General features: G+C 43.7%; 2 protein-coding genes across 2 annotated transcripts; both read left to right on the top strand.

Moving 5' to 3' along the window:
• The first annotated feature begins 23,410 nt into the window (after positions 1 to 23,410).
• KLHL7 (kelch like family member 7) lies at positions 23,411 to 43,898 on the top strand. The gene is made up of 11 exons (XM_075827291.1): positions 23,411 to 23,770; positions 30,619 to 30,721; positions 31,014 to 31,107; positions 33,029 to 33,153; positions 35,776 to 35,951; positions 37,669 to 37,843; positions 38,693 to 38,835; positions 40,020 to 40,260; positions 41,661 to 41,862; positions 42,034 to 42,131; positions 43,177 to 43,898. The coding sequence occupies exons 1-11, from the start codon at positions 23,651 to 23,653 to the stop codon at positions 43,458 to 43,460; spliced, it is 1,761 nt and encodes a 586-aa protein (XP_075683406.1). The 5' UTR covers positions 23,411 to 23,650; the 3' UTR covers positions 43,461 to 43,898.
• Positions 43,899 to 53,831: 9,933 nt separating this feature from the next.
• Positions 53,832 to 65,919, top strand: NUP42 (nucleoporin 42). The gene is made up of 7 exons (XM_075828665.1): positions 53,832 to 54,054; positions 59,561 to 59,804; positions 60,136 to 60,230; positions 60,468 to 60,544; positions 62,604 to 62,690; positions 63,348 to 63,456; positions 65,266 to 65,919. The coding sequence occupies exons 1-7, from the start codon at positions 53,937 to 53,939 to the stop codon at positions 65,904 to 65,906; spliced, it is 1,371 nt and encodes a 456-aa protein (XP_075684780.1). The 5' UTR covers positions 53,832 to 53,936; the 3' UTR covers positions 65,907 to 65,919.
• Positions 65,920 to 72,089: the final 6,170 nt, after the last annotated feature.

Raw genomic sequence — 72,089 nt, 5'->3', positions numbered from 1 at the left:
GGTATGAACGCTAAAGTGTGGACTCCCGAGGCAGAGTCTGCATTTAATAGCCTGAAGAGTTCCTTCACGTCAGCCTCCATCCTCCGGATGTCTCTTTGCAGTTCTCGTTGGAGGTGGACGCATCCTCTGTCGGTGCTGGCGCACTCCTGTTCCAGAGAGGTCACAAGGGCAAGTCAAGGGTATGTGGATATGTCTCTAAGCTCTTCACTTCCGCAGAACGCAACTACTCAATTGTGGATCAGGAGTTACTGGCCATCAAATTGGCTCTGGAAGAGTGGAGACATCTACTAGATGGCGCATCTCATCCGATCCTAATTTTTTTTAAATCAAACAACTGTTTATTAAAAGTACATAACATACATCCATTAGCCGGTATAGTGCATCACTAGTAGAAAATATACAGTATATAAGACATCATCTCTTTGGTCTCAGTATATACATTATACACTTTATACACACATCTCCACTAAAATCTCTACCTCCGAACATAAACTCCCCTTCCCACCCCCTCACTCAACCCTCCCCCCGCGCGTTATTCTTCCTTTTCCTTGGTGTTTCCCACTCTTTTCCACTCTACAGTCCTCCCGTGTAGCAGACTCCCTTGCCGCCTCAGTCTGAGAAGTCTCCTAATGACCTGCTGATCCATAGTAGTGTGTCCATTTGCCCCATTGCTTATCATATTTGTGTAGTGCCCCACGTTTCATATAAATTCTGTATTCCAAAGATACCGTACGATTAACATAACTCACTAGTTCAGAAACCTCCGGGGGATCCACTTGTAACAAGTATTTTGCAATCAGTTTCCTTGCATGATATAATACCTTTTTAATAAACAGTATTTCAGCTCTATCCTCTTCCACCCCACCCATGCAGCCGAACAGAAATATCTTAGGGTCCAGCGGAAAGTCTCTACCATGCACCCGGGTCACCATTCCTCTAACCTCCCCCCAATACCCGTGCAGCCTCGGGCAGCTCCAGAACATATGCTTCAGATCCGCCCCATCCAACGAACATCTCTGACCCGCCATCGTTGCTCTAAGCCGCATTTGCCAGAGCACCTTAGGCGTTCTATATACTCTATGTATAAGAAAGAGTTGCGACCTCCTATGCGCTACACTTATGGAAAGGACTTTCGGTGATTCCAGTATTTCCTCCCACTCATCTTCCGTCAATGTTCCCACATCCCTTTCCCTTTTACATTTGACCTCTGCCATCGGATCCCCTAGGAATTTGAGAAGCAGCGTGCCATATAGCAAAGATATAAGCCCTTTCGTGTCTGTTGCCCCCAGTATCTACTCCACCACCCCCATACTGGAACAGCTCAAATCCACCAATCGAGCCCGAGCTTGCGCTGCGTGTCGCAGCTGCAGGTACGGATAAAACAGCCTATGTGGGAGGCCAAACTCCTCCTGCAGTTGCGAGAATAACTTGAAAATTCCCCCTTCGTATAGCTGGCACACCAGTCGAACTCCTTTTTGTTCCCACTCCTGAAACCCGTCCAAAGTGTTAAATTCCCATAAGTATGGGTTATTCCAAATAGGCATTAATTGGAGCATCCTGTAACTCCCAGTATTCCCTTACATTCCCACCACACCTTATGGAGCAGTAACAAGTTCGGTTTTCCCCTCGCCTCCCTCTTCAATTTGTGGGATTCCAGGGCCTCTAGCATATCCATGCGCTGACCCAAGTAAAACAGCAGCTTCCCTCTGGAGTCCCAGTCGTCTCTATCTTTCCAGCCTGTAAAGTGTTGTAGTTGTGCCACCAAATAATATATCCATGCATTCGGGCTAGCCAAACCTCCCTGCTCCGTTGGTAACTGCAATTTTTTCAATTTGATCCGAGGGATCCCCCTTTTCCACACCAAGTCTCTGAACAAGTTATGTATCCTCCTGAACCAATACTTAGGCAACCACACTGGGGCATTATGCACCACATAAAGAACCTGAGGCATTAAAATAATTTTTATTAAATTCGCACGTCCCAGTGCTGAAAGCGGCAACCCAAGCCAAATTTTAGTCCTATCTCTTATTTTCTCCAATAAGGGCTTCACGTTTAAGGCAACAAATTCCTGCACCTTTGCCGAGACTGTAATCCCTAGGTATCTAAATTCCGTCACACAGGGTATAGTTACCCCCCTCACCACCAACGGCGAGCTCAGAGGGGTAAGTGGCAGTAGCACCGACTTTGCAGTTGATTCGTAACCCTGAGAACCTACCAAAGCTTTCTAACACAGTCATAACCGCTGGTAACGACCGGTCTATCCCCCTTAAGAATAACAGAACATCATCCGCATATAGGGCTATACGTTCCTCCAGGTCACCATACCTAAATCCTTCTATATCCGGATGTTGTCTCACGACATTCGCTAAAGGCTCAATTGCCAGAGCAAACAGCAGCGGGGAGAGCGGGCACCCCTGACTCCGACATCCTTCCGTTAGCTCTAATCCTAGCTACTGGTTGCATGTATAGTAATCGTATCCAGGTAATAAAGTTCCTTCCAAACCCCATGCGCTCCAGTACCGCCCACATATACCCCCACTCCACACTATCAAATGCCTTAGCGGCATCTAAGGACAGTACTGCTCTAGACCGTGTGTCATCAGTGTCCGCCTGTATGTTCAGGAACAATCTCCTTACATTAACTGCCGTAGATTTTGATGGCATAAATCCCGACTGATCTGGGCCAACAATGTTGGTCACTACTTTCGTCAGTCTATTAGCTAGAACTTTTGCTAAAACTTTAACATCGGAGGTTAATAAGGAGATTGGTCGATAAGACTCAGGCAATGTCTGGTCCTTCCCCTCTTTAGGAAGAACTACTATTGCAGCCTCGTACATTGACTGTGGCAGATGTCCCTTCCCAAAACTATCCTGGAACACCGCCAGTAACTCTGACAAAAGCACATCACCGCAGGTTTTATATAGCTCCACTGGTATGCCATCCAGTCCAGGAGCTTTTTCATTTGCCATAGAACTCACCGCTAGTTGCAGTTCCTCCAGAGTTAGTGTTACCTCCTCCGATCTTAATTTTTACAGTCCACAAGAATCTCACCTACCTCCAGACGGCCCAAAGGCTGAACCCTCGTCAGGCCAGGTGGTCACTGTTCTTTACCAGGTTCCAGTTTGAGCTCCATTATCGCCCGCCGACAAGAATGTGAGGGCCGATGCCTTGTCCAGGTCTTTCGAGACGGAAGACACCATGGAGATTCCACAGAACATTATTGATCCGTCTTACATTGCCTCTGTCAATCCCCTGCAAGTTGGGGACATTCCTCCAGGGAGGACTTTTGTGCGCCTGGCTGATCGTGGAAGAATCCTCCGCTGGGGACACTCCTCTAGACTGGCAGGTCACGCAGGGGTCCGTAAGAACCGGGATCTGATTGCTCGTCATTTCTGGTGGCCCACGCTGCCCAAGGACATTATGGACTTTGTTTCTTCCTGTTCTGTAAGTGCAGCCAACAAGGTCGCTCACTCCAGACCTGCTGGTCTGCTTCAGCCATTGCTTGTGCCCAATGCTCCCTGGCAGCATATAGCTATGGACTTTATTACGGATCTGCCTCTCTCTGCCGGATGCAGTACTGTCTGGGTGGTGGTGGATTGATTTTCGAAGATGGCCCACTTTGTTCCTCTGACCGGTCTTCCTTCTGCTCCTCAGCTGGCCAGGCTGTTCGTCCAACACATCTTCCGCCTGTACGCCACTTCATCTCCAAGCAGCATGATGACTGGGTGCAGTTGCTCCCATGGGCTGAATTTTCCTACAATAATCACACCAGCGAGTCCACAAGGAATTCACAGTCCTTCATTGTCTACGGCCAGCACCCACAAATTCTTTTCCCGGTGGCCGATACATCCGAGGTACCAGCGGCTGACTCCACTTTTAAAGACTTCCTGCAGATCTGGCAGCAGACTCGATCCTCCATCCTAATGGCAGTCGACCGCATGAAACGGAAGGCCGACACAAGGAGAAGAGAACCCCCTCAGTTTCTTCCTGGCACGAGGGTCTGGCTGTATTCCAGGAATATCCGACTAAGGGTGTCGTCATGCAAATTTGCTCCCAGGTTCTTCGGACCCTTCGAGATCCTACAGCAGATCAACCCTCTGTCGCCTACAAGCTTCGGCTGCCTCCTACCCTCAAGATATCCAACTCCTTCCACTTCTCCCTCCTGAAGCCGGTGGTTCTGAACCGCTATACCAAAACTCCTAGCCCTGTGGTTGCCTCCAGCGGCCCTTCAGACACCTTTGAGGTTAAGGAGATCTCGGACACCAAAAAAGTGAGAGGAAAGACTTTTTATTTGGTGGATTAGAGGGGGTTTGGTCCTGAAGAGAGGTCTTGGGAGCCAGAGGAGAACCTCAATGCTCCTACCCTTCTGAAGAAGTTTCTCTCTCGCTCTGGCCGCAGCTCTGGCACAGATGGAGATGGGTGCAGCAGGTAACGTGGCGGATGTCACAGGTGCCGCAGGTTGCGCCAGATGTGACGAATTCCTCTGGACGTGGCAGAAGACACAGGTCGTGGCGGATGACACAGATGCCGCAGGTTGCGCCAGACATGGCGAATTCCTTAGGACGTGGCAGATGACACAATACGTGACACGACTCCGACTCTAATAGGCACAGGAACAAGAACAGCACGGGATACAGGAACAGGTAACAGGGCACGGGTAACGACTGGAATGGGAAACACTAAGGGACCATTTGCAAGACAGACTGGGAAAACTAACAACGCTCAGGCAAGGATCAGAAGGGCTGGGGCCTTCTTATAGACCAGGAAATCATGGGCCGTTGATGATGATGATTTCCTGAAGTACGTGCACGAGCATGCGCGCGCACCCTACGGGACACAGCAGAACGGAGCAGAAGGGAGCGCTGGCGTCTCCTGGGAAGGAGATGGGGACCAGCGCTCACGGATCCATGGCTGCGGGAGGTTTGTAAACCCGACGGCCTGTGGCCATGGACGCTACAACCCCCATCTATTCAGCATTTATGAAATATCCATGCATAGATGATAAATGTTATTGGCTGGTGTACCCATTTTACATTTTCAAGGGTTTACATTATTTTAAATTACCATCTAAGTTTTCCCCTTCCATAAAAAGTAAAGAAATCCAGGAGTTATGCGGTGGTAGTTCAAAAAAGCATTTTGGACTAAATCCCAAGTTCACTTATTTCCTTTTTAAATAAATCTTTATAGTAACTTTGATGTTAAAATGACTACCTTGAAATGAATTAATTTTTTCTATGTTAATACATTTTACACTACAGGGAGGAATCTGGGAGAATAAAGCTGTTACATTATTACACAAGAGATGAATTTTAATAAAGATTAAAAGCTATTTCAATGAAATCCATAAAGTAAAGCAGAAATCCCGTGCTGTTTATAATAAATTAGTATTAAATCTTAGCACAGCACATTCCAGAGATGAGCCCTATTTAATTAAGATTATTTTCAGTCATGTTTGCCGTAATTACAGTTTTAAGAAAAAAAAGTTTTTTTACTCTTAATATACTTTGTTTTTCTTTTCAGAAATGGAAAGTACTGGAATGTCTGTAATCATTACGCCCGAATGTCAGAAAATACCTTTTGGCTGAGTGTAACCTGCAGTGTATGGCATTGGTAAGATGAGTATTATTCCATAAAAGAAGATTCCATAAAATAACTGCATACTGCCATATGAGGTCCCATATTTGATGTGTCTGAGGACCTTGACTACCTAACAAAACATCTACCTTGATGTCAATTCGAGATTTTAGCAGGAAATCCACTCAACCCAAGATCACGATTTCATAATCACAGTGCTGCCATCTTCTTTAAAGGGAACCCGTCACCAGCATTTCACCTATTGAACTTTACTTATCCCTTACTGGCCGCTGCTATCAAAATTTCATTGCCGTTATCCCCTCTCCTAAACTCCTCCTCCGACTGTAAATAACGGTCTGTAAACATGTTGCGCCTTTTATCGTAATAATTTGGTGTCCCGTTGGACGCTCACCCCAGAAGAGGACATCAATGCACAAGTGCGGGATTTTGTGTTCTGGGGGAAGGCAAGGAGCTGTCAATCAAAAGTAAAGAGGCGGGGTAAACTCGGAAAGACTTGAGGAATGAAGATATGACTCTTTTCAAACAAAGATTTGACTCTTTTCAAACAAAGATATGACTCTTTTATGCTCATTTGCATACGGTGTGGGAACACTCAAAAACTGAATACTAAAGCTACAGAGCCGACTAAGAAGACAATTTTAGGTTAAATAGAAATTATATTTCACCCACTACATCCAGGTATTGCTGGTTTAATCAGTAAAATGCTGGTGACAGGTTCCCTTTAAAGGGGTTGCCTTAGACAACCCCTGTGCATATGAAGAGGCGGAGTATGTCTTTAACTTGTTTAATACGATATAACTGTCTATTCAACCTGTTTATTTAACCGCTTAAAGAGGCTCTGTCACCAGATTATAAGTGCCCTATGTCCTACATAATGTGATCGGCGCTGTAATGTAGATAAGTGGTTTTTATTTTGAAAAACGATAATTTTTTAGCAAGTTATGAGCAATTTTAGATTTATGCTAATTAATTTCTTAATGACCAACTGGGCGTGTTTTTACTTTTGACCAGCTGGGCATTGTACAGAGGAGTGTATGACGCTGACCAATCAGTGTCATACCCTTCCCATTGTTCCAGCCCAGCATGATTGTGCAGTGAAAGAAGCTGGGCTGGAATAATGAGAAGTGTATGTCAGGGTCCATCTTGAGACCCTGGTCAGAGATGATATAGCCCAGGAAGGGTAGAGACTTCTCTTTGAACATGCACTTCTCCAGCTTGGCATAAATATGATTCTCCCTTAATCGAAGCAACACCTGGCAGAGATGACCCTGATGAGTCACAAGATCTGGGGAAAAATCAAAATGTCATCGAGATACACCACAGCACAGACATAGAGGAGATCACGAAAAATGTAATTGACAAATTCTTGAAAACACAGCGGGGGCGTTACACAGGCTGAAGGGCATGACCAAATATTCGTAGTGTCCGTCATGTGTGTTAAATGCAGTCTTCCACTCGTCACCCTGACGGATCCAGATTGGATGTAGGCCCCCCGCAGGTCTAGCTTGGAAAAAAAAAATGCCCCCCGTATGCGATCATAGAGTTCCAAAATCAACGGCAATTTGTACCTGTTCTTCAACGTGATCTGGTTGAGGCCTCGGTAGTCAATGCAGGGTCGAAGGGATCCATCCTTCTTTTTGACAAAGAAAAACCCGGCTCCGGCCGGGGATGAAGACTTTTGTATAAAGCCCCTCTCCAGATTCTCCTTAATGTAGGCCGACATAGACTGGTTCTCTGGCAAGGAGAGAGGGTATACTCTACCGCGAGGAGGAAACAAATCAGGAACCAAGTCGATAGGGAAATCGTATGCTCGATGTGGTGGGAATGTCTCTGCTTCCTTTTTGTTGAAGACATCAGCGAACTGAGAGTAAGAAGGAGGCAACCCTGACAATGACTGATGCGGAGAAGCCTGGGACGGATGGACAAGCACCAGACAGCGTTCGAGACGTTCGAGACACTTGGGGCCCCACTGGAGAACCTCTCAGGAGTTCCAATCCAGGACTGGGGCATGTAGGCGGAGCCAAGGCAAACCCAGCAGCACGGGGTTGACAGCCTTGGACAGGACATACAGGGAGATGAGCTCAGAATGAAGAGCTCCCACTTAATGGCTTGGTCACAGACAATACTGGGTCAGGCAAAGGCGTCCATCTACCGAGGCAACGATCAACGGTCTCTCCAGCAAAACAGTGGGCAATTGAAGAAGATCCACAAGGTCTTGGCAGATGAAATTGGCTGCAGAGCCAGAGTCCAGGTAGGCAGAGACCGGATGAGGTCTCTCGCCTGCGACGATGGTCACAGGAATAAACAGTTTGGAAGAGAGTTCTCTATTAAACGCCGTAGCGCCCAGGGTTGTCTCTCCAACCAATCCCAGGCGTTGGGCTTTCTTTGGTCTCTGGGAACACAGATGCACGACATGGCCAGCGAGGCCGCAATATAGGCAGAGTCCAGAGGTGCGCCTGCGGGGTTTTTCTTGAATGGACAGTTTAAGCCGATCCACCTGCATCGGAACCTCAGGCGCAGCTGAAGAACAAGGCAAGAGGGGTTGCTGGAAGTTGGGCGCCAGTCAAGGAAGCTGCCTCTCCTGTAGAATCTCTTGAGATCTCTCCCTGAGCTTTATGTCCACACGGGGAGCCAGTAGAATCAGGTCGTCCAAGGCAGCTGGGAGATCTCGAGCAGCCAGTTCGTCCTTGATCTCGGGCGAAAGGCCATACCAGAAGGATGCTACCAAGGCCTCATTGTTCCAGGACAATTCTCCTGCCAGAGTTCGGAACTGGATGGGGTATTCGCCCACGGAGGCGTCCTCCTGATGCAGTTTAAAGATAGCAGTGGCTGCCGACGAGACTCGCCCATGCTCCTCAAATATGGAACGGAACAACCGCACGAACCCCTGGAAGTCTCGGGTCTCTGTCGTTCCCATATTGGATTCCCCATGCCAGCAAGTAGAGATATAATGAAGGTGATCCTGGCTCCGTCCAAAGGAAATCTTCGGGCGTGCAGAGAGAAGTGGATTTGGCATTGATTCAGAAACCCCCTGCACGAACTTGCGTCTCCATGGAACCGAGGTGGCAATGGCAGCGAGAACCGAGGGTCCGAACTGGGACTGCCAGAAGGTGTAGCAGGAGGGTCAATCGGAGGAGCTTGAATAGGAGCGGTGAAGGAAGTAGCTAGCGCCCCTAGCTGCTGTGCCATGGAGTCTACTGCCACAAAGAGTTGATCCTGTCGTGCTTGCTGATCCGCCTGCATGGCTTGGGAGGATGACAGGCCCTTGTCTTGGCTAGCGGGGTCCATGGCCTGAGCGTACTGTGACGGGGCGGGGAGTGGACCCACTGGGTCGTACCACGTAGCGGGGTAGCAGCTGGCCAACAAGGTACAAAACAATGTCTATAGTTCGGAACGGGTACCTGAGGCGATGTAGACAGTAGCAGAGGCACGACTTGACTTTCACAGCAGGTGGCACCGTGGGTGCAGTGGAAGACACGACTTGACTTTCTCAGCAGGTGGCACCGTGGATGCAGTGGAAGACACGACTTGACTTTCTCAGTAGATGCGATAGCACGGGATACAGGGTACAGGCAGCAGGAACGGGTAACACTGGGTACTGAAAAACACTGGGAGACCATTTACAAGACAAACTTAGGTGTACAACAACGCTCAGATGAGGAACAAGTGGGCAGAGCCCCTTTTTATAGTCCAGCAGCCATTTGGGCTAATTATTTATGGGTGACAGCTGGACGCGTACTGGCCCTTTAAGGCCGTGCACGCGCTGGCGCGCGTGCCCTGCGGGAAACAGTCCGAGGACCTGGAAGTGAGTGCCGGCATCTCCCTGGAGGGAGCTGACGCCGCGAAGACAGATGTCCATGGCCGGGGCCGTCAGAGGGTAAGTCTGAACGACGGCCCCCGGCCATAGACGTTACACACGTGAAGCAAGGACAGACCCCAGAAGCAATAACTAATCCCCAGACCCCAGCAACGGACCAACAGTGAGTACCGCATTCCCCTTATAGTGGTCATTTTGCAGGGTAGTGGGCAGCTCCCACGTCGACCCGCGAAGGCGCAGAGCGTATCTAAATACCAACCTCCCGCCGCAGCCAAGGGTGACGGGGATAGCCTCCAGTCTTGGGGAGTCCGCGAAGGGTAGTGGGTAGCCCCACCGTGACCCGTGAAGGTGGCGTTGTAACCTGCCGTACCAAGTGTATAGGGAGTGTTGAGGTGCAGTCACTAGGAGAAAGACCCTACAGAGACCCCCCAACCTCAAAGCCGGAAGTTCGTCTGCTACCATAGTATCAAAGCCCTGTTATATATTGCCAGTGATGCAGAAAAGTTGAAATTATACTCGTTGTACCATAATCATCTAAGCAAACGCATTAGAAACAACTTCAAGTAGTGTCAGTGATTATTAGCGGAAGCCGTTACAACCCACCTATTTACCATTTTTTTCTTTCCTTTATCTGTAGTACTATTCTGTTCTATACTGTAATGGTGGTGAAATGCTACTGTACATTTGGTTATTCCAGAAAAAGGTGGGACATATGATCGCTACACATACCAGATGGCAGTTAAACTATATGGGATTGAAGGGAGTCTGTAACGAAATGCTCCGCGACTAAACGTCTGACACGGTAAGGTAGCTATGGGGTAATTGATTAGGAACATACCAGTGTTGAAGATGGTACTGCTTGTATCAGTGTAAAAAATATGTTTTATTCTGCTGCGCGAGTGTCCGTCGAACCAGCAAGTGTCTGCCATCTAGCGCTCCAACCACTTCCCTTCTCTAAGCAGTTGATTGACGATTGCTGTGATATCGCTGTGATAAATCGCTGTCCATAGGAATGCATTGAGTAGCATAAAAACCTCTTCAAAATCGCTCTAGTAAAACAATTTGTAAGTAAATTTTTATGTTGGGATTTCAATACTACACACTTGTCTGGAGTGATTTTTTTTGTAGTGATATAAATACTCTGCGTGTATCCCTAATCTATTGTATTCCTATGGACAGAAATATTTTGTAGTAAGCGATAAAAAGTCTAGGACTAGCCCCAGGCTTAAAGAGCACTATCGCCACCTGCTGTCTAAATACATAGCATTTCCACTTAGCTATAAATCCAAATTACATGCAGTTAAAAAGCTGCATACCATCTGGCGTAACATAAAACTTAGGGTGGGAATTCAGGAAAATTGTTAATCAGAGAGAGTCAAGCAGCTGCACAATATATTCATGTAACAATCCAGTTATATTAACAACTTAGAGACATAACCAGAAAGTTCTGGGCCCAGACCATGATCAAGTTAAAGTGTGGGCACACTTGCCAGCTGCACGTAAAAAAAACCTCAACTCAACGCCCAGCATGACCTGACAAATGATCACAACATGCTGGAACATTGGTACCAGACACACTGTCAGCTACTTAAGTAGAAAATGCAGGATAAATGCATGGGAGACATCAAACCGTAGACCAGACCTTAGAGGGGTTTTCCAGGGATACAAATTTTTTGTACTAATATTCTATGTCTGAATTAAATAAACTTTATGATATAAATTATATAAAAAATCGGAACATATTTGTTCCTATTCCGCCTTCCTCTGGCCGGTTCTGCTTCTCATTCATGTATTTTTTCTTTTACTTTGACACATGATCGTTATTATGCAGACAGACCTGTGTCCATACCTCACAGAGTATCGACACAGGTCTGTCATTGAAGCATAAGCAAAGAATGAACGGCGCAGGCATTGAGGAGGCTGTGGACCATTAGGATGCCTCAAACCCAGGTCTAGGTCAGAAGTCCCGTGTTTGAGGCATCCTATTGGATCACAGCCTCCTCAATGCCCGCCCCGTTCATTCTCTGCTTATGTTTCAATGCCGGCACCATTTACCATTTACTTCGCCTTCATGCTTATTTCTCTGTGCTCGTGCGCTGCTGGCCCTTTTCGGGGCGGCCAGTGTACGAGCACTTAGGAAAACTGAAAACTGCCTCGCGGGAAAAAGAAGCGACTTGCCCTATCTTCGGGCGTTTCCGCCTCTGACCTCCCATTGACTTCAATGGGAGGCAGAGAGAGCGTATTTCGCTGTGTTTTATGCCCACGGCGCTCAATGGCCGCGGGCGAAAAACGCAGCGAAAAACTCTGCGAAAATCGGCATGCAGGGAGAGGAAAATCTGCCTCAAACTTCCAAAAGGAATTTTGAGGCAGATATTCCTCCTGCAATATACTCCGTGTGCAGGAGGAAAATCCGCCTCAAAATTCCGTTTGGAATTTTGAGGCAGATTTTCCTCTGCCTGCACGCCGATTTTCGCTGCGTTTTTTGCCCACGGCCATTGAGCGCCGGGGGCATAAAACGCTGAGAAATATGCTTTCTCTGCCTCCCATTGATGTCAAAAGGAGGTCAGAGGCGTAAACGCCCGAAGATAGGGCATGTCCCTTCTTTTTCCCGCGAGCAAATTTTTCCGCTCGCGGGAAAAAACGCCTCCGCCTCCCATTGAAATCAATGGGACGCATTTTCTGACGTGGTTTCCACGTCAAAAAATTCGTCAAAAAACTCTGTGTGAACCCAGCCTAAATAAAACATTGCAGCCTTTTTTATCCACATATTTTGTGTTTGGTGTCTTTATTTTTGATTATTTTATATTGTATGAATTGGGCCTTGTGCCATCATGTAACCTATGGCCGTGATGTGACCTATGGCTCCTCCTACGACTATGGAAACGGTAAGACCCATGACGTCTATGGGAATAAGATCGTCTGCGGGAATGACGGCGACGACGGTCATAGGGCGAGAAACTCCTTTCAGAGTTGGGCTGCATCTTCTGTTGGTCCTGGAATACACCCTGGGTGCCCTAACCACTTCTTTGCAGGCCAAGCCAGTCTCATTAGAGGGCCGGATTGCGTGTGGCATATCAGGGATCAAGTCCGCAAAAACATTGCCATCTGAGGAACTGTCCCCATTAGGGGGCGACCTTATGTCATTCATGACTTCCCCCAGTGCAGGAACAGGTAGGGGCTGGGGAGGAGTACCAATTGCAGCCTGTTGACCCCTGCCAAACCACATACCTAGCCGACAAAGTGGCTTAGCAGACGGTGGGGGCATAACAGTAACCGCTGGAGTGGTGCTCATAAAAATGCGGGGCGGGGCTACAGTGCGGGCACTATCTACTGTGGGCACTGTAGTACTATCTACCGGGGCACTGTGGCACTATCTACATGAGCAATGTAGCACTATCTGCAGGGAGCACTATGGCACTATCTACATCTGTGGCACCATCTACAGCGGGCACTGTGGTACTATCTACAGGAGCACTGTGGCACTATCTACATATGCAATGAATGTAGCACTATCTGCAGGGAGCACTACCAACATCTGTGGTACTTTCTACTGCGGGCACTGTGGCACTATCTACTGCGGGCACTTTGGCACTATCTACAGGGGGCACTGTGGTTTTTTTAACACACTAATTCGTGTAAGTTCTATAGAGCTGTATTGCACGTAATAAGAAAAAAAGTGACATTCTGATATTATTACATGTAAGGGCCTGTTCACATCACCGTTCGCTTTCCGTTCCGGGGTTCCGTCTGAGGTTTCCGTCGGGTGAACCCTGCAACGGAAAGTGAAACCGCAGCTCCTTCAGCGGGGACCGACCACTGTGCCCCCGCTGATTAACCCCTTGGAAGCCGCGTTCAATAGCGATCGCGGCTTCTTATGGGTTAAAAGCTACCATGTAGCTGCAGTGTATTAGAATAGCGATCAGGGCCTACTGCCCTCAAGTACACTAGTGGGATAAAGTAATAAAGTTAAAAAAAAGTTGCGTAAAAATAAGAAAATAAAGGTAACAAAAGTAAAAATCCCCCCTTTTCCCTTATCAGTCCTTTATTATTAATAAAACTAAATAAATAAACAAACAAACTATACATAATTGGTATCGCCGCATCCGTAACGACCTGAACTACAAAAGTATTTCGTTATTTATCCCGCACGGTGAACGCCGTAAAAGCAAATAATGATAAACCGTACCAGAATCACAATTTTTTGGTCACTTCACTTCCCAAAAAATGGAATAAAAAGAGATCAAAAAGTCGCATGTACCTAAAAATGGTGCTGATCGAAACTACAGTTCGTTACGCAAAAAAGAAGTCCTCGCACGGCTTTATTGATGGGAAAAAAAACCCGTTATGGCTGCTAGAATATGGAAACACAAAAAGTACATGATTTTTAATAAAAAGTATTTTATTGTGCAAACTCCATAAGACATAAAAATAAAAACTATAAACATATGGTATCGCCGTAATCGTATCGCCCTGCAGAATAAAGTGAATATATCATTTATAGCGCACGGTGAACGCTGTAAAAAAAATAGAATAAAAAACAATAGCACAATTGCTGTTTTTTAGTCAACACGCCTCTTAAAAATAGAATAAAAAACTGATAAAAAAGCCGCATGCACCCCATGAAAACTACAATTAATTCCTCAAGGGGTCTAGTTTCCAAAGTAGGGTCACTTTTGGGGGATTTCCACTGTTTTGGTACCACAAGACCTCTTCAAACCGGACATGGTACCTAATAAAAAGGAGGCCTCATAATCCTCTAGGTGCTCCTTTGCTTCGGAGGTCGGTGCTTCAGTCCAGAACCACACTAGGGCCACATGTGGGATATTTCTCAAAACTGCAAAATCTGGGGAATAAGTATTGAGTTGAGTTTCTCTGGTAAAACCTTCTGTTTTACAGAAAAAAATGGAATAAAAAGGATTTTCTGACAAAAAATTTAAATATGTAAACTTCACCTCTACTTTGCTTTAAATTCCTGTGAAACACCTAAAGGGTTAATAAACTTTATAAATACTGTTTTGAATACTTTGAGGGGCCTGGTCTCTAAAATGGGTTGTTTGATAGGGGTTTCTAATATATAAGCCCCTCAAAGCCACTTCAGAACTGGAACCTTAAAAAAAAAAAAAAAAAAAAAAGAGAGGCTTTTTCTTATACCACACCCCGATGTACCATATAGCCGTGTCTAGGATGCGTTATGAGGCAATACTTTGCTTCTTACATTATACTGATAGTGAGCCGTGCCCACCCCGAGATGACCCCAGTTTTGACCGTTTGTATAAACGGAGACCCCCATTAGACCATTTCTGTGCCCGGTTTTCCAAAGCATACACCCCGAGAAGTGTATTTCTATTGATGAGTCCTTGGTACATTTTAAAGGGAGGCTTCAATTCCGCCAGTACCTGCCGAGTAAGAGGGCAAGGTATAGCGTGAAGATGTATAAGCTATGCGAGAGTGCATCAGGGTATACCTACAAATTTAGGATATATGAAGGAAAGGACACCAGTATTCAGCCCCCAGAATGCCCCCCCTTATTGGGAGTTAATGCAAAAATTGTGTGGGATTTGGTGCACCTACTGCTGGACCAGGGTTACCACCTCTACCTGGATAATTTTTATACCAGCGTTCCACTCAAGAGAGATGTCCTTGTATTGACAACAACACATGGCCACACCAGTACCCATGTACCTGTACGAGGTACCAGTACAGAGACCCCCAAACCAGACTGCATCCTGGACTACAATAGGTACATGGGAGGGGTGGACTTGTCAGATCAAGTCCTGAAGCCCTACAGCGCCATGCGGAAAACGAGGGTGTGGTATAAGAAGCTGGCCGTGCACATCATACAGATGGCATTCTACAATGCGTACGTGCTACGTCGATGTACAGGCCAGACGGGAACTTTCCTGGAATTTCAAGAGGTGGTTATCAAGAACCGAACCTTTAGGGACCAGGAAGGGGGGGGGGCATCCAGTACTTCTGGAAGAGAGGCCACACGCATCGTACCAGGGCAACACTTTCCAGGAGAAGTTCCCCAAACTGGCAAGAAGGGAAAAAGTCAAAAGAGGTGCAGAGTTTGCTATAAGAGGGGGATAAGGAAGGACACAATATAGCAATGTGACACGTGTCCCGAAAAACCAGGGCTGTGTATGAAAGTGTTTGAAAATGTATCATACATCCCTTGGTTTATAATTTACCCCAGTTTTACTTACCCTGATGCACAGCTTATCCCCCTCATCTTTCCCCTCTGGGCCCTGCTGTGTGCCCAGGCAGCTGTTAACAGCCACATTCAGGGTATTGCCATACCCGGGAGAACCCACATTACAATTTATGGGGTGTATATGTCTCCGGTGGCGCATGCTGGGCACAATATATCGGACACTGAAATGGCATATATGTATAGAAAATTGCAAATCTCACTCTGCACCATCTGCTGCGCATTATCTTTTACACAATACCTGTGGGGTCAAAATGCTCACTACACCTCTAGATGAATGCCTTAAGGAGTGCAATTTTTTAAAACGGGGTCACTTCTCGGGGGTTTCAACTGTACTGGTACCTCAGGGACTTGTGAATACATGACTTAGCACCAGAAAATCCCCAGTAGGCCAAATGGTGGTCCTTTCCTTCTGAGCCCTCCCATGGGCCCAAACGGCAGTTTATCACCACAAATCAGGTATTGACGCACTCAGGACAAATTGGGCAACAAAATGGTGTATTTTATTCTTTGTAAAAATAAGAAATTTTTAGACAAAACTACATCTTATTAGAAAAAAATAAAAATTTTTTTTTAATTCACAGCCCAATTCAAATAAATTCTGTGAAAAAACTGTGGGTTCTAAATGGTCACAACACCCATAAATAAATTCCTTGAGGGCTGTAGTTTCCAAAATGGGGTCACTTCTGGTGGGTTTCCATTGTTATGATACCTCTGGGGCTCTGCAAATGCGACATGGCTCCCGAAAACCAATCCAGCAAAATCTGGGCTCCAACAAACACATAGCGCTCCTTTCCTTCTGAGCCCTCCCATGGGCCCAAACGGCAGTTTATCACCACAAATGGGATATTGCCGCACTTAGGACAAATTGGGCAACAAAATGGGGCATTTTTTTCCCTGTGAAAATAAGAAATTTGGATAAAAATTACATCTTATTGGAAAAAATGTCATTTTTTAATTTCACAGCCCAATTCAAATACGCGCTGTGAAAAAACTGTGGGGTCAAAATGGTAACAACAACCATAAATTAATTCCTTGAGGGGTGCAGTTTCCAAAATTGAGTCACTTTTGGGGGATTCCTACTTTTTTGGCACCTCAACACCTCTTCAAACCTGGCATGCTGCCTAAAATATATTCTAATAAAAAAAAAAGAGGCCCCAAAATGCACTAGGTGCTTCTTTGCTTCTGGGGCTTGTGTTTTAGTCCACGAGCACACTAGAGCCACATGTGGGACATTTCTAAAAACTGCAGAATCTGGACAATACATGTTTAGTAGTGTTTCTCTGGTAAAACCTTCTGTGTTACAGAAATTTTTTTTGAATAAAATTGAAATTCAGCAAGAAAAATGAAATTTGCAAATTTCACCACTTTGCTTTAATTTCTGTGAAATGCCTAAAGGGTTAAAAAAAACATTCTAAATGCTGTTTTGAATACTTTGAGGGGTCTAGTTTATAAAATGGGGTGGTTTATGGGGGTTTCTAATACATAGGCCCCTCAAAGCCACTTCAGAGCTGAACAGGTACCTTAAAAAAAAGCCTTTTTCAATTTTCTTAAAAATATGAGAAATTGCTGTTTATGTTCTAAGCCTTGTAACGTCCAAGAAAAATAAAATAATGTTCAAAAAACGATGCAAATCTAAAGTAGACATATGGGAAATGTGAACTAGTAACTATTTTGGGTGGTATAACCATCTGTTTTACAAGCAGATGCATTTAAATTCAGAAAAATGCTATCTTTTCAAAATTTTCTCTACATTTTTCAATTTTTCACAAATAAAACACTGAATATATCGACCAAATTTTACCACTAACATAAAGCCCAATGTGTCACAAGAAAACAATCTCAGAATCGCTTGGATAGGTTTAAGCATTCCGACGTTATTACCACATAAACTGAAATATGTCAGATTTGAAAAATGGGCTCTGAGGCTTAAGGCCCAAACTAGGCCGCGTTCTTAAGGGGTTAAAGTCCTGGATAACCCCTTAAAAAAACAGAGTAATTTATTAAAAGATAAATGAATGCATGTAAACCACACCAAGAAGAACAATTACAAGCTTTTTGTCAGTTGTGGCTCTTTCATCAAATTTGAGCAAGTGTTTGCTCTATTCTTCAATTGCTTGTGTCTGAAGCCCATTATCTCTTATGTTGGGGAAATTCCTAGGAGTTCTCCAGTCATGCAAAATAGACATAAAACATTATATTGCCAATTCTACAGATGGAGCTGCAAACATGCAAGGACAATATAGAGGGTTTCTGCATGGTTGTCAGCAGAGTCACCAGGCCAAATCCTTGTCTGGAGCAGATGTCACCCCCTCACACAAAAAAATTATCTATATACATGTACAGTTATTAAATTATACGATTATACCAGATGAAATATTACCTACATACTGTTACTGAATAATACCGCCAAAACATAACCATATAGTGACTGACTAATAACCCCCTACTGTTACTGAACACAACTCACTATAATAAGACCAATATTACCAATAATAATACATTATAATGTCCAAATAATACCGCCACAACATAACCACATAGTGAATGAATAATAGCACCCATACTGTTACTGAATAATACTTCTACTACACCATAACGATATAGTGACTGAATAATACCCCCATACTGTTACTGAATAATACCACCACACCATAACCACATAGTGACTGTATAATACCCCATACTGTTACTGAATAATACTACCACACCATGACCACATAGTGACTGAATAATACCTCCATACAGTTACTGGATAATACTGCCACATCATAACCACATAGTGACCGAATACCCCCATACTGTTACTGAATAATACCTCCACAACATAACCACATAGTGACTGAATAATACCCCCATACTGTTACTGAATAATAACACCACACCATAACGATATAGTGACTGAATAATACTCCCATACTGTTACTGAATAATAACACCACACCATAACCACAGTGACTGAATAATACTCCCATACTGTTACTGAATAATACCACCACACCATAACGATATAGTGACTGAATAATACTCCCATACTGTTACTGAATAATAACACCACACCATAACCACATAGTGACTGAATAATACCCCCATACTGTTACTGAATAATAACACCACACCATAACCACATAGTGACTGAATAATACCCCCATACTGTTACTGAATAATAACACCACACCATAACCACATAGTGACTGAATAATACCCCCATACTGTTACTGAATAATAACACCACAACATAACCACATAGTGACTGAATAATACCCCCATACTGTTACTGAATACTACTACTACACCATAACCACATAGTGACTGAATAATACTCCCATACTGTTACTGAATAATAACACCACACCATAACGATATAGTGACTGAATAATACTCCCATACTGTTACTGAATAATACCACCACACCATAACGATATAGTGACTGAATAATACTCCCATACTGTTACTGAATACTACTACTACTACTACACCATAACCACATAGTGACTAGGGATGCACGGTGCATCGAAACTTCGATACTGTTTCGATACTGTGCATCCCTAAACGGTTCGATACCGCTATTTCCTGTATTTCGATACTGAGCTGCGCAGCCGCACAGCTCAGTATAGTAACACATGAATGTATGGGAGCGCGGCTGCGGCTGTGTAATTCAGCCACAGCCCCGCTCCTGAGTCATGATAAGTTCGCAGGGTCAGGATGATGTGATTCGGCCGGCGCTGCACTAATGATCTGCGGCACTGGAGACAGAACATGGCGGGCGCACTACAAAACACCCCCATGTTCTGTCCTCAGTGCCTGAACTGCCGCTCATTAGTTAAGCGCCGGCCGCACCTCCTTATGCTGACCGCGCGCGCACTTCCTGTCAGGAGCGGGGCAATGGCTGTATTACACAACCGCAGCCCCGCTCTATAACGGCAGAGATCAGAGAAACCTCTCATCTCCGCCGCTATTCCCCTGAATGCTGCGATCACAGCTGACTGCAGCATTCAGGAGAAAATGAGCAGGGGGGATGCCCCTGGATCGCGTCACAGGGAATTCCTGTGACGCGATCGAGGGCCATACCATATATGGGCAGACAGCCCAGGGTCTATTGACGGACCCCAGGGCTGTCTTACCATATTTCTTGTTGTTAGGGCATACTGAGGTATGTCCTAACAACTGCCTGTGTGCTATACATACACAGGCTAATGTACTGGCACATATCTGATATATGTCAGTACATTAAAGTTTAAAAATAAAGTAAAAACAAAGTATCGAAATTGGTATCGAAATCGCAATAGTATCGAAGTCCAAATTCTGGTATCGTGACATCCCTAATAGTGACTGAATAATACTCCCATACTGTTACTGAATAATACCACCACACCATAACGATATAGTGACTGAATAATACCCCTATACTGTTACTGAATAATACCACCACACCATAACCACATAGTGACTGAATAATACCCCCATACTGTTACTGAATACTACTACTACTACTACTACTACACCATAACGATATAGTGACTGAATAATACCCCTATACTGTTACTGTATAATACCACCACACCATAACCACATAGTGACTGAATAATACCCCCATATTGCTACTGAATGATAACACCACACCATAACCACATAGTGACTGAATAATACCCCTATAATGTTACTACTAAGGTAGGCTTAGATACAGGGTTCAGCAGACAGTAATCTTATGCAGCATAAGCTGGGGACATGTATCTAAGGCTACCACATGGTAGGCTTAAAAGGGGTTGTTCAGACACTAAACACTGATGGCCTATCCTCAAGGATAGGCCATCAATAACTGATGGGTTGGGATCCGGCTCCCAGGACCCCGCCAATCAGCTGTTTTGAAGGGGGTGTCGTGCTCGTACGAGAGCTGCTTCCCCTACATTTCCCTTACTTACTTACACTGTGAATCACTGACACATCCGTGTCGGCGATTCACAGTGTGAGAAAGTGACCGGAATGAAGGGGAAGTAGCACTCGTACGAGCACGACACCCCCTTCAAAACAGATGATTGGTGGGGTCCCAGTGAGTCGGACCCTTGACCTATCAGCTCCAGCAGAGTGGTATAGTACTTACCCTCCTCCCCGGCCGCAGCGGAGCTCCTGACTCCATCCAGTGTCGGGATGTTGTGCGCAGCGCATAGCTTTTTGACATCATGCACTGCGCACAGCGCTGTACCGTCAGGAACCAAGAGGGTAAGTACTGTCATTTACTATAATAACGGGGGCCCGTGTAGTTTATTACATAGGCCCCAAGTTACTATAGTAACTTTTAATGTGGTTCGGGCCCGGTCGCAATTGTGACCGCTGCGACCCCTATAGTTACGCCATTGCCACCACACCATAACCACAGAGTTACCGAATAATACCCCCATACTGTTACTGAATAAAAACCACTTATACAAAGATCAATATTACCAATATTAATATTGAAGTGAATGGGTGAAGGCGGCTGTAATACTGTGAATCGCCGCTACATCCATGTCAGCAATTCACACAGAGCAAGTAGAAATGAAGGGGAATCAGCACTCGTAGGAGCGCTGCAGCCCCTTCAAAACAGCTGATCGGCGGGGGTCCCGGGAGTGGGACCCCGACCCATCAGCTATTGATGGCCTATCCTGAGGATAGGCCATCAATTTTTAGGGACTAGACAACCCCTTTAATGCAAACTGTGGGGGGGGGGGGAGAGCTCAACTCCCAGCAGGTCCTGAAGGTCTACAGGTGTCAGGGCATGCTGGGAGTTATAGTTCCACATGGAGGGTAAGGGAATATTTTTTTTTGCATATTTACCTACTTGTGGAGACTTGAGAGGACTGAGGATGGACACTTTCCTATGAAGATGCTAGACTGACTCATTTGTCAGCTCAGCTCTGTGTGAGCAGTAAACCCGCCGCTGCGCTGTAGACAAAAGGCTGGGAATACATGCTCACGCAGAGCAGCAAGAAGCTGCACCGTGATAGGGTTGGAGTACGGAGGAGGCGGGGCTAATCATGGAGGAGGTGGGTCAATTATGGAGGAGGCGGGGCTTAGAACAGAAACCGAGAACTGAGGAGTTGTATCAGTGGTTGAGGAGGAGAGGCCGGGACACGGCCGTGAAAAATAAATATATGACAGCTAGCAACACTGGCTTGGCAGCAGCGGAGGCCAGTGCGCCACACAGTAGAGCGGCATGATGACAGGCTAGCGCCACCCAGTGAGAGGAAGAGGAGAGCAGGAATCGGCCCACAGCGTACACCGGCCCATCTGGCATTTGCCAGATGGGCAGTCCAGCCCTGGTGTGCACATACCCTCAGTATAACAAGAATTACCACACATTGCCTCCAAACATCTCCCCATTCATTTCAATGGGAAACACTGCGTTTCGATCCGACGGGGCGTTTTTTACGGGACCATTTGAAAAAACAGCCCGTAAAAAAAAAGCCCGTAAAAAGAAGTGTATGTCACTCTTGAGCCGTTTTTCATTGTCTCAATAGAAAAACAGCTCCAAAAACGTTGGTAAAAAACTCATAAAAAAACGCTTGATGCTTTAAAAACGGCTGAAAATTAGGGGCTGTTTTGCCTTGAAAACAGCTCCGTATTTTACAGCCGTTTTTCGTTTTGTGTGTGAACATACCCTTACTGTAGCTTCTGATTTACTAATATGATGCCCATTTTTTAAGTTTAATAAGTGTAAATGTTGCTGATTAAAGGGAATGTGTCGCTAGAAATTTTTTTTTTTCAGTTAAACAATTAGTATTTGAGTGATTACACATTGTTTTATTTTTTTTATTTTTTTCACAAGTCAGGAAATATTATAAATTAGATTCTAATTTATAACATTTCCATGTGCTGGCCACTAGAGGGAGCAGTGCCCAAAATTGCAGCATGGTCACTGTGGTAAAGCAACCTCATTGCTTTATGCTGCAAATTTGGGGTCGACACATTCTCCCCTAGTGTCCTCAAACAATCCCCCCTCCCTTCTTCTGGCTAGTGCCAGGAGAAGGAGGGGTTTGAATGTCTTAAAACCTCCTACACTGTGTGCTGCCATTTTCTGAGCGACTGCACAGTGCTAGGAGGATTAGATACACACGAACATAATACACAAGAACATAATACACACAAACATAAATTACCTGCTCCTGCTGCCGCCTCCACTGGTCTATGCTCCTCTTCCTTGCGCCTTCACTTTGTTGAACATATGGCCGGAAGCCGCGGCCGGAAGTCGTCATCTTACTGTCCGGCAGCGGCTTCCGATCCACATGAAAATGGCGCCAGATTTCGCTCTATAAACTACCTTCCTTTTGGTCTGTGTGGGAGCGGCGCTTGCACCGTTCCCACACAGACGGCGCACGCAACTGAGACTGGAACGGCTCCTGTTTGCATTCTCTATGGGGTTGTATGTGCCGTATTCGAAGAACGACACATACAGAGATGAAAAAAAAAATGGCAGCCCCCATAGAGAAGTAAAAGTCAGAAAACATTAAAAAGTAAACCATGAGAACACAATTAAATAAAATTTTTGAAAATATAATATTAAAAGCAATATGATAAAAAAACATAAAAAAATTAATGACACCTTCCCTTTAAAGAATCCCATCGTACACTTCTGGTATGGACCGATATTCCATAACATGAGACACTGTACATTCTCTGATCCAACAGGCCTCTCCCGTCAGAGATATATACATGTAAATATTAAATACCGCTGTCCCATCTCGCAGCATCTGAACTGACCCAGTGACTGGAGAAAGGCGGGGTCGTACAAGTGACGTCACGCGGTAGGAGGAGAGAAGGCCGCTCTATTTACGTTCTGCTGCTGTGATTCTGTGTTGTTGTGTGCTCGGGCCTCGTCCTCAGCAGCCAATAGCATCGCTGCCCCGGGGCCTGTAAACACCGCTCCTCCATACAGCCCTTCTTCTTCTTGTTGATTTCGTCATTGACCGTAGCGGCTCGGGTTGTGTTCGGGTAAGGAGTCATCCGACGAGCAGGGAGCAGGCGGGGCTAAGGGGTGCTCCGGACAAGAATGGCTGCGCAGGGCGCAGAGAAAACCCCCAAGAAGAAAACCGAGAAGAAATTCGCTGCCCGGGAAGAAGCCAAACTGCTGGCGAGTTTTATGGGAGTGATGAATATCATGCGCAAACAGGTAAGGAGTCCGGAGCGGCCTGCAGTGCTGGAGTGGTCGGCGGTCTGTGCTGTGTACATTACTGCGTTGTCTTCTATTTACTCCATTGTTATCTGAGCTCCACCTGTCATTTGCAGCACATCATGATCTGTAGCGGTTCAACCCTTGTAGGACTACGACTCCCAGCCGGGCATGACATCCAGCAGTTATCTCCCATGGGACTCTACTGAGTGGCCCCGTTGACCACTACTTTTGGGCAATCTGAAACTTTTGAGTGATTTGCTCTCTAGTGGATATTGACAGCTGTGTAACTTTTTCTCCATGTGTGTAAAACTGACCATGGACCTGCCATAGATCATGTGGCCTACAGCTATCCGCCCCAGCTCCCATAATACACAGGCTGGAGATAATCAGCTGCCCACACGTTTGGCACCACTTCTCTTGAGGACAAGAGATTGGTGAGATCTAGAACCTCGAGCGTTCATATAAATGCTCGTTCCCGATCATTGCCCTGGGTAAACAAGGCAACGATCAGCTGATGAACGAGCGCTCGTCCCCATGCATTGCTCCTTGTGAAAGGTGCAAACCAGTGCCGATCAATGAACTGTCTTGTTGATCGGCGCCCGTTTACACGGCCCATGTCAGGCTGTGTAATTGAACCCTTAGGCTACATTCACACGAGCGTGACAGATTTACGCGCGTAAATCTGTCTGTGTGCGTTGCTTGTGGCATGTGCGTTTCGTGCACTTGCAAGAACTTTGCGTCCGTGGTTTTCACACACCCATTGACTTCATTGGGCGACTAGGTGCGTGAAAACGCACCAATATAGGACATACAGTGAGTTTCACGCAACGGACACACGCATGTGTGAATAGCCCCATTGAAGTCAATGTGCCCGTGTGCTGTGCGTTTCATTGGCCCATGTAAAAGAGCATTAGAGTCTGCTGGTAAGCAAGTGCCGATTGACATTGGCAGCGCATCTTCTGTTTACACCAGTGGATGTGCTGCCGACCATGATGATTTTTACTAACTTTTAAAAGATGCGATCGCACTCGTTTGTCAGCCAATTGCTGAGCCCTTTTAGACGGGCCGATGATCAGGAATGGGAAATTCATTCCCCTGATCGTTGGGCCCATGTAAAAGGGTCGGAAGGAGAACCTGTCTTTGAGCTTCTTGTTATTTGCTGTTGCTACATATTCTCTACGTTGCAGCATCAGGCGACTGCTGTCTCCATGACTCCCTGACAATTGAGTCGTCTGCATGTTAATGACCTCTCCTTACATAGATATCAGTGGGCGGCTACACACAGCTAAGCCCCTCCCAAAATGAAAATGAAGCTGCCAGTGTCAGGAGCGGATTAAGGGTACCATGGGCCCCCCGGGTACTTTTTCAGGTCTTGGACCCCCCCCCCCGAACTCCGAAGACGCTGTACCGTATATATTTGCAGATTTCTGTTTAGGCGGCCACAGACCTGGCACGGTTTTAATTTAGCTGTAAAAGCAGCATGAGCCATATAGAAGAAAGAAAGCAGAATACTTTGAGACACTGAAGTGGTCAGGAGCTTTCTAACTTTTTTATTTTTACGTCAATGGAGTGGTGTGTGAAGGATTATTTTTTTGCTGGAGGAGTTATAATTTTTATTGCCACCTTGTAAAGTACCATATAATGGGTGAATTGGAAAAAACTGAGATTCCTTCATGGTTTTTTGGGTTTAGTTTTTACTGTATATATTTACCTTCTCTTAAGGTAAAAGTAGATTTAACATATACTTTTACCTTAAGAGAAGATAAATAGATACAAACCCAGAACCAAGCTCAGTACATATATACATCACCAGAACCAAGCTCAATACATATATACATCACCAGAACAAAGCTCAGTACATATATACCACACCAGAACCAAGCTCGGCGCATATATACAGCCCCAGAACCAAGCTCGGCGCATATATACAGCCCCAGAACCAAGCTCGGCGCATATATACAGCCCCAGAACCAAGCTCGGCGCATATATACAGCCCCAGAACCAAGCTCGGCGCATATATACAGTTTAACCCCTGCTGTATAAATTTGTACGACATGAAACGACAACTCCCAGTATAGCCTGAACAATGGTTAGAATATGTTGGGAGTTGCTGTTTAACAAAAAAGAATGCTACCATCCGTCATCCGTCAGCAGATCATACAGTGACTACAGTACTGATTAGTTACAGGGAGAATAAACATTTACATTGAGTGACTCACAGGTGATGTCTCAGATTATTTTTCGTTCTTTTTCTCTTTTCTTCTCCATCCGGTCCAGACCTCTATGATGACTTCTCTCGGGCACGGCCCATTTATGCAGTTCACAGCTCGGATGTCTTCGGCTCCTCACTTTTCCAACATTTCCGCACCTGTAAACGAAGATAAAATTCTCATGATGCCACACTCTATGCTTCTAAATATAATAGTATCATAAAAAGAATATAATAGTACTATACACTGTACTCCTGAATATAATAGTACTGTTCTCCTGAACATAATAGTACTTTACACTGTACTCCTGAACATAATAGTACTGTACACTGTACTCCTGAATATTATAGTATTATACACTGTACTCCTGAATATAATAGTATTATACACTGTGCCCCTGAATATAATAGTACTATACACTGTTCTCCTGAAAATAATACTATACACTGTGTGTGTGTGTAGGAGACAGCATATCTGTAGCACTACGACCTCACAAACTATGAATAGGATTAGATACAGTGGCTCAGCAGACAGTATCACACATGATAGGATTAGATATAGGGACCAGCTCGCTGACATTGCGGTTCCAGCGCTCGATCCAGAAAAGGTAAGTATAAGAATTGTTTTGCTTTTTTACGTGTTACAAATTAATTATTTTTGTGTTATTTTACAGGTTCGGTTGTTGGACTACGTCGGATTCGAGGACTACTTCAATGACAGCGTTTTTATTCTTAATAAAATGGTTAATGAGGGTTGTGTTTGTTTTTTTATTTCAATAAAATATTTTTTCTATGTCCTTGTATTTTTTTAAACTTTATTATTACCGCCTTAATAGCTGCTGGCTGATTGACAACATCCATTACTAAGGCGAGGCTTAATGTTAGCAGGCAGAGAGGCTAACACTAACCCCCATTACCCCGGTACCCACCGCCACCAGTGGTACTGGGAAGAGCCGGGTACGAACCAGTACCCGACCAACTGTAGTGATGGTCGGGTACTGTGTCAGCCACAGGCTGGTAATATCAACCTAGGAAAGGCCAAAAACGGTGACCCTTTCCCCCCCCTGGTAATGCTAGGCTGCTGCTGTTGTATCTGGCGGGGTCCCCCCCCCCCCCATTTTTCATAATCAGCCAGATACAGGAAAGCAGCAGCAGGTTAACATTACCAGGGGGGAAGGGCCACAGTTTTTGGCCTTTCCCAGCCTAATAATACCAGCCTGCGGCTGCCCAATTGCCTGACCATCACTACAGATGGTCAGGTGCTGGATCATACCCGGCTTTTCCCGACACCCCTGGTGGCGGTGGGTACCGGGGTAATAATGGGGGTTAGTGATAGCCTCTGTACCGGCTAACACGAAGCCTCGCCTTAGTAATGGACGCTGTCAATCAGCCGGCGGCCATTACTAAGGCGGTAGTAATAAAGTTTAAAAACCAAACAAAGACATAGAAGAAATATTTTATTGAAATAAAAACCACCCAGACAACCCTCATTAACCATTTTATTGATAATAAAAACGCCGTCATCGAAGCAGTCCTCGAATCCAACGACCGAACCTGTAAAAAAAACACAAACACAACAAAAACGATTAGTAACATGTGGTAGGCTTAGGTACAGGGCCCATGTGTGATACGGTCTGTCAAGGCAGGCTTAGATACAGGGTCCAGCAGGCAGTAATCTTATACAGTACATGTGGTAGGCTTATATACAGGGCCCATCAGACAGGACATGGGCCATATATCTAAGCCTACCATGTGCTTACGTAAGATGCTTAGATACAGGGCCCAGCAGACAGGATCACACATGGGCCATGTATCTAAGCATCTTATATAAGCACATGGTAGGCTTAGATACATGGCCCATGTGTGATGCTGTCTGATGGGCCCTGTATCTAAGCATCTTACATAAGCACATGGTAGGCTTTGATATAGGGCCCAACAGACAGGACCACACATGGGCCTTGTATCTAAGCCTACCATGTGCTTATGTAAGATGCTTAGATACAGGGCCAAGCAGACAGGATCACACATGGGCCATGTATCTAAGCCTACCATGTGATTGGCTTACATACAGGGCCCTGCAGACAGCATCACACAATCTGTGATCCTGTATCATGGGCCCTCTAAGCCTGCAATATCGTAGGCTTAAAGGGATTGTCCAGTCCCTAAACATTGATGGGCTATCCTCCGGATAGGCCATCAATAGATGATGGGTCGGGGTCCGTCTCCCGGGACCCGCCAATCACCTGTTTTTAAGGGGCCGCAGTGCTGGTACGACAGCTGCTTCCCCTTCATTTCACTTACTCGTTCACACTGTGAATCGCCGACATGGATTCACCGTGTGAGCAAGTAACCGGAATGAAGGGGAAGCGCCAGCTCTCGTACGAGCGCTGCGGCCCCTTCAAAACAGGTGATTGGCGGGGGTCCTGGGAGGCGGACCCCGCCAATCGGCTTCAAGCGGACAGGGATATTAAACTTACCCTGCTCTGAACTACAGGATGGTAGTGACGTCATGCGCTGCGCACCGGAAATAGGAAGGTAAGTACTGTAGTTACTACAGTAACGGGCCCGCGGCTCCCGTTACTATAGTAACTTTTTATTGATGTAGTGCGGCCCCTATAGCTACGCCACTGTTTGGGTGAGCGGTCCCGCCTTCACTCCGGTTCTCTGAACCGGCTGTAATTTTAACAGCCGGTAAGGGAGAAAAGGGGCGAACTGGGCCCCCTTCCAGCCTCTGGTCCCGCGCACTTGCCCAGATAGCCCTCATTATAATCCGCCCCTGGCCAGTGTACTTAAATCTAATAACATGTAAAAATATAGGAAATATTATGTGATATTGAAAATTCCCAAAAATTTTGAAACCGGGAGGATGCGCCATAAAGCCTACTGACAGAAAAATGAAGGATTTGTAGATGTTAACATTTTTCAAGCCCCATCATCTCTGGTGTCCTATTAGTTTCTTGCAAGGGAGTAGTCATTATGGTTAAATTATGTGATGCTGTTTGGGTATATTTCCTTTACTGACTACGAAGCACTGCTCTATTGTCATGGCAGCATAGGCTTCAGCTGCGGCCTAGTAGGAGATTTCTGTAAAGGCAGCATTCAAATAAATGAAACTTTTGTAGACTTGTAGAACTCCATGACTCTGACTAAAAGCTGAATTTTTAGTTTTTGACTGGAGTGACCCTTTAAGTTACGTTGGTTTGATCTATATTTTTTTTTCTTCATTTCTACAGCCAACTGTAGAATTTTGCTGTCGTTCTGTTATAAGAGAGCAGTGCATTGTGGGAGCTCAGATGACAGTACTCTAGTTAGGCCTACACTGGAAACTAATAAATTTACAACCGGGCGTGACTTTTCAGTGTCAATTGCGGCGTGTCTCCACACACTGACAGTGTCCAATGGTTGTTAAATTATCTGTACGTTTCCAGGAAGAGTAACAGAGGTTGGCACAACGCAGAGTTTTAAGAAAAGCTGCAGTACGACTTGTCCACACGTAACGGAATTGCTGCAGAAAATTTCTGCAGCATTTTTGTTAAAACTGGCAGACATTCCGCTAAGGAAAAATCCTGCATTTTTTTATTTTATTTTTTTATTGCAGAAAATATTGCAGATTTTGCTGCGTTTTTTTTTCAATGCTGTGAGATGGTGACCTCTCCCCTGAAAAACGCAGCAATTCAGTCCACTTTCCGCAGCAGTAATTGACATGCTGCGGTTCGAAAAATACGCACCGCAGGTCAATTTATGGTCGAAAATTTTACACAGCGTGTGGATGAGATTTGTTAAATCTCGATACATGTGGACAAGCCGAAAAAAGGAAAAGGCTAAAAATCAGCGGCAGGTGGGCAGGGTGAGCCCGCATCTCATGAATACCCCGGACTCGAAGGTCGCAGTGCACGGCAACTACTAAACTAGTTTCAGTCAAGAAAAAATAGGAGGAATCCTCCAGCTCACCTTGATGCAGACCTATGCTGTTTGCAGCGCTCGGATCCTCGTGTCGGCACACGGTATAAGTGGAGAGAGAAAAATGGAAACGGTAGTTTCAGGCAAGCTAAAGCATGAGTAACACAAGGCTAAAATCTGCGTTCCTGTCACTACTTTATGCTGCTCTAAGGGTTTATCACCGTTGCCCTTCCGTTGAGGGAATCCATCGTGTTAACTCCTCAACGGAAAGGCAAACGGAAACCTCAGCTTCCATTTCCCTCACCATTGAACTCAATGGTGAGGGAAACCTAGCTTATGGTTTCCATCTGTCACCATTGCGACAGGGTTCCGTCGTTTTGACGGAATCAATAGCGCAGTCGACTGCGCAATTGATTCCATCCGAAACAACTGAACCCTGTCACAACGGTGACAGATGGAAACCATAAGCTAAGTTTGCCACACCATTGAGTTCAATGGGGATGGAAACGGAAGCTGAGGTTTCCGTTTGCCTTTCCGCTGAGGGGTTAACCTGACGGAAACTTCAGACGGAACCCCTCAACGGTCAACGGAAGGGCAACGGTGATGGGAATACACCCTTAGAGATGGTAGCATTAAGTAGCCGACAGATTATTTTTATATTTTATTATGCGTTTTACAGTAAATTATCTTTAGGGATTCTGTATAATTCTACTTCTTATTGGTGCTTTTCTTCCAGAAAACCTTGTGTGATGTTGTCCTTATGGTGCAAGATCGAAAAATCCCAGCACACCGTGTAGTCTTGGCATCTGCAAGTCATTTTTTTAACCTTATGTTTACCAGTAAGTTTTATCCTTTATGCGACTACTCTCCACAAGAACGCACGTGCTGCACACACATGTTCCACAACACCCCGTATCAGACGTTTTCATTATTACTGCCCAGTATTCTGAAATCGGCTGTGGCATCTTCGCCTGTTCCATAATGAGCATGCTCTACACGGAGTAGCTTGGGAATAGACACCATCTGGGGTTGTATAACAGAACAGCAAGTGCAAGAAGAAAGGCATTCCAGTGTCTATTGTTTATCCTAATCTCTTGCATGAATATATTTACATTTTTTTTTTTTTATTAGCAAACATGATTGAATCGAAGTCCTTTGAGGTAGAGCTGAAAGATGCAGAACCTGACATCATAGAACAGCTTGTGGAGTTTGCATACACTGCCAGGTACTGACTGAGTCTTCTGCTCGGCATTTGTGTAAATGTGAATTATGATTATTTATGTATGTGTTTTATTTTGTTTTAAAGGGAATCTATCACCTGACTAGCGGAGAGATACCACGTGGTCGTGGCTGCTAATTCTTTCCGCACATGAGTGCCTTGGCTGCGACCTTGTGTTGTCTTTTGGTAAATCAGACCGGATGGTGGCATAATTAAAAAACAAAGTACAATTTTGAGCACCGCCCTGAACTCCCATTGGGGCACCGTTTAGCAGATGCTGTAGCACACGCTGCATCAGAGTACCTAATAAATGTTCTTTGTAAAGTGATGATAGAATTACTTTAATAAAGGGTATTTATCCGTAGAGATCCCTTTAAATTAGGGCATCTTTAACATACGCTAGTAAAGTTAAACTAGCATGTGTTATTTAACCCAATAAATGGCTACCTAAAGAACTACTGTGGCTCCCCTCTTTTAAAGCAGTTGCAGCATCTGAACAACCCTCTTTTGTTTTGCAGCTATCCGACAATGAGCTGATCGCCAGTGATCTGGCTGCTGGAACTCCCTGTGATCAGCTGTTATTGTCAGAAGTTACTGGTGCCTAAGCATAACCTTTCAGGGTAAATGTAGTATTACAAGGCAGCCATTTAAAGCAATGGGCAACCGTGTAATACATTGTCGCTCAGAGTCCTCTTGATTAAGTGCTCCTTTTTGCAGTATCTCGCCGCTCTCACTAATAGAGGGGGGTGTTAAGCAGGGGACTTACCACTGATGTCTATATGCCCTGATAAGGCTTATGGAAAGCAATACTAAGGGAGACTCATATCCGCTAAAAGACTAGGACTTCTGGATTATATATGCCTTGAGTGGGTTTATTATTATTATTCATTGAAATATATACAAAAAGATTCAACTAATTGAGCCCTCTAAGGCTTTGTTCACATCTGCATCGGGACTCAGTTTATGGGTTTCGTATGGGAACCCATGAACGGAATCCAAATGAAAACCATAGGCTTCTGTTTGCATCACCATTGATTTCAATGGTGACAGATCCGGTGAAAATGGTGTTGTAGAAGTCAAACGCTCAAAATATATTAGACTGAAATTTTAAATAAGTGTTCCAACAGACACACTCGCCAGGAACTTTATCCAGCATCCTAAACAGGAGATTTCATACCGATATATATTGAGAGAGGAGAAATAACACGCCGACACTGCTGGTATGCTGAAAATACTCCTCTGGGGGTTTATTGCCAAACTCCATTACAATAATATCATTCAAAAGAGGTGTAGGCTTGAGGTTAACCAATCAGAGGCAATGTGACAATAATTCTGCTCAGCCAATAGCAGACCATAAGAATATTTCAAATACATAATTATAATTCTTCATTAAAATGCTGACATCCGGTAACACCTGGAAACAAGCGTACAATAGAGTGGTGTTAGATGTTCTTTCCCACGAGGGAGTTTGTTTAGAGAACGTCAAATTGTTGCACTTTATGTCTGGGCGTTCATCCAACCCGCTAGCTGTCTGTCATTAGTCGCTTCATCTTCTAGATCTCTAGATCCCCTGAACTTCAGGGGGCTGGTCAAACGGCAATTTCTTTGTTACAAAATGTCCTAATTCGTGCTTCTATATACCTGATCGATCACTTTGCCAATGCACATAATGTGTAGACGCAGTGTCCTATTTCTGTATGTGCAAAGATATAAGAATGTTCTAGTTTTTATTTGTATCCACAAATGCTTCTTATTACTTTAACTTTTTTTCTTAAAGGGGTATTCCCAACTTGAACTTTTATGGCATATTCATGAGATGTGCCATAAATGTTTAAGTTGGGAATACCCGTTTATTAAGCATTACAACTGCATCCTTCTCTGACTTAATTTGTTGACTTTTTTATTTTATTTTTATTTTTTTTTACAGAATTTCTGTAAATAGCAACAATGTCCAGTCGTTATTAGACGCAGCTAATCAATACCAGATAGAGCCGGTAAAACGAATGTGTGTGGATTTCTTAAAAGAACAAGTTGATGCCTCTAACTGCTTAGGTAACCCCGACTGTGGACTCAAACAGAAAATCTGATTATAAAATAAAGTGATCGTAGCAGATTTTATATTTTGGGCCGCCTTTTGGTTCTCTACTCTTACCTCTCAGTTGTACATACTTTTCTGTTTCCTTTCAGTAATCCAGAAGATCTGATAGTGAAATGCCTATCAGGTCCCATTGATTAAAGAAATCTTAAGGCCCTTTTACACCAGCCGACACTCGGCCGGTGCAGCGAGCGACGATCGAGACACGGAGCTATGGATGGGGACGAGCGGTCGTTACTCCGATCGCTTGTCCCCATACATTATTATCATGTCGGCAGCGCGATTCTCAATGTTTACACATAATAATCTTGTACTTTTTTAAAACTATAACGACCAGCAGATGATCGAGCGTTTGCTCGTTCATCTGCTGATCGTTCCCCTGTTTTACACAGGGCAATTATCAGCATTGAGCGTTATGTTAACGCTCGTCTGCCCGATAATCGTCCTGTGTAAAACACCCTTTACTATAGTACGAGTGTTTTGTGTCGATAATCAGTGTGATTATGGCAGCAAAACTATTGTTTCCTACAGGTACAGTGGATTTTATGAGTCCATGGACTAGAGGTGCTGTTTCTGGAAAAAAAAACAACTGTTTTTCTAATCTCAAACAACCAAAAGTTTACTGGGCTGCTTGACATTTCCCTGTTGCTGCACTGCAAACCTGTCCGAAGGATACAGGCACCGTGACTGGCAGCTTGTATTCTGTCACTCACAGGATGACATAAAATAGAGAAGACTCAGGTAAGTAAATTTCCTTCTCATGTGCATGCTTTTAGCTACCTTTTTTTTATTGTTTCCCTCCAAAACCCTTCATCAGATCAGCATAATATCAGGGTTTTCTGTCTATGGCAATTGGTATTAAGAGGAAGAATAACTTAAAGTGTAATAAGTAACATTTATCAGATAAGATGCAATAATAATAAGAACCCTGCCCAAAAGTTTACAATCTAGGTGTGGATTCAGTTATGAGTTTGTTAAAACCTCACACTAAGCCTTTGTTCTTTTATTTATTGTATATTACTTTTTGCCAAGTGTTTGAGTAATCATGGAATGCTTATTAACCGCTTAATGCCACATCCATTTTTTGGCCTGAAAGTGAACATTGTTAGGTTGTTAGGTTCAATTTTCTGTGCTGATGAATTTCTTAATATATCTTTAGAATGTTCTGTATCTGTCTATTCTGGGGATTTTAGCTCCAACTGCTATGTCTGCCTGCAGCCACCACTAGTAATTTTGTAATATATCTTTATAGCGGTCACATAAAATTTCTTGATTCAGCTCTTCAAATCCCCTGCACAGACACAGAATTAAAAGATAATGTTTTGGCTGCCTACAGACACCACTAGAGGGAGCATTGGAGCTTACTGCATACTGTCTTATAGTTGAGCTCTGTGTATAACAGTATGCAGTAAGCTCCCTCTAGTGGTGGCTGCAGACAGCCAGCATGTTATGTTTTCAGTCTGTATATGCATGAAATTTAGAACTCTGAATCAGAAAAATAAAGCTCCAACCACTATAAAGATATTAAGAAATTTATCAGCACAAAATTTTGACCATATCATATATATATATATATATATATATATTCTATAACAAAAACACTTTAACCATTTCACTGCCAAGGGCGTATTTAACACGTTATGACTTTAAACGCCCACCACAGCTACTGGCTTCCTGGCGCAATAATCGGGGCAGAGCAGTAGGGGAGGTGGGAAGCTACAAATGACAGCAGGAAGAAAGCTGACATCGCTCCCCTTTTACTTCCTCCAGTTACCCTAGGAGAGAATACAGAAACTTTTATTCATTTTATGCCCCCCCCCCTACAAACCAGAGAGGATATGTACTCGTCACTTTTTATTTATTTTTTGCCTCCTTTTTACAGGGGTGAGAAGATGAAGTAGTTATACATCTAATCATCCCCCCGAATCAGACCATTTGTCATCTCCATTAATCAAATGTGTATCGGCATCTGGATCTCTTTTGGTCTCTTCCGTTCTGGTGGTTTTGTGAAAATATATGGATGCATACCTGCCTTTATAAATTCTGCATATCTATTTTTATGCATTTTATTTACTAAACTTTCTGCTTTGATGCAAAATTGCATTTTATAATTCCCGTTTAATGTGTGTATGTCAAAGTGTGACAATTGTTGTGGCAGCTAAAGAGTAACGTCCCAAGGACTTTGATCATCCCCTGTGAAAATATGTATTGAGATTAGAAAAATAGATTTACTGTTCACAATCTATGTATCTTGATAGCGGTCACATTCTCAGGCATTCCCACAGGACAGCCCTGGCAGCTTTTCTTAGGCCCCAAGGGTCCATATAGAACCATAAACTCTGATGCGATGCTGAGACTGGCCGAAGACTAACAAAGGGACCGCCCTTCCTTAACTCCAAAAGGGGCCATGATCCGTATAAGAGGTTGAATGGCCAGACATCAGCGTTTTCTCCAATCCCAGTGTTTCATTTATGAAGGCGGCTGTCGGTCACAGAAATATTTTTTTTTTGTTTTGTTTTTTAATCCTTGGTTGTGACTTGAAAGGAATGCTTCCATCACGTTCTTGGTGTGTTTTTTAGGCATTAGTGTCCTAGCAGAATGTCTTGATTGTCCAGAGTTGAAGGCCACGGCGGATGATTTTATTCACCAACATTTCACTGAAGTTTACAAAACGGATGAATTTCTGCAGTTGGATGTGAAACGTGTTACCCACCTTCTAAACCAGGATACGTTGACTGTTCGTGCTGAAGACCAGGTATGGGACATAAGCTCTAGGTTGGCAGAACTTTTCCACCTGATGCATGTAGTCTACACCATGGTTGCCAACCATCTATAAAAGAAAAACCAAAGTGGCCCATGGATGGGTGCTGCAGGGTTTTAGATCGAATACAAGGAGGGGTCTAGGTGGTGTAATTAACAATATATTTATATGATCGCAGTATCTCACAGTATCTCTAAGGCCTCATGCGCACAACCGTGCAGTATTTACGGTCAGTAAATACCGCATGGACGAGCCGAGGAGTGTCCGCCCGCATTTGCGAGCCGTGCTCACAGTAATAAAGGAGCACGGTCCGTAAATGCAAAAAATAGGACATCACAGCCTGGACACACACCCGTAAATATACGGAAAGATGTTCGTGGCCGATAGAGATGAATGTGTCCGTATTTTTTTTTTCAAAATTGTTTTTATTAACATTTTCCAATAAGGGGTACAAAAAGTAGAAAGGGGAGGATGGGGGCTGAGAAATATACAAGACATTGAGAAAGATCAAATAATGGGATAAAACAATAAATAAAAAAGGAGAAAAATAAAAATAATAAAAAAATATATATTAAATAAAATTAAAGAGAAGTAAACAAAAATAGGGGGGGGGAGGGGAACAAAAACATAACAGTCATAACCGTTACTATTAAGCTCATTATATCCATAATTCCAATAAGTCAGGTGAGGGGATCTACATATCAAGCAAATGGAGGGTCTCCCCTTCTCGTCGGGTTTTCAACCCCAGTGTGACGATAGCATGGGCATGGAACCAGCCAAATACCCTGTGCCAGTCTCACCGATATGTTATCCAAAAGCTTTCTCCGAGAAGCGAGATCGCCAATAAGCAGATCAGAGGCGTGACCCCCGCAGGCATCGTGTCCGTATTTTATCCGCAATTACGGATCCGGACTGGAAGATAAAAATTAGTCATCTGCATGAGGTCTTAATGCATTTGTCAAAACTTTCAGGCTGTAATGTGGACATCTTAAAAATCCAAAGTAATTCTCTGTTTCAGTCAGACAAGCCAGGCTATTGTGTTCATATTGGTATTCTGAGCTATAGACGTGTCTTACCTATAATCTTTGTTTTTTAATTTGTCTGTGAAAAAGAAAAGTGTTTTAGAAGAAAGCAAAAAAAAGTAGATTGGCAGCCCTGGTCTATACTGTGTGTCCGCTTAGGCTTTGTCTGCGTCAGGGCTCCGTTCAGGGGTTCAGTCGAAGCTTTCCGTCAGGGGAACCCATGAAGGGATCCCTGACTGAGACAAACGGAAACCATAGATTTCCGTTTGTATCACCGTTGATTTCAATGGTGACGGATCCGGTGCAAATGGTTTCCGTTTGTTTCCATTGTGCAAGGGTTCCTTCCTTTTGACGGAAGCAATACCGTAGTCGACTGCGCTGTTCTTTCCGTCAAAACGACGGAACCCTTACACAACGGAAACCATTTGCAACGGATCCGTCACCGTTGAAATCAATGGTGATGCAAACGGAAACCTTTCTGTTTGTCTCAGTCAGGGTTCCGTTCATGGGTTCCCCTGGCGGAAAGCTCCGACGTAACCCCTGAACGGAGTCCCGACGCAGTGGTGAACAAAGCCTTAGTCGGTTGTCATTGTCTTTATGTAATAATATATTGTTATAAAGGTATTATAATGTAGGGAAGATTTAGATGGTGCTATATAAATAATTTTCTTTCCATTTATTTGTTTTAGGTTTATGATGCTGCAGTGAGATGGTTAAAATACGATGAGCCAAACCGACAACCATATATGGTGGATATACTTGCAAAAGTCAGATTTCCTCTCATTTCCAAAAATTTTCTAAGTAAAACGGTGCAATCAGAGCCTCTGATACAGGACAACCCAGAATGCCTGAAGATGGTCATCAGTGAGTGAAACCTTCTGTCTTTGCACGCTGTATTGTGAACAAATTCTTATAAAATACTTATTGCGGAATGCATTTGTCTTAAGGTTTCTTAGGACCCCAATAGCCTGGCTCAACACCACATAAATACCTAAATGCAGCCTGGCGCATGAATGCTAGCTGAAAGTAATTGGTGCAAATTAAATGGGCTGTTAATACGTTTAGAACAGTCCACGTTTTTGTACTAATCTGTGGCACGTTAAAAGATTCCGCAGCAGCCACTAGCCTGCTTGTTGACCGTTTCCAGGTAGCAACAGGAGTAAACATGGACTGAAAAATAGGTGAAAACAGAAGAACAAGTAATAAAAGTATATTAGAAGGATTAGATTAGGGTACATTTCACTTTTTCTGATTTAAATAGATAATGTTAATAACATGTTGAGCATCACTTTAAAGGGGTTTTCTAGGATTTTTACATTGATGTTCTATTCTTTGGATACCCTCAAACGCCCACCGATCAACAGGATAAAGGGACAGCAATGTTCGATGCAGTTTTTGTCTGCAGTGGCACAGTGACCTCCATACGAGTGCGGCTGTGCCTGGTACTGAAGCTCAGTCTATTCAAGTGAACAGGACTGAGCTGCAGCACCAGGATAAAGCATCAATGGAAAATCCTTAAAGTTGGTAAATATATTTCTTTAAAAAAAAAATGATATCAGTTTTTTGCGCATTCACTTACAGTATGTGTTCGTGTATAAAGTGTCTCGGATTTCAGTATTATGCTTGTTTTTTCTGTCTTGTATTTTAAAGTTATACCTTGGTTACTTGAATAAATTGTGAATAAATGATTCCCGGTGTCTTGTTTCTTAATAGGCGGAATGCGTTATCACCTGCTATCTCCAGAAGACAGAGAAGAGCTGGTAGAAGGTACAAGACCTCGAAGAAAGAAGCATGATTATCGAATTGCTTTATTTGGGGGCTCACAGCCTCAGTCCTGTCGATACTTTAACCCTAAAGTACGTGTTATTTCGAATTAAATTCATGTTATCCTTAAAGGGGTTATCTGGGATTTTTAAATGTCCTATCCTTAGGCTAGGCCATCAATATTACATTGGTGGGGATCTGACTCTTGGGGACACTTGCCGATCAGCCTCTTCATTGTTTACATGGATTTCATTTTTGTTTGTACTTGCACATGGCATTACATTCAAGTTACGTTACATTGCAGTGATATCCATTCAAGTTACGTATCCATTGTTTTCAGGGGGAAAAAAATACTGTGTGCAGTGCCATTTTTGCCCTCAAATATGATGAGCACTAGAAAAGAGGCTCCAAACTGAGCATTTAAAGACTATGTACAACTTTCGAAAGGGATATGTCTATATATATATATATATATATATATATATATATATATATATATATTAATTTTTTTTTTTTTTATTTATTAAAAAAAAAAAAGCCAGTTAGTGTGTTTGGTGCAACCTTTATAATTTGTTTTTTATTAAAAATTATTTTTGCTTTTTGAGATCCAGCTGCTCTGTATTCTGTACACAGATCAGCTGTATCATTCGCTATGACCTGAATCCGTCAGTTGATGGATAACAGGTGGATCCTGCGTCTTAGGCCTAAATTCACACGAACGTGTCCGATTTGCATCCGCAAAAAATGAATTTTTCCTGCGTTACAGTCCCGTTTGCCATCAGTGTGTGTTCCGTGTGGCATAAATTTTTGATATCCGTGTTGGTGCACACTTTGTTTTCTTTCTCTGCACTTCAATAGTAACTGGCGCGTGAATCCCGGACAGCACACTGATGACGTCTGTGTTCTGTCCGTGATTTTCACGCACCCATTGATTTCAATGGGTGCGTGATCCGCAAAAAAACGCACCAGAATATGACATGCAGTGAGTTTCACACAACGGAAACGTGCTGCATTGAAACTCACGCATGTCTGAATAGCCCCATTGGGTTGCATAGGTCCGCATGCTGTCCATTGTTTTCGCACAAGGACGTATACAACGTTCGTGTGAATCCGGCCTTAGAGACACTGAACCCATCAGCCAGCGGACCTGACGGGAACAGGAATTAGCGAACGATACAGCTGCTCTGTACATGCAATTTGATATTTTTACATTCATTATATACTATTATTTATAACCTTTTAGTAATTATTATTTTTTTTTTTCTTCTTATGTTAGGATTATAATTGGTCTGATATCCGATGTCCCTTTGAGAAACGCCGGGATGCAGCATGTGTGTTTTGGGACAACGTTGTCTATATCTTGGGTGGTTCTCAGCTCTTTCCTATAAAGAGAATGGACTGCTACAATGTCGTGAAAGATTCATGGTATTCTAAACTGGGGCCTCCAACTCCAAGAGACAGCCTTGCTGCATGTGCTGCTGAAGGCAAGATCTACACATCAGGAGGCTCAGAAGTGGGTGAGGATCAGTTTTACAATGAATTTGCAAATATAGTAACAAATCTCTTAAAGGGAATATGTCACATTGAAGATGGAATCCCATCTGCGAGCAGCATGTTATATATGTTTTTGTGGGAAAAGATTCAGTATAACTATTGAGCAGAAGTTTAAATAAATAAACTACAGGTTATCCTAAATGTTTTTCCACAAAACTATGTATCAATCTGCTCCGCCCCTCCTGCTCTTTAACTTGCTATCTGCAGATTAGACTTCATTTTCAACATAACCGGTTCCCTTTAAAGCAGCAGTCTTCAACCTGTGTTGCCCAGCTTTTGCAAAACTACAAACCCAGCATGTCCTTTCAAGTTTCAGGGCATGCTGGGAGTTAGTTTTGCCACAGCTAGAAAGCTGTAAGTTGCAAATCCGGTACCCATGTTTAGTCCACTGGACTGCTTTTCACCAAACAGTGGTCTGTGTAGGTGCATTGATTAAAGGTGTTGTCCATAACGAATTGATGACCTATCCTAATGATTCCCCTTTATTGTATGTCCAAGCACATCCCGGTCCATATGGGTGTTGCTGTGAAATATATATTTTTTTATAACCTACAGAAAGTTATTTTTTTTTTAGATCATGGAGAATGGTTCTGATAGCGGTTCCCTGATGATTGCAGGGGAAAGAGTTAGGGTTAGGATAGTCCCAGCAGCAGGACCATTCTGACTAGCTAGATGAAAAATAGCTATGAGTAAGGACCGTCTTGTTCGAAACGCGTAAGCTTAACACTCCTAACCTGTGCCCTCCTTGGATTTTTGAATGATGAATAAATAAAGCTCTTTTTTTAATATTTTATGGTTGTGCTGAGGAACTTCCTTCTTTCCTACGTTGTATGAATCTCTTGCTGGCCTGCAAGCCCCCTCCTCGTTGCACTCCATTGAGGAACTACAGGTCCCAGAACGAACATATTGGATGAGCAGACTGTGGCTTTTTTTGCTACTTTTTTCTATTTATTTTTTTTCCATTTTCCTAGTGAACAACCAATTTATAGAGGATCTTTTACTTATAAGTGCAGACTATCAAAACATGTACTCCGTTGCTGACATGAAATATCTGTTGTTTATCCGCTATCGGAGTTCACAATTACTCAAATTTATCCAGCGAGTCGTAACTAAGATTAAAATTATCAATATGTTTTTCTAACCGAAATAGAAAGCTTTCAAAAGTGACAGGTCTCTTCAAGGTTGGATTCTTTAGAGGTAATATTGTGCAATCCTTGTTGGGTTCATCCATCTTTTATTTTTAGTTACTTTTTATTATTTTGACGTCCATAGAAAATAATACACCTTAGCATGGGCTTAATTTCCAGTATGATGTATTTGCGTTATTTGTTTTTAGCCTAAAGCTATAATTCTTAATTTTAAGGGAATTCTGCCTTGTACTTGTTTGAATGCTATGACACCAGGACGGAAAGCTGGCATACAAAACCCAGCATGCTTACCCAGCGCTGCAGTCACGGAATGGTGGAGGCGAATGGGCTGATCTATGTTTGTGGAGGCAGTTTAGGAAACAATGTGTCCGGGAGGGTGCTGAACTGCTGTGAAGTCTATGACCCAACTACTGAAACGTATGTATGCCCACAAAGAGGAAAGAGATAATGTAAAGCATGGCGGGCGATGAATAAAAACCTGCATCAGTACCCATAGAAAAATCCAGTTGTAAATCTACATGATTAAAACCATTTTCATCTATGTTCACAACTTTTTTTTTTTTTTTTTTTTTTTTTTTATTCCATTAGGTGGACCGAACTTTGCCCAATGATTGAAGCTCGTAAAAATCATGGACTTGTGTTTGTGAAAGACAAAATATTTGCAATTGGTGGACAGAATGGTTTGGGTATGACTTTGTTGACTTACTATACTTTGGAATGTTACAAATCTAGTAGAGCTAATAGAATTGTGTTTAGTCTGCTATTGCAAAGAAAGCAGCGCTCATTAAAGGATAACTGAGTTACCCTTTATTTTCAGTCCCCCCCCCCCCAAGTTCTGTTTTACTTGGTATATCATTTCAGCCAATCCGTAACAATGAATTCCAATATCGCCTTCCTGTCACTCCTTTTGGTAAACACGACGTGATCTACAAGATCTTGGAGACTCTCCTGTCGTATACTGATTTTGGAGACTATCCTTGTTCATATTAGCATCTGAGTTCCCTATTGTTGGTTTTTATTTATTATTATCATCCTAACAAGTTATGGGGTAGTACACACCGCATTTTTTGGCGCTGATTGTGACATGGAAACCGCGCCTGAATCAGTGTCATGAAATGCCTTCATTTGACCCCCGATGATTTTAATAAGAGGCAAAGGCGTTTTCTTTCTTTGAGCGGTTTACGCCTCTGACCACCCATTGAAATCAATGGTGGGGGGGGGGGATTCGATCTCTGCTGTTTTTTTTTTTTTTTTTCTTCTTATAGTGGTTTTTGGATTAGCTTAATGCAGGGAAAAAAAACGCTGTGTGAACTACCCCTACATGTACTCAAAGGAAAGGTTCTCCTCCATTTCGCTTTTTTGTATCCCACTTTTTACCCCTTGGTTCTAGATGTACCAGGTTAGGGTACAAAACTGGGGATAAGTCACCTGAAAACTCTTCAACCAGTGTCTGAAAAATATCTGCATTACCACTCCATGCCACTTTCTATGTAGATTACACTATTATTACACAGGTACAGGACTATAACCTAAACACACCCTTTTTCCCTCCAACAAATAAGTCTTATATTTTAAAATGTATTTTCCAAAAATCCTGTACTGACGTTTGCAACATATCAAATGGATCTTAAGAGTGAAAATACAACCCTTTTTTCTTTTTATTGGATTATAAATAGTTTTATAAGCGTTTTTACAACTCTAACGTGTTTTCTTTATTCTGCTTTTATTTAGGTGGCCTAGACAGTGTTGAGTACTATGATATTAAACTTAATGAATGGAAGATGGTGTCCCCAATGCCTTGGAAAGGGGTCACTGTGAAGTGTGCTGCGGTGGGGTCCGTCATTTATGTTCTGGCGGGATTTCAGGGAGTGGGACGCTTAGGACATATTCTTGAATATAATACTGAGACAGATAAATGGATTGCCAATTCTAAAGTCCGAGCCTTCCCCGTGACCAGCTGTCTGATCTGTGTTGTGGACACTTGTGGGGCTAATGAAGAGACTCTGGAAACATGAAGGTCCATGACATGGTGCCGCACCTTGTAAATGACTCATTTTATTTATGAAACCTTTTGAGGTTCTCATCTGAGGGATTCATTCTGTTGTACAGTATAAAAGATCACCAGAGAAGACCATGGTGTAGACCTGTGGATCGTGCTTCACCTCATTCTCTTTTTTATTTTTCTCTCGTCACTTCTTGGCGCATTACAGTTTATTTTAATGGAAACCAAGTTTTTATGTTGCTTAATGTGAACTGTTTAAAGATATCTAATATGGCAATCCCGCTTCAGTATGCTTTACAGTTCTGGTTCCCTGCAATGGACTTTTAAGTAGGAAGCTGTGTCATCACTTTGTTCGTTCTGTGGCTTGATACAGTTGATTATTTTTTATTATGTTTCCAATTCATGTGACCATTTTTGTTGTTTTTAAATATAAATTACCATTTCTCTGTTATGCTATTTTTCAGTACGGTAACTGCTCAACCATATCTCACATATTGCACCTGCAAACTAACATTGACATGTTTTTTATTTATTTAAAGGGCTTGTCCCAAGATCAACATTTGTCACCTGTTCTCAGGATAGGTAATAAATGTCTGATCGCTGGGAGCCCCACCACTAGAACCCCCACTGATCACTAGAATGGTGGTCCCGAGCTCACCACTTATCGCGAATGTATAGGATAGGTAATAAATGTCTGATCGCTCAGAGCATGATCTTCTCGTTCCTCCTCACTTCACCCTCCGCACAAGAGATCCCTAAATAGAGTGGCAGTCGAGCATGATGCTGCTCCATTCATGACTGCAGTGGGGAGAACTGTGAATGGAACGGCAGTCGAAAATGCGCAGTGTCACTTCATTCAAAGTCTATGGGACTAATGGAGATGGCCAAGCGCTGTATTTGGCTATTTTTCGTCAGCACCATAGACATTGAATGGAGCAGCAGCATGCTCGACTGCCACTCCATTTAGGCATCTCCTCACTGCGGAGGGTGAAGTGAGGAGGAACGAGAAGATCAGGCTCTGAGCGATCAGACATTTATTACCTATCCTATACATTGGCGATAAGTGGTGATCTTGGGACAATCCCTGTAAAACATAAGAATATTAAAGGGGTTGTCCAGGCATGGGGCAGTTTTTCATTTTGATGACCTCTCCACAGGCTAGGTCGTCAGTATATGATCGGAGGGAGCCTGACACCCAGACCCCGCACCGATCAGCTGTTCAGGCTTCCTCTGGGCACTGGGAGTTATGCAGTGTTCGGTGCTGGAAGCAGATGGCTCCATACACTTTTTATAGTGGCCGTACGGCAGCTCTGCTCCTATTCACTTGAATAGGAGCAGAGCTGTAGTACGGCTGCCATACTGTGACCGGAGCCATCTGCTTCCAGCACCGACCACTGCATAACTTCCGGTGTCCAGACGCAGCCGTAATGGCTAATTGGTGGGGGTCCAGCACCTGGACCCCGCACCGATCATTTACTGATGACCTACTGAAAATCACCCCAAGCCTGAAGAATCTCTTTAATTTACACAGCTGAGATGGACCGGATTAATATTGAAAGCTCTATGTAAAATCAGTCCAGACTAAGATTAAAAAACTCCTTACATAACACAAAACTATAGCTACCCACTTGTGTTGGGCCAGTTGTTATATCTATAGAAACCACAATACCTCTGATTTGCAGGAAAATAATAATTTATTTTTTTCATTAGAGAAGACAAATGGCTGGCTGCCAGACACCTCTGTCGCCATTTATCTTGGCTATCATTCTTTATCCCCAACGAGGGAACTATTGGCTGATTTTGACAGAATTAGACCAATCCGGTGCCAATGGTTTCCGTTTGTGTTTGTCTCCGTTGTGCAAAGCTTCTGTCGTTTTGACTGAATCAATACCGTAGTCGCTCCAACGGAACCCTGACGCAGATGTGAACATAGCCCTAGCAGCTTCAAGCTGTCCAGAGACATTAGACATTTTTCAACGGATCCCATTGAAAGTATTACAACATGAAAGTTCTAAATGGAAAAACTTGACTGTTGGCTATTATTATGGGCATTTAGACCGAAATGCATAAGCGAATCCTACCTGTTGTTATCGCCATAGATTGTACTAAGAAAAAAAAGTTGTTTTATGCTATCAAACCTCTCAATCAAAGGCCCCATGCACACGAACATATTTTTAAATTAATTTCAATGGGCCCATGCACACGACCGTGGTTTCCATGGTCCGTGCATGGCCCAGGAGCCTGGACCACAAAAAGAACTGACGCCTTGCGGCTGTGTTTTGCAGTCCAGGCTCATAGAAATGAATACATGCGGCCATGTGCACGGCTCGCGATTTGCGGTTGACAGTCCGCGGCTGTCTGACCCGAAAATCACGGCCGTGCACATGGCTACGGTCGTGTGCATGAGGCCTTACAATGTCCGCACTTATCCGTGTGTGGATCAGATTGCACTTGCTGTTTGTTGGCGGTCAGGGGACCCTCTCCTTTTACTTACAGACAATCTTCCCTCTATGGTGACTGGCAGACTATCATCAGCGGTCTGGTGTTGAGTAGAACATTAGAGAAGTTGACTTTTTCCTGCCACATCCCATTGTTTCCTCCATAATATAGCCATAATTATGCCAATTTTTTGCAATATTTTTAATTGGTAACTAAACGTTTGACAAACTTCTGACATGTCATAGTGACATGTCAGAAGTTTTGATTGGTTAGGGTCCGAGCACTGAGACCCCCACCAATCGCTAAAACGAAGCAGCTGAAGTGCTTGTGTGAGCGCTCAGCCGCTTTGGGTCTGTTCAGCTTTTTACGGAAATCAATGTATCGGAGTACGGGCTCAATAGAAAGTCTATGAGCCCGTACTCCAATACATAGACTGAAACCGAACACTGATGTGAACAGGCCCTAAGGCTTCATTTGCGTTGGAGGCTCCGTTAGATTCAGTTGAAAATGCCGGAAAAGAGTAGAGCAGCATGCAGCAAAATGTTTTCTGGTAAAATCACAAATACCATGACGTAACAGAAAAATGGAAACGCGAACATAGATGTGAACTCCTAGAATAAAGTCACAACAGTGCTCTGACCGAACGTCTTTGCCGCTGCTCATCGAGTCCTGTGCCAGGGACAGTGTGAGGGCCGGTAAAGAGACAGGTTTTTTTTTTTTATGTTGCCCTTTAATTCATGATTAATCAGAGGGCTTTCCAATTTCATGTCATTGCACCAACAGTGAGACCTGAGCGCTGCTAAAATGTTTACATGCAGTGGCGCGGGGGCCATAGGAAGAATATTTTGTTTAAAAGCATGTAATTGGAAAGCCCTTCATGAATAAGAGGCCTAGATAACGAAATAAAGTCTCAAAGCCCCCTGAAATGAATTAGTGCGCTGGATTAGATATGCACTGTTTTTAAGGTCCTGTTCACACCACTTTTTTTATTTTTACGTTTAGTTTGTACCTCCAGAAAGCACCCGTATTTACACACTAAAAGTGTCCATAGGTCTCCATTGTCCGGCGGGGGCCAATAGTGTCCTTTTGGCCGGTATATGTCAGTATGCCATGGAATAGCGTAGTAGACTAGGCTTTGCCATCTAGCGAAGGCCAGTAAAAAAACGTATATGTTAGATATATACTTTTTTTAACGTGGTAGCCTAAGGGTCACGGTTGCCATTGTATGACATCCGTCGAACTCCTACGTCACAACCTTTTCAACAGCTTTACCTGATGTTTCTGTTAAACGGATGCCATTATAGTCTATGGGTGACATTTGCGTTAAATGAGTGGCAACCGTTACCCATAGGCTATAACTATATCCATTTAACGGATACATCGTTGGGCATCCGTCACAGCCTACATTTAATGTATACATCGGGAGCTTTTCCCAGCGTACACGGCAAACATAGGCCAAGAAATGTGATGTGATGTGAACTTGGCCTAAGATAGACATATCTATCTAATTCAACAGAAATTTTAAAGACTACTACTTATTTCAGTGATAGTGCTGGCCGGTGTCAGGCTGGGTTCACATGACCTATTTTCAGGCGTAATGGAGGCGTTTTACGTCTCGAATTACGCCTGAAAAAGACTGCTCCAATACCCATTCATTTCAATGGGTTTGCCGATGTATTGTACCGACGACCTGTCATTTTACGTGTCGCTGTCAAAAGACGGCGCGTAAAATAACAGCCTCGTCAAAGAAGTGCAGGACACTTCTTGGGACGTAATTGGAGCCGTTTTTCATTGATTCCAATGAAGAACAGCTCCAAATTACGTCCGTAAAAGACGCACCGCAAAACGCGAATACATGCAATTACGTCTGAAATGCAGGAGCTGTTTTCTCCTCAAAACAGCTCCGTAATGTCAGACGTAATTGCAGTTATCGTGTGCACATACCCTAAGGCCTCAATCACACGACCGTAGTGGTGTGCACGGCTATGATTTTTGGCTCGGACGGCCGCGTGCATTCATTTCTATTAGCCTGGACCGCAAAACACGGCCGTAATAACACATGTCCTATCTTTTTGCGGTCCGGGCTCCTGGGCAATGCACGGGCCGTGGAAACCATGGTCGCGTGCATGGGCCCATAGAAATTAATGGGACCACAATTCACCTGCAGATTTGCGGGTGAATTGCGGCCGCAAAAATACATTTGTGTGCATGGGGCCTAACTATGCAGAAGGGCCTCATGCATAAAATCAGTTCTTTTAAAAACAGTCAATTCTGCCAGTAGCAGCTAATCCGTTCAATGAAAATTAAAGCTGGAAATAATATCTGCAATACTGACGCGTTTACGTAGAGCAGTTTTTTTTGTTTTTTTTTTTGCATGAGGCCAAGAAATCTCCACAGTAATTCTTCTTGATCAGCACAGTAGGATAACAGGTTCAGCTTTTTTCAACCTTACGAGGTTCACATAGCCTTACCACAACGGGAACCCAGCACACACCATTATAAGTCAATAGGGTCTGTCGGGCGCGGTTTGGATTTGTCATAGAACGGATTCCGCACAGCATAGTGGCCTCCATTGTGATCGGAAGTCACAACACGTATGTGAATAGAGCCTTATTTGCAATTGAGAGCTATTCCATGCCCCATAATGACTTCTATACAAACTATAAAAAAAAATTGGTGTTTTTAATGACATTTTTTACATGCGTTTTTGGCACATTATTTTATTTTGTACATGCATTTTTCCTGGTGCTTTTGAAGTCGAATAGAGAAGTCTATGGAAAATATGGCAGGAAAAAAACTATACCTCGTGAATGCTGCGTTTTGAGAAAAACGCCACAAACCAAAATACTGTATGTATCATGTTTTACTATAGTCTATAAAGTAACATCTTGTTTTTGGGGGAACAAACATGGAGAAAATGCGAGTAAATGCCGTGTGAATCCCACAGACTGAGGCTTTATTCGTGCAGGACCCGTTTTCACGGGTCTTTCATCGACTTGAGTCTATTGAGGGATCTGTGAAAACTGACAAAAATAGGACATGTCCTATTTTTTATGGGCCCTTCACACGGTCTGTTAAAACAGCCGTGTGACAGCCGTTAAAATAACGTCCGTCACACGGACGATATTTACGTTCGTCTGAATAAGCCTTTACCGCCAAGATGAGCTCCTTAACGGCCAGTCATACGCCCTCTGACTTGAACATTTAACCCCTTCAAGACTGGCCTATTTTGGGCTTTTAGGATGTAGCATCTTTTTTTGTATTTTTATCTTCCCATTCAGAGAGCCATAACTTTTATTTTTTCCCTCTGTCTAACTTTGAGGGCTTGTTTATTTTGCGGAAGAAGACATATTTTTTTAATGGAATCATTTGAGGTATATATAGATTATTGATTAACTTTTATTTTTCTTTTTTAACACTTTTGCTAAATCAAACAATTTTTTGGGGGGAAAAAAATATTTATTTTATATGTACTGTGAATACTTTTTTTTTTTTTCATTACTTTTTTAAAATGTATTTTAATAATTTTTTAGTCCTACTAGGGGACTTCACAATGCCATCTTCTGATCACTTCTATAATGCTGTAGTATACTTCGTATATCGTAGCATTATTGCCTGCCATTGTAAGGTTAAGTTCACACGTAGCGTAAACACTGCAGAATTTCCGTCAAGATTTTCTGTGCAGAGATTTTCAGCGTTTACAGTAGCAGCTAAGTGGATGACATTTTAATAACAAAAGATGTGCGGAAATTGACATGCTGTATGGATTTTCAATTCGTATGACAATTTATTTTGCTAAAACGCTGCGGAATTCCAGCCAGAAAATCCTGAAGGAAATTCCACAGTGTTTATGTTATGGGTGAACATACCCTAAAATAGATTTTACCCAATTTATTAGACTGTGCCATTGGCACGGCTTAATAGGCATATAGACATGGCCTCTGTTAGGCCCCCGACTGCCGTGACTACCATTTGCATACTGTGATCGCCTCCCGGGGTACCAATAGGTAGGTGGAGGGAGCCCCCTTCCTCTGTTAAACTGTATAGCTGCTGCAATCGCTATTGACCGCGTCATCTGAGAGTTATCGCCGATCCCCACCGTTTACGGCTTTCCTAAACAAACTGGATCTCTTTAAGACTATATTGGTATATTCAGACAGGGCAAATATGCTGCGTAAAATCACATATCGTATCCGCCCTGGGCGCCGCAGGGAATTCCAGGCGAAAAACCGCACCAAATTGTGGCGCAGTTTTTCAGCCGCAATGTCCGCTGCGGAAAACTTCACATAAAAAAAGTTTGAAACTTGTGTAGCCATGGTGACGTATCCCTCTGCAGGCCGGCCTCCTGGGATGACGTTTCATCCCATGTGGCCCCTGCAGCATGTGATTGGCTGCAGCTGTCACATACGGGTTTTTTTTTCTTTCCGAGTTGCATTTTTTTGCAGCAGAATCGCTGCTTTTCCGCCAAAAAAAACCCACATTGTCTGCTATTTGTTGCGGGTTTTATCTCCCATGGAATTCAATGGGGAAAGTCCGCAACAAATAACAGCGTTTACGCAAATACAATTGACATGCTACAGGATTAGAAAACCGTACTGCGTCAATTTCCATTTCTGAGTGCTTTTTCCGCAGCTTGTGGATTGAGATTTGTTCAACTCTCATCCACTTTGCTGCTAGTGTATTATGCTGCAAATTTTCCGCAACTAAATCCATTGCGGAAAATCTGCTGTATTTACGCTATGTGTGAACTTACCCAACAGAATACCTGGTCCCGTCCCCCCATGTATGTGTGTACATATACAGTATGTCCTTGTTGTTTTCTTCACCTCTGTATGGGATACTTGAGTGATTGCATAAAATTATTTAGATATTAAAAGGATCCCTTATTAATTAGTTAAATGAAACCTTATAGTTCTTTGTTCTTAAGGGAAAGTATGCAGTTGTATTATCATACACGACAAGATTTGTTTAATTTCACTTTATTGTAAAAAAAACAAAACAAAAAAACTGTTCAAAAAAATTTATAGTAATAAAGCTGCGGCTGCCAGATGCTCTGGATACAGGTTTTTCCAGTTTTTTTGCCCAGTCTTTTCTATAGAATGTTTAAAAATTAAAAAACGGCACAAAAATTATTTATGGCAGCGAAGCCGGCAAGTCTCGCACAAAACCAGGAGTTCGTTCAGCTGGAGAGGAGGTGACATGACTGCCCATGGCACTTTCTGCAGCAGAGGAAAGTAGAAGATATAGGTTGCCACTGGTTATGAAGCCTCTGTGGCTGACACTATTTATGGGGCACTCTCTAGCTGGAAATGTTTGCTTTCTGACTGGCACTGTTTATGGGGCAAATTGACTGTTATGTGAAGTGTATGGGTGTCACCAGTATACAGGGTAGAGCCCTGAAAATAATTCTTAAGTTTCCAACTATAAAGTGAATTTACTAATACTGGCCGAGGAGGAATAAGCTCTCATGGTGCCCAAGGCAGTGGTTTCGGAATGCGACCTCTCCACCACCTCCCCTCTCGCTCCCTGATCCGTGTTTGGCTGTGCTGGGAATGCATGTTGTGTCTGTGCATGTAATGTTCATATATGTCTGTATAGTTATGCCCCCTTTGTGTCCATCATTCTTGCCCTCCACTTCTATTGCGCCATAGGTGGCTGCCTACTCTACCTACCAGGCCCTGAGTGCTGGTTACTGCAGAGCGCTATGTTAAGAGTGTAATTGCAGTGTAGCCGTATTCCTCAAGATGGCGCATGAGAAATACAGCACAGATACTACGCTACACAGGATGTATGCAGTGGAGTTAAAGAGGACCTGTCACTAGAGAGTTAGTAGTCTTACCTAATAGCCACTGTGTCTGTGAGTCCAGCAGTGTTTGTCCTGTACTTGTGCGTCCCCTCGATGCTGAGCTTTGGACCCCTCTTTATTTAGCAACCAATATGCAAATGGCCCGCTGGCTCACGTGATGATGCTGGCCTAGGAATGTCTGAAGGAAACCGCCTCACGTTGTTAGGTCAGCGTAAGGCTGGGTTCACACGACCTATTTTCAGACGTAAACGAGGCGTATTATGCCTCGTTTTACGTATGAAAATAGGGCTACAATACGTCGGCAAACATCTGCCCATTCATTTGAATGGGTTTGCCGACGTACTGTGCAGACAACCTGTCATTTACGCGTCGTCGTTTGACAGCTGTCAAACGACGACGCGTAAAAATACAGCCTCATCAAAAAAAGTGCAGGACACTTCTTTCAGACGTAATTTGAGCCGTTCTTCATTGAACTCAATGAAGCACAGCTCAAAATTTACGGCTGTCAGAGACGCCTCGCATAATGCGAGGAGGAGCTTTTACGTCTGAAACGAGGCATCTGTTTTCTCCTGAAAACAGTCTGTCTTTTCAGACGTAAAAGCCTTCTATCGTGTGCACATACCCTTAGGCTGGGTTCACACGACCATGTTACGTCCGTAAAGTACGGAACGTATTTCGGCCGGAAGACCCGGACCGAACACACTGCAGGGGGCCGGGCTCCTAGCATCATAGTTATGTACTATGCTAGGAGTCCCTGCCTCTGCGTGGAACTACTGTCCCGTACTGTAATCATGATTACAGTACGGGACAGTTGTCCTGCAGCGAGGCAGGGACTCCTAGCATCGTACATAACTATGATGCTAGGAGCCCGGCCCCCTGCAGTGTGTTCGGTCCGGTCTTCCGGCCGAAATACGTTCCGTACTTTACGGACGTAACATGGTCGTGTGAACCCAGCCTAAGGGTATGTTGACACGGCCTATTTACGGACGTAATTCGGGCGTTTTTTCCCCAAATTACGTCTGAAAATAGCGCCTCAATAGCGCTGACAAACATCTGCCCATTGAAAGCAATGGGCAGACGTTTGTCTGTTCACACGAGGCGTAATTTACGCGCCGCTGTCAAATGACGGCGAGTAAATAGACGCCCGCGTAGAAGTGACCTGTCACTTCTTTGGCCGTAATAGGAGCCGTTATTCATTGACTTCAATGAATAGCAGCGCCAATTACGTCCGTAATTGACGCGGCGTTCAAGCGCCTGCACATGCCGTTACGGCTGAAATTACGGGGATGTTTTCAGGCTGAAACATCCCCGTAATTTCAGCCGTTACGGACGCCCTCGTGTGAACATACCCTAAGAGGTTCAGTGGTAGCTCCGCCCATTGAGAATCGCTGGCGGGCCAAACCCACTTGGCTAGCCAGCGGGTCATTTTCATATTGGTTGCTAAATAAAGAGGTGTCCATAGCTCAGCAACGGGGGACCCCCAAGTACAGGACAAAGACCGCTGGACTCACAGACACAGCGGCTACTAGGTAAGACTACTAACTCACTTTGTAGGAACTCGTGACTGGTCCTCTTTAATTGCATATTTTCGGCATTTTTCTGTAAATCAGTCGTGCTGTGTGCCACTTTAAAGCCTTGCTTCCCGCAAATATGAAAATATAGCTGGTTGAAAATGGTGAAGGGGGTCTTGATAGAATCAATGCCAGTTTTTATGTAAATTATGACAGACAATTGGTATAATCGTGTTGATAAATCTACACCTATATGTTCTTACATAGCCGGTCAAATAAGATTGCATTTCTCTTTTTTTTAAAATACATAATGGAGGGACATTTTTTTATCAAATCTAGAGCAGTTGCTTATAGCGACAAATTAGAATGTGTTTTTTTTTTTAATTTCCAAATGAGCCTCTAATTAGTAAGAGCAGGAATCTAATTGGTTGCCATGAGCAACTTCTCCAGTGTTCCTATGCATCCGTTTCGATAAATGTCCCCCCATTGAGTGAAGACGAGCTCTGTGCGACACCAATGCAATCACTATACCCCATCATTCTCTATGACAGCGCGCTTCCTCCTACAGAACTAACAAGTGCGCCACCTACAGGGCGCTACACGGTTTCGTCCTATCACGGCTTTTGCCAACCATATGAGCAGCGTGGTTGGCGGCATTTGTTGTCGCGAAGCAGTCTGTTGCTTTACAGCGTGATACGAGAACTCCTTCCGCGAAGCCTGTAAGCGGTTGAACATGGTGATCTGCAGATTTTTTCTGCAGGGTCGCTGCAAATTTGGAGACAGATGTTGGAATGAACATCCGAGAGACGGACGGGACCAGGGACATAACCGGTACCAAAGTCAAGCCACAGGTATCGTTTCTCTGTCCGGGAGGAGGGTAACAGTTTATACACTAACCACTAGGTAGCTAACAAGCGGCTGCAGACTCCCTCTACTGCCGCTGATCTCTGGGGTCTATGAGCCCTATTTGTCAGACAGAGCAGACTCCCAGCTTTGTGGGAGACATGTCTTCACATCTAGGGGTCTGTTTACTTGTTTTACTAGCTGGGCGTTGTGAATAGAAGTGTTTGTCAGCATCATATGTCAGCATCATACACTTCTATTCACAACGCCCAGCTAGTAAAACAAGTAAACACGCCCAGATGTAACAAACACAATACACGCCCAGTTGGAAATAAGAGGAAACACGCCCAGTTGTCCATTAGAAAGGCTCATTTGCATAAATATAAAATTGCTCATAACTTGGTCAAAAATGATCGTTTTTAAAAAAAACAACAACTTTGCTGTTCTCTACATTGCAGCGCCGATCACATGCAATAGGCGATAGGGATTTGATAATCTGGTGACAGAGCCTCTTTAAAGGGAATGTGTTGCCAGCAAAACATGTTTTTTTTTTTTTTGTTAAACAATTAGTGTATAGGTGATTAAACATTGTTCTAATTTTTTTTTTTTTCACGAGTCAGGAAATATTATAAATTGGATTCAATTGGATTCTAATTTATAATATTTCCCATTGCTGGTCACTAGATGGAGCCATTCCCAAAATTGCAGCATTGCATGTGGTAAAGCAACCACATTGCTTTATGCTGCAAAATTGGGTAAAAATCCCTCGCTCTAGTGAGCTCTCAGCATCCCCCCCTCCTTTATCCTGGCTAGTGCCGGGAGAAACGAGGGGTTTGAACGGTCTAAGCGCCTACACTGTGTGTCACCATTTTTTGAGCTAACACACAGTGTAGAAGGTTTACATACAGTAGTAAACACAAACATACATAGAAATCCCTTACCTGCTCCAGTCGCCGCCGCTCCCTCCGGTCCATCCGCTCCGTCTGCTGCCGCTGCTCCATGTGCACAAGTCCGGAAGCCGCGACCGGAAGTAGTAATCTTACTGTCCGGCCGCGACTTCCGGTCCACAGGAAAATGGCGCCGGACGGCGCGCATTTCAAATTGAACTGTGTGGGAGCGGCACATGTTAGTGGATGGAACGGGCCCCGTTCGCAGTCCCTATGGGGCTGTGGCTGCCGTATTCCATGACTGTATGTGTCGTTAATCGACACATACAGAAATGGAAAAAAAAATGGCAGCCCCCATAGGGAAGAAAAAGTGTAAAAATAAGAAAAAGTAAAACACAAACACACAAATTAATCCAAACGTTTTTAATAAAGCACTAACATCTTTAACATATAAAAAAAAAATTTGTGGTGACACTGTTCGTTTAAGGGCTCATTCAGACGAGAGTAAAGCTCGTCCGTCCGTGTGCTCTGTATGGAAAACATGCACAGCACACTGACCCATTGATTTCAATGGGGCTGTTGACACATGCAGTATTCACGCAGCGAGAGTCCGTTGCGTGAAACGCACTGCATGTCCTATATTAGTGCGTCTTCACGCACCTACGAACCCATTGAAGTCAATGGGTGAGTGAAAACCACGTACAGCACACGGACGCACTTTCGTGTGCTGTGCGTGTTTTGCGCATCAATTCCATTGAAAAAGAAAAAGTGCTTTGCGAGTGCATTAAAAACGTATGCCACTCGCAATGCACACGCACCAGGTTTACACGTATAAATGTGTCACGCTCGTGTGACTAGCCTCAGACTGTAGTACAGCGACCGTGGTAATTCTAAACTTTTATCTGAACGGCACGATATAGAGCATTGGATCTGCCATTATACTATGTTCTCTTTTAAAGAGGCTCTGTCACCAGATTTTCAAACCCCTATCTCGTATTGCAGCAGATCGGCGCTGCAATGTAGATAACGGTAACGTTTTTTTTTTCCAAAGACTAGCATTTTTGGCCAAGTTATGACCATTTTTATATTTATGCAAATGAGCCTTTCTTAAGTCCAACTGGGCGTGTATTGTGTTTGTAACATCTGGGTGTGTTTACTTGTTTTACTAGCTGGGCGTTGTGAATAGAAGTGTATGATGCTGACGAATCAGCATCATCCACTTCTCTTCGTTACCACCCAGCTTCTGGCAGTGCACAGACACACAGCGTGTCCTCGCGAGATCACGCTGTGACGTCACTCACTTCCTCCCACAGGAACTTCATCGCGTCGGATGTGCGAGGACACGCTGTGTCTCTGAACTGCCAGAAGCTGGGTAGTAACGAAGAGAAGTGGATGATGCTGATTCGTCAGCATCATCCACTTCTATTCACAACGCCCAGCTAGTAAAAGAAGTAAAACACACCCAGATGTAATGAACACAATACACGCCCAGTTGGACATAACTTTAAACACGCCCAGTTGTACATAAGAAAGGCTCATTTGCATAAATATAAAAATGGTCATAACTTGGCCAAAAATGCTAGTTTTTGAAAAAAACAAACGTTACCGTTATCTACATTGTAGCGCCGATCTGCTGCAATAGGAGATAGGGGTTTGAAAATCTGGTGACAGAGCCTCTTTGAATGGGGCGGCCTGTTATAATAAGGCTATAAATGATTCACACAGGGGCACAAGTCCCTGGAGCCAGCTAGACAGTTCACTCTGAAATTATAACTGGCATCTATATCTAAGGCCCCATGCACACTGCCGCTGTTTTACGTCCACGTGCTATCTGTTGTTTAAAGGGAATGTGTCACTAGAAATTATTATTTATTTTTTTTAAGTTAAACTGTTAGTATATAAATGATTACACATTGTTCTAATTTTTTTAACATTTTTACACAAGTCAGGAAATATTATAAATTAGATTCTAATTTATAACATTTCCATGTGCTGGGCACTAGAGGGAGCAATTCCCAAAATTGCAGCATTGGCATGTGGTAAAGCAACCTCATTGCTTTATGCTGCAAAATTGGAGAAGACACACTCGCTCTAGTGTGCTCAAACAATCCCCCCTCTATCCTGGCTAGTGCCAGGAGAAGGGAGAGGGTTGAATGTTCAAACCTCCTACACTGTGTGCCGCCATTTTTTTGAGCGAATGCACAGTGTAGGAGGATTAGATACAGTGGTAATCACACAGTATAACACGAACATACACAAACATAACTTCACCAAAAAGTTATCCCTACATGCTACAATAAGACCAAATCAAACGTATCTTAAAAAAATACAAAATGACTTTATTAAAGACCGACAACACAGTTGATCAAGACACTTTAAAAATTAACACCCATAAAAACAATGTACAGATAGTACAAAGTAATAGACAGTGTTGAATATAAGGCAGGGCAAACAATGGTGGTACTATGCATACTATATCATAGAATATAGTATGACCACAAAGAGTGTATGGTAACAATCATGGAAAAATCACTGAGACCTCAGAATACGCATACCAAGAACCCACCATGAGTTATTCCACTGTCAGAACACCCCAACCCGCGTTTCGCACCTGGCTTAGTCAGGGGGTTCATGGTGGGTTCTTGGTATGCGTATTCTGAGGTCTCAGTGATTTTTCCATGATTGTTACCATATACTCTTTGTGGTCATACTCCAGGCATTTGCTGTGGTGATTGGTTTAAGTACATTCATACTCCTGGTACATATTTTATATTCTATGATATAGTATGCATAGTACCACCATTGTTTGCCCTGCCTTATATTCAACACTGTCTATTTCTTTGTACTGTCTGTACATTGTTTTTATGGGTGTTAATTTTTAAAGTGTCTTGATCAACTGTGTTGTCTGTCTTTAATAAAGTCATTTTGTATTTTGCTAAGATACGTTTGATTTGGTCTTATTGTAGCATGTAGGGATAACTTTTTGGTGTTTCTATGCATGGGGTCCCAATATGTGCAACTATACTCATTGATATATGACCTTGAATATATAGGTATTCTTTTTTGGTTTAACAAACATAACTTACCTGCTCCTGCCGCCTCCGCTCCTAGTGCTTGCTTCTGAACATATGGACGGAAGCCGCGACCGGAAGTAGTCATCTTACTGTCCGGCCGCGGCCTCCGGTCCACATGAAAATGGCGCCGGACGTCGCTCTGCCGAAGACCTTCCTTTTGGACTGTGTGGGAGCGGCGCGTACGCTATAGTGAATGGAACGGCTCTCGTTCGCATTCTCTATGGGGATGTATGTGCGGTATTCCATTTCTGTATGTGTCGTTAATCGAAACATACAGAGATGAAAAAAAAATGGCAGCCTCCATAGAGAAGTAAAAGAAAGAAAAAAGTAAAACACAAATAAATAAAATTTATTTTAATAACATACTAAAAGCAAAAACATAAAAAAATTTTTTTGTGACACCTTCCCTTTAATGGATATTAGACAAACCCATTCATTTCTAATGGCCCCATGCACGCGACCATGGTTTTCACTGATCCGTCTGCTGGACCGTGGGACAGCACCGCAAAATTTGGAGCCTGTCCTATTCCTGTCTGTGTTTGCACCTCGGTCACGCCCTTTCAAGTCAAATCTATGGAAAATACAGAATGGATGCGGACCTAAAAAAAACTGACAACAGATCCGTTGTTTACAGGTTGCAAAATACCAACGGTCGTGCGCGTGTAGCCTTAGGGCTGTTTTCTGTGTAGGTTTTGCCAACCCCCAAAAATTAAGTTGGCATCTACATCCTGCAGTAATATGTCTATGCTGGGACTGATGAGCCTATTCACAGCACCGTGTCCCATATACAACATGTGCGTGTGGGTATTTGAGATCTAGAAGGTCTTTGTAGTATCACTGACTGTAAATGGGGTACCACAAGTAATAGTATAACCCTAGGGCCTGGGCTTCACAGAGACTTTTAATAGCACAACTGCTGTAGTCCAAAGAAATACATAAGGGCAGATTTACTCATGTTGTCTAACGGTCCTTTTACACAGCCCGACGTGGGCCGTGATGACGAGCGCCGATCAACGAGACAGCGCGTTTGCTGTAATAATCAGTTATGTATGGGGCGAGCGATCGTTACTTTGATCATTAGTCCCTATAAATTTCCATTATGTCGGGAGCACATGTCCCTGCTGCCAAGTAGCGACCATTTTATTAGCCGCGTAAATTAGCGGATCAGCCTGTGTACAAGCGTTTGCTTGTTAATCGGCTGATCATTGCCCTGTTTGCACTTACACCACCTCTTGGTTGGCTTCGTTTATAACTGTGCTTTTTGCGCTCACTGTTGGTGCATTTTAAGCCACACCCCTTTTGTGTTACATCACGCCCCTTTTCGTGACCCTTTTGAAACGTGTCTTGTGAGGCACAAACCTCCTTTCTTTTTGGCGCATTTGCATCATAATTAGGTCCAAAACTTGATGCGACTATTATTATCGATTTGTATTCTATTAGATCAGCATAAGTTGTTTGAAAAGTTAGTGACCATTTAAGATGGGAATACGCTACATGTTTTACTGATTTCTGACATGGAGACCTAACTATACGATTATCAATTTTCCTCTAAGCTGCATCATCAAGCTGGAATTCATCCGGTCAGCGATATGTACAGCCTTCCAGTTTTTCTAAGAGTACAACGTGGACCAATCGGGATAATGACCGTTCTTTCGGGTCTGGATCTACTGATAATAGAAACCGAGACTCAAAATCAAATGCACCTTCGGGATTCTTCTCCGCACAAAACCGATTCACTGCACTGGCGAACCAGGATCATGCCAGAGAGAGCGGCCAAGACAAGGAAGGAGGCCTCCTGTAAGTATTTCAAGTTTTTCATGACGGAATTGACAAAATACTATATGAGCCGGGGGCCAACACCTAACACAACTCTTGGAGATGAAAGATACCACAGTTCCCCCATAACCGGAGGAACCCGAGGAGCTCTTCTTTTCTTGGTAGAGCAGGGACCTCGGCATACGGAATCGCTCATTATCCTGGGTATGAGTTTGCCTCACCCTGGGGGCAACTTGTCAGGCACATGAGGGCCATCAGGCATCACAGCACTAGATAAATGTATATTAATTTCTATGCGTCTTATTATTTACTATGACAAACTATTTGACCCTTCTTGTCAATTTACGTGCAGAGATGATATCCAACAGGACATGGAGACCTGGGAGTCTTCTGGGCAATGGATGCACTCTGTTTATTGTGTCTTGAAAGAGCAGCGCCATTTATCAGGTAATTATACTTCTATTGTAAAGTATTATTTCTTACTTATATAGCGCCAACATATTCCGCAGCGCTGTACAAAGGTCCATGCTTACTTTCCCTATTGGGGCTCAATCTAAGTTCCCTACCAGTACAGTTGAATTGTTAGTAGCATGTCATTGTTTTGTTGACCCCATTGGGGTGTCTGTGTGTATGGAGATTCCCCGATTTGTTTTACTGGCCAAATAACGTTATTTTTTCTCACAGGTTTCACTGACATCTCCCCTGAAGAATTGCGCTTGGAATGTTACACATCTCACAAGGACGGCCATTTACAAAACTATGTAATTTGCTCTCCGTGTTTTTATTGCGTTGATTTAAAGCATAGTAGATAGTAGTCATTTCAAAGACGAAGACGTACATATATAGGAACTTTTTCTTGAATTGTGTTAAGTTATATAATGTCGTGATACCAGATCAATACAATCTCGCACCATCCAGTAAAAATGTATACATTAAACGTATACCGTATTTTTGGACTATAAGACGCACCTGACTATAAGACGCACCCAGGTTTCAGACAGCAGAAAATAGGAAAAAAGTATTTAATATTTTACTACTTTTAGTAAAACAATTTGTTAAAAAATAAATTGTTCGGTTTCACCGCATTCTGAGAGCCATAGCTTTTATATTTTTTCATCAATTGAGCGGTGTGGGGGCTTATTTTTTGCGGGACCAGCTGTAGTTTCTTTTGGCACCATTTTTTCATTACTTCTCATTTAATTTTTTTTAGGGCTAAGGTGACCCAAAAACAACAATTGTGTTTTAATAATCATTTTTTTTACTCCATTCACAATGCGAGTTAAATAATGGTATATTGTAACAGTTCAGAATTTGACGGACGCAGCAATACCAATTTTTTAAATTTTTTTGACATTGTTCTTGGGGAAAGATGGGTAAAGGTGGGGGGTTTTGAACTTTTAATATTAATTTTTATTTTTACACTCCTGAAAATGTATCTAATTTTTTTTACACATTTTAATAGTTCCCCTAGGGGACTTGAACCAGCTGGTACAATACACTGCAACACAAATGCAGTGTATTGTAATTTTTACAGGCATCTGCTAAGCCCTTCCAGAGGCATGGCTTAGCAGAGGCAGACCTGGGGGCCTTCATTAGGCCCCTGGGCTACCATGACAACCATTGGCGCCCCCCAATCGCATTGCGGGGGCATTGACCTGCCGGAGGGGGCCGCCCCTCCTAACGGCTTAAATGCCCCGGTCGCTATTGACAGCAGCATTTAACTAGTTAAACAGCCAGGAACAGCGTGATCGCTGTTTCTGCCCGTTAGAGCAGCGCATGAGCCCACTACAAACACCCCCCGCTCCATGACGTGCTGGTATGGCAGTCGGGAAGGGGTTAAGGAAGCGATCAGGGGGATCTGGCGCAGATTTATTCTTGCTAAAAATTGCATCTTATAGTCCGAAAAATATGGTAAATTTTTTTAATATAGGAGTCTGAAAGACAGGACATGGCATCTCTCAGCCACCCAGTAAAAAAAATATATGCTTTTTTAACATGAGTCTATGGCCGACAGATGCCTCTGATGGTCCTTCACCCATAGACTAAAAACATGTCTACGTTTAACGTGTACTTTTTTTTTTCTACACTGGAAGTCTGATGTATAAGTTTTTTTTTTTTAACATGGGAGTCTATGGGCGAAATGCATTTCAAGTAAGGGAGAACACATCGGTGTATGGTGCAAATTATAATGTGAGGTAAAAGGATGGCTACGAGAATTGCAACGTTGAAAATGTTCAAATAAATCAAAAGGTGGTTCACCTAATGTAAATATCCTCCCTTGAAAACCGTTAATAGATTTTTTTTTAAAAAAGTTACAAATTCTGTGCTCGTTAAAATATATCTTTATAGCAGTTGGAGATTTATTTTACTGATCCAAAGCCACAAATTCCTTGCAGATATATAGATCTAAAAGATAACATTCGGGCTGCCTACAGCCACCACTAGGGGGAGCATTGGAGCTTACTGCATACTGTCTTATTATTGAGTTCATTGTATAACCGTATGCATTAAGCTCCCTCTAGTGGTGGCTACAGACAGTCAGAATATTATCTTTGTCTATGCAGGTGATTTGGTGCTCTGTATAAGAAAAACAAAACTGCAACCGCTATGAAGATATATTCTAACATGAATCAACACAGAACCCAAAAATGACATGAAGACAAAAGGTGGAGACTTTACAGGAAAGCTCCATCTTATTAGCAATTCCCTTATATCTGCAAACCTTCACAGTTATTAATAAAATGCACCAAATTGTATATCTTAGATTTAGTCAGAAACATTCCTTATTACTAATTATTGGCTTTTTTTCCCTCTTGTCAGGTGAATTCAGTACAACAGCTAGTCAACCAGTGGAAACAACGAGTACATGAAATTAAGAACTGGAATCCATCTTCTAACTCTGCACTGGTAAAATATCATCACATTCTTTTAACCGCTTGCCGACGCTTGACTATTCTTCCTGAGACATGATCTGGTCGGATACCATGCATGGGCAGACAGACCAGTGTCCAATAAAGGACCCCAGGGCTTTCTGACCATATTTCCTGTTAGGGAATACTGAGGTATACAGCAACAGTACACAGGCTAATGTACTGGCATATAGGTGGAGAATGCAGACATGGAAAATTGTGTTTTCACTGGAGGGCTTTAAAAAATTAAAAATCCCCCTATGGAATAAAAAAAGTGATGTAGAAAAAAAACGACCTCCTTGTTTTTAGCAATAAATCCATTTTATTAAATTTAAGGCCAGAGATATTGCAAAAAACAAAGCCTCATATGACTAAGTCAAACAAAAAAACAAAGGAAGTTTCTAACCAAGAGGCAAAAAAATGTGTTCTTGTCCTTAAGGCCAAAAATGGCGCGGTCCTGGAGTGGTTAATGTAGCATTCCTGGAGGGGTATATTGTATTGGATTACATAGATTAGTGTCATAAAGAGTAAATTTCAGTCCATCCATAGTTCTACTAATACTGTGTGGCAGAAGACTCACACATGACTAAATATTCATGCATTCTATATTGTTTATTCTTGAAATATTATAAAGCCTTGTCCTTGTATTTTTCAGCTAAATCAACTCACCAAGCCACCTATTGCCGCAGCACCGTCATCGTTCGGAGGCCTACAGCAGTCTGGATCGGTTGGGGGTCCACAGCAGTCTGGCTTTGGGACATCTAGTAAGTATTCATAGTGGACATGCGAACAATACCGCTGGATAACTATTCTTTCTTTGGTGTACATAGCAATTTTCCCTTGCTCCATTAAAGTCATGAAGCAGAGCTGAGTTTGTCATTTGACACACCTATCTATGATATTTCAGTACTAACGTGGTTTTATGTATATTTCAGGTAAACCAACTGCAGTTATCATAAGGCACAAGAAAAATGCACCGTAGTTAGAAGACCAATTCAGTTTTGCTACATATGTATAGTTTATCCACCTTTTGTCTCCTGCTCCGCACACTTAATATACAATTTGATATGTGCATGCAGAAGGACAGAGCAGTAAAGTTCCTGGAGAGAATTTACTGTAGTGATGTCACTGGTGCTTAAAGGAAACTTGTCAGTAGGTTTAGAGCCACTAAACCACCAGCATGACGTTATTCAGCTGGGGGTTAGTGTTCTATACATGCCCAGGCCAGAAAACGGCCATTTCTGAAATAGATAGTAAAGTAACTTGCAATTAACCAAGATGAGCCCTGGGGTGGCATCGGACGCATTCGCATTGCGCACATAAAGCCGAGGGCAGTACTCCGCGTTTCACCGTGCTTATGCAGTGTATTGTCCTCTGCTTCATGTGCACATGCGAATGCGCCTGATGCCGCTTCCTGGGCTCATCTCGGTTAATTGTAAGTTACTTTACTATTACCGAAATGTCAGTTTTGGCGTAGGCAGGTATAGAACAATAAACCTCAACTGTATAACAGCATTTTGGTTATACCAGGGGAAGAAGTGATACCTGAAGGGAGGGGGAAGAGGTGATACCTGAAGGGAGGGGGAAGAGGTGATACCTGAAGGGAGGGGGAAGAGGTGATACCTGAAGGGAGGGGGAAGAGGTGATACCTGAAGGGAGGGGGAAGAGGTGATACCTGAAGGGAGGGGGAAGAGGTGATACCTGAAGGGAGGGGGAAGAGGTGATACCTGAAGGGAGGGGGAAGAGGTGATACCTGAAGGGAGGGGGAAGAGGTGATACCTGAAGGGAGGGGGAAGAGGTGATACCTGAAGGGAGGGGGAGAGGTGATACCTAGGTAGAAAACAATACGGGGGAGAGGTAGGAGAGATGATAACTGAGGGTGAGGGGAGAAATAATACCTGGGAGGGGAAAGGCGATAACTCTGAAAGAGGGGGCCATATGATACTTGGAGGGGGTGATGTCTAGGGAGGACATTATACCTGTGAGGAGGAGAGGTAGGGGAGATGATACCTAGAAGGGGGAGAGGTGATACCTTGGGGGGGATATGATACTTGGAGGGGGTTAATATCTTAAGGGGTTAATATCTGCCTGGGATTAGGTTATAGATTTTTTTTTCTCCTATATGACAGAATGGGGCGCCAAAATATTCCTGCAGGAGGTGCCATTTAACCTAAAGCGGGCCTTAATGGTACTAGCCAAGCGCCACTGACTTGTCGTTCTACCGATCGATGAGACTTGCAGAAGTTGGAATCCAGTCCCCATCAGACATTGATAGGGCATTGATGGCATATAGCTAGGAAGTGAGAATACCCCTTTTAGGTGGTGCCAAAGCAGTTTTATATCTGAGGTATAAAAATGTATGACCAGCATATAAGGGGTTTAGGTGCATTAAAGGGGCTATGTACCTGTAATGTTTGGCCCCCATTCTGAGCCCTTTTCAATATTATCTTCTGACATGTCATAGACATTTTGGAGGGATAAAACCCTTGTAAGAAACCTTTATTTGCAACACCCACATTGCTGATTACTGTTCACTATTTTATAGATTTATACAATTTTTCTTTTTTTTCCAGACACAACAGCCAACCAAACCGTTACAGCAGCCACCTTCAGTTTTAAAGCAAACTCCGATACTGCAAGTGCTGGGGCCAGCTCTCTTACCAGCGCTCCAGCATTCAGTAGTAAGCCTTCGTTTGGATTTGGCAACGCAGGCACTGTATCCGCATCTTCATTTTCTTTTGCAACAACTACTCCTTCTAGTGGAGCAGCCTCAACTTTCTCAGGATTTGGTGCGGCTTCAAATGCCCCTGGCACGGCTGCCCCTGGTTTAGGTTCATCAGTGCCCTCTGGTTTTGGAGGAACTACAGTGTCTAGTGGCTTTGGAAACAGTGGAAGTGCAGTACCAACCTTTGGTGGGACCACTAGTACCTCTGGTTTTGGAGGACTTTCAGGTTCTACAGGGACATCCGGCTTTGGGGCACTGACTACAGCAGCAGGCAGTCTTTCTACAACAGGGGCTATGAACCCAGCTGCTAGTGCATCATTATTTGGACAAGGTGGTACGTCTGCAGCTGAGGCCATGTTGGCCAGTGCGTTATTTACACCTCGTAATGAGCTCTCACAAGAAGACTTCCTGCAGTTTGAATCAAAGATGTTTACACTAGGAAAAGTTCCTTTAGTGCCTCCACCATTAGACCTCTTAACTATAAAATAAATCAGTAATCCTACTATTGACTACTTGTCTTCTCTCTCACAATTTGTATATAACTATAGATAGACATACAAGCAATCTCCTGTCATTTCTCTGATTTTTATGAATTAAAGATTTTTTTTTTAACGTCTACCCTTTTAAAAAAAAAAATATATATATAATAAATTGGTATTTACAGTAATACAGATATTAAGGCTCTGTTCAAGAATGTGTCGCAGAAAACGCTGCATGAAGCACTACTCTTCCCATCAAAGCAACAGACGCCACAATGGAACCCTACGGACCCCATTGTAAGTCAGTGGGGTCCCTCAGGCCCTGGTAGTATCCGCCATATGGCAGATATGGCACTGCATCCTGGTTTCCATTATAAATGGAAACCAGAATGTAGAAGTGAACAGAGCCTCATAAATATGCAATTGCTGTACAGAGAAAGATAGACCAGGAGCTGTTTATTGTGTGAACATGACCTGATTAAAGTACTCAAAGGGAAAAAAAACCTTCTGTTTTGAATCTCATTCCTGAACATTAGAGCGTAAGATTTTCTTGGATGATTAAACAACAACAATCATAGTGTTCAAGGGGTTGTCACAGAATTAATGAAAAAAGAAAATCAGACCTAATATAATGCATGACAATCTCTATATGACAAAGCTAGGGGGCGTGTCCTTTCTGCTGCAGCTCCTCCCCCTTCCCTGTCATAGCTTATATCAGCAGATCTTCTGTTTCGCTGCCTCTAGGAGAAGCTTTACTAATACCCTCATTAAATGTTTCTTTAGATGAAGGGCTCAGCCCTATAGAACTGAAAAGACAAGATGTGTTTCTTAATAAAAGTTTCTTCTTTAGTATGTTCACACGAGGTCATAACATCCGTAATTGACGGACGTATTTCGGCCGCAAGTACCGGACCGAACACAGTGCAGGGAGCCGGGCTCCTAGCATCATAGTTATGTACGATGCTAGGAGTCCGTGCCTCGCTGCCGGACAACTGTCTCGTACTGTAATCATGTTTTCAGTACGAGACAGTTGTCCGGCAGCCCGGCTCCCTGCACTGTGTTCGGTCCGGTACTTGCGGCCGAAATACGTCCGTCAATTACGGACGTAATGACCTCGTGTGAACATACCCTTACTGACAAGCAGAGAAGCTGTTTTCTATTGGCTGGTGGCAGTTGGAGAGTGGAACTGAGCATGTACGTCATCCCTCATTCAGCTCAGTAGGAGGACATGCACAAACACCAGGGGGCGCCATTATAATGAAGTAAAGCCAATATCTCAACTGGAGCATTTTTGTAACTTAGAGTGAATTATATTGCTACAACATTTTAAATTAGGTTAAAGAGGCTCTGTCACCAGATTTTGCAACCCCTATCTGCTATTGCAGCAGATAGGCGCTGCAATGTAGATTACAGTAACGTTTTTATTTTTAAAAAACGAGCATTTTTGGCCAAGTTATGACCATTTTTGTATTTATGCAAATGAGGCTTGCAAAAGTCCAAGTGGGCGTGTTTAAAGTAAAAGTCCAACTGGGCGTGTATTATGTGCGTACATCGGGGCGTTTTTACTACTTTTACTAGCTGAGCGTTCTGACGAGAAGTATCATCCACTTCTCTTCAGAACGCCCAGCTTCTGGCAGTGCAGACACACAGCGTGTTCTCGAGAGATCACGCTGTGACGTCACTCACTTCCTGCCCCAGGTCCTGCATCGTGTCGTCCACATCGGCACCAGAGGCTACAGTTGATTCTGCAGCAGCATCAGCGTTTGCAGGTAAGTAGCTACATCGACTTACCTGCAAACGCCGATGCTGCTGCAGAATCATCTGTAGCCTCTGGTGCCGGTGTCCTCGCTCGTCTGACACGATGCAGGACCTGTGAGTGACGACACAGCGTGATCTCTTGAGAACACGCTGTGTCTGCACTGCCAGAAGCTGGGCGTTCTGAAGAGAAGTGGATGATACTTCTCGTCAGAACGCCCAGCTAGTAAAAGTAGTAAACACGCCCAGATGTAACACACATAATACACGCCCAGTTGGACTTTTACAAGCCTCATTTGCATAAATACAAAAATGGTCATAACTTGGCCAAAAATGCTCGTTTTTTAAAAATAAAAACGTTACTGTAATCTACATTACAGCGCCTATCTGCTGCAATAGCAGATAGGGGTTGCAAAATCTGGTGACAGAGCCACTTTAAACCCTTTAACCACTTTTCATTCTCAAGGGTATGATCACACGCTGAGTCAAAAACATCTGAAAATACGGAGCTGTTTTCAAGGGTAAACAGCTCCTGATTTTCAGACGTTTTTTTAAGCCACTCGCGATTTTCACAGGGTTTTTTACGGCCAAAAACGGCCCAAGAAGTGACCTGCACTTCTTTTTCAAAACGGCCGCGTAAAAAAATGGCCCGTCGGAACAGAATGACGTTTTTCCCATTGTAATCAATGGGCAGATGTTTGGAGGCGTTCTGGTTCAGATTTTTCGGGGGTTTACGGGCCGAAAATAGGGCGTGTGAACATACCCTTATTGCCATTGTCATAATGAGTATCATATTGACGGTTAGAGTATTAAAGGGGTTGTCCACTACCGGACAACTGATGACCTATCCACCGGATCGGTCATCAGTATATGATTTGTGGGGGAGATTCGACATCCGGACCCCGTACCAATCAGCTGCTCCGGTGGCCTCCAGGCGTCCATGGCCGTAGCAGATGGCTCCGGTCACGGAATAGCGGCCGAGCTGCAGTACTGCGACTCTGCAACTTCTCAAGTGAATAGGAGCAGAGCTACAGTTCTTCAGCACGGCCGCTATGTAATGTACGGAGCCAACTGCTTCCGACTCGTACATTGCACACTGTGCAATGACATCCAGTTCCCGCAGGCCACCGGAGCAGCTGATCGGGGCCTGGGTGTCGGACCTGCACAGATCATATACTGATAACCTATCCAGTGGATAGGTCATCAGTTGTCTGGTAGTGAACAACCCCTTCCCGTCGCAGCCATTTTTCAGGTTCGTTTTTTCCTCCCCCACCTTCCAAAAGCCGTAACTTTTTTTTTATTTTTCCATCAATATTGCCGTATGAGGGCTTGTTTTTTGCGGGACAAGTTGTAGATTTTCACAGCGCCATTTATTTTAGCATATAATGTAGTGGAAAACTGGAAAAAAAAATATTTGTGGGGTGGAATACCATGTTAACTTTATTCTGCAGGACAATACGATTAGGGTTATGCCAAATTTGTATCGCTTTTTTTTTTATGTTTTACTACTTTTACAAGGAAAAAACTGACTGTTAAAAATAAAATTTGAGTTTTGTCACCACATTCTGAGAGCCATAACTTTTTTCATTTTTTTGTCGATTTAGCGGTATGAGGGCTTATTTTTTGCGGGGTGAGCTGTAGTTTTTATTGGTACCATTTTGGGGTACATGAGACTTTTTTTATCTCATTTTTTGTGGGAGCTGAAGTGACCACAAAACAGCAAATCTGACTATTGATGTATTGTAATAGTTCAGACTTTTGCGGACGTGTCGATACCAGTTATGTTTAATTGTAATTTTTTTACATTGTGCTTGAGGGAAAAGGGGGAGGTTTTTGAACTTTTGCTTTTTTATTTTTTTCGTTTTATGTCCCTAGGGGACTTGTACCAGGGATCGCTTGCACAATATATTGCAATACTAATGTATTGCAGTATATCGACAGTCTCCTATGAAGCCCTGCCTGAGGCAGGGCTTCAGAGGAGTACAAAGATGGCGGACCAGGGGGCGTTCATCAAGCCCCAGGCTGCCATGCCAACCGACACCCGCCGATCTCACTGCAGGGGGGCCATTGGAATATTACAGGGGGTTGCCCACCTGTTTTTAGTCCTTTAAGTGCCGCGGTCGCTATTGACCGCGGAATTTAACGGGTTAAACTAGCGAGATCCCGCTCGTTACCCACTTGTTACACACTCGTTCTATGGAGTGGGCTCCGCTCTATAGAGCTGAGGGCGTTAATGATAATTGTTATGTATAGGGCTAGCTTAACCCCTTCAATACCAGGAACGTGTAATATGTCATGATATAAAAAGCGTGCTACGACTAGAATATAATGACTAGAGCTTAGATCTTAGTATCTTATTAAAACCAGAATCTTAGCTTTCAAATTATACTAGGATCAAAACTTTAGAGTGCACTCGTTTGAAGTCAGGGAGCATCATACAAAGTTTTACTTCCTTTTTCTGTTTCCCTTGAAGCGCGTAATCAGACAATTTTTGAATTTGTAGTCTATTCAGTTTTGATGACTTTGGCATAGTTGCCAACATTAGATTTTTTTTTCCAGTGAGACTTAGGGTGTGGTGTATTTGGTGGGTGTGACTTATGAGGTGTGGCGTTCCAGAATTTCTGCATAAAAATAAACAAACAAAAATTTCGGCACTAGTTTGGCTGACAACTATTTTGGTAGCCAGTATTGCTCTCTGGTTTTCCGGTTGTTTACAGGCAGGTGATGTCTCATTTTATATCTAGGGCTAGATGATATGTGCTGACCACCACTACTGGTAGTGTAAAAACCAGTGTAAATAGTGCCACACTCAGTGTCCCTTGTAAATGGTGCTCCACACTGCCCCCAGTAGATAGGGCCACACACTGCTCCATGTAGATAATGCCATATGGACCCTCTGTAGATATTGCCACACACTGCTCCCTGTAGATTTTGCCACATACTGCTCCTTGTAGTATTGCCAAACACTGCTTCCTGTATATAGTGACACAGTGCCCTCTGTAGATAGTGGCACACATCTCTTTTTTAGATTGTGCCACAGTGCCCTCTGTAGATAGTGCCGCACAGCACCCCTGTAGATAGTGCCACACAGCCCCCTCGTACATAGTGCCACACAGCCCCCTCGTACATAGTGCCACACAGCCCCCTGTAGATAGTGCCACACAGCCCCCTGTAGATAGTGCCACACAGCCCCCTGTAGATAGTGCCACACAGCCCCGCTGTAGATAGAGCCACACAGCCCCCTGTAGATAGTGCCACACAGCCCCGCTGTAGATAGAGCCACACAGCTCTCCTTTAGATAGAGCCACACTGTCCTCCCTGTAGAGAGTGCCACACAGGCCCCTGTAGATAGAGCCACACAGCCCCCCTGTAGATAGAGCCACACAGCCCCCCTGTAGATAGAGCCACACAGCCCCCCTGTAGATAGAGCCACACAGCCCCCCTGTAGATAGAGCCACACAGTCCCCCCTGTAGATAGAGCCACGGAGCCCCCCTGTAGATAGAGCCACGCAGCCCTCCCTGTAGATGATGCAACATAGTCCCCCTGTACTTGATGCCACACAGCCTCTCTGTAGATTATGCCACACAGCCCCCCTGTACTTGATGCCACACAGCCCCCGGTAGATGATGCCACACCAACCCCCTGTAGATGCCACGCTTTGGGCGGGAATTCTTCTGCTGGAGGAGCCCCTGACATCACTGTCCATAGACAGTGACGTCAGTGGCTCCTCCTGGACCGGAATGTGATGTCAGGGGCAACTCCAGAGCAGGAGTCCTGGACAGAGCACTACTAACACTCTGCCTGGGACTCCAGCTCTGCTCCTGACATCACTGTCCATATATGGACAGTGATGTCAGGGAGTAACACAGCCGGAGTCCCGGAGCAGAGCGCTACTAGCACTCTGCCTAGGACTTCTGCTCTGCTCCTGACATCACTGTCCATATATGGACAGTGATCTCAGGGGCTTCCCCATATGCAAGAATCTCGGAGTAGAGCGCTAGTATAGTGCCTACTCTGGTACTCCTTCTCTGGGGAAGCCCCTGACAGCACTGTCCATATATGGACAGTGAAGTCAGGGGCTCCGTCTATGAGCGGAATCCGAGGCAGAGCATCGGCAATGCTTTGCCCGGGGATTCCGTTGCAGGAGGTGCCCTGTCCTGAAGTAACTGCCCTTATATGGACAGTGAAGTCAGGGGCTCCGTCTATGAGCGGAATCCGAGACAGAGCATCGACAATGCTTTGGCCGGGGATTTCGCTGCAGGAGGTGCCCTGCCCTGCCCTGACTTCACTGCTCTTATATGGACAGTGAAGTCAGGGGCTCCGTGTATGACCGGAATCCCCGGCCAGGGAATCGGCAATGCTTTGGCCAAGGATTCCGACACTCCAGGAGGAGTGAATGGCAGAGCAGGAAGCAGATAGTTTCCTGCTCTGCCATAG

Source organism: Rhinoderma darwinii, chromosome 5 (assembly GCF_050947455.1).
Source record: "Rhinoderma darwinii isolate aRhiDar2 chromosome 5, aRhiDar2.hap1, whole genome shotgun sequence".
Lineage (NCBI taxonomy): Eukaryota > Metazoa > Chordata > Amphibia > Anura > Rhinodermatidae > Rhinoderma > Rhinoderma darwinii.
Note: the sequence above shows the minus strand (reverse complement) of the source record. Positions and strands in the feature narration are given on the sequence as shown.

Bases quoted from the DNA above. Each gene is read 5' to 3' on its own strand.
- KLHL7 (XM_075827291.1), top strand. From the start codon at position 23,651: ATGGCTGCGCAGGGCGCAGAGAAAACCCCCAAGAAGAAAACCGAGAAG. The intron at 23,771-30,618 runs GTAAGGAGTCCG...CTTTTCTTCCAG, and splicing joins TGAATATCATGCGCAAACAG to AAAACCTTGTGTGATGTTGT. The intron at 37,844-38,692 runs GTGAGTGAAACC...GTTTCTTAATAG, and splicing joins ATGCCTGAAGATGGTCATCA to GCGGAATGCGTTATCACCTG.
- NUP42 (XM_075828665.1), top strand. From the start codon at position 53,937: ATGGTGATCTGCAGATTTTTTCTGCAGGGTCGCTGCAAATTTGGAGAC. The intron at 60,545-62,603 runs GTAATTTGCTCT...CCCTCTTGTCAG, and splicing joins ACGGCCATTTACAAAACTAT to GTGAATTCAGTACAACAGCT. The intron at 62,691-63,347 runs GTAAAATATCAT...TGTATTTTTCAG, and splicing joins CATCTTCTAACTCTGCACTG to CTAAATCAACTCACCAAGCC.